At 34.1% G+C, this 72,089-nt stretch overlaps 3 protein-coding genes across 5 annotated transcripts in view; all 3 read left to right on the plus strand.

Moving 5' to 3' along the window:
- Positions 1-7,591: 7,591 nt before the first annotated feature.
- Positions 7,592-29,115, plus strand: LOC138706446 (trypsin delta-like). 2 transcript variants are annotated; one of them, XM_069835754.1, is made up of 7 exons: positions 7,592-7,729; positions 9,020-9,117; positions 10,780-10,868; positions 15,967-16,108; positions 20,060-20,173; positions 23,326-23,469; positions 28,742-29,115. In XM_069835754.1, the coding sequence occupies exons 1-7, from the start codon at positions 7,681-7,683 to the stop codon at positions 28,883-28,885; spliced, it is 780 nt and encodes a 259-aa protein (XP_069691855.1). In that variant the 5' UTR covers positions 7,592-7,680; the 3' UTR covers positions 28,886-29,115. The 2 variants fall into 2 exon arrangements, with proteins under 2 accessions (XP_069691855.1, XP_069691856.1); XM_069835755.1 differs by having other exon boundaries at positions 7,662-7,729; positions 9,023-9,117.
- Positions 29,116-35,649: 6,534 nt separating this feature from the next.
- Positions 35,650-58,478, plus strand: LOC138706440 (chymotrypsin-1-like). Its single transcript, XM_069835749.1, has 7 exons — positions 35,650-35,791; positions 40,286-40,383; positions 44,306-44,394; positions 46,451-46,592; positions 48,372-48,485; positions 52,139-52,282; positions 58,097-58,478. The coding sequence occupies exons 1-7, from the start codon at positions 35,743-35,745 to the stop codon at positions 58,238-58,240; spliced, it is 780 nt and encodes a 259-aa protein (XP_069691850.1). The 5' UTR covers positions 35,650-35,742; the 3' UTR covers positions 58,241-58,478.
- A 10,170-nt stretch (positions 58,479-68,648) lies between these two features.
- The window catches only part of LOC138706447 (chymotrypsin-1-like), a 22,694-nt gene continuing 19,253 nt past the window's right edge, over positions 68,649-72,089 (plus strand). Inside the window, exon 1 of one of the 2 annotated variants that reach the window (XM_069835757.1) lies at positions 68,649-68,807. In XM_069835757.1, coding sequence (XP_069691858.1) covers positions 68,759-68,807 — 49 coding nt within the window. In that variant the 5' untranslated portion in view covers positions 68,649-68,758. The remainder of the gene's footprint in view (positions 68,808-72,089) is intronic. The other variant, XM_069835756.1, reaches the window with a different exon arrangement.

The raw sequence follows: 72,089 nt of genomic DNA on the forward strand, positions 1-72,089 counted from the left end.
GATAGTATCTAGATTCCTTTTATTTCTTTATTTTAAATGTATTGTTGATGTTTTATTTGTTGCTTGTTTCTGAATATTTAATTTTATTAGACTGCGTGTTTCTCTAATTTAGAAATAATATTTGATCTTTGATTGCACTTTAACTTATACTATTACTAAACTCAAAATGCTAATTCACTTTTATTCCAATAACTATTTTCAGGATTTTTGGCAAATATGAACTAAACATTTTGAAAACTTTGATGCAGGGAGCTTTTTTAGTAACGTCAATATAGAATACATTTAAAAATATAATTTCAAAACTATTAGACCTAATTGCATCAAATTTTGTACAGATGATATTATTATAGATCTGTTTATATAGTTTAAATTTCACAAATTTTGGCCGAAATTGTGGAAGTTTTAAGTCATACATATCCCTTAAATGATTGACCCCAAAAATTACGATGGCTCTCAATATCTTAATTTAATCAATTTGTTTTTTTCGTGTTACATGCATCTCACAAATCACTCTAAGAAAACTCATTACATAATCACGACTGGAGAGTAAGGACTATATTTTCACAATCACACAATCAATATACTCTATTTCAATCAATATTGTCATTATTATTTTTTCAACAAATACTCAAAAGTACTTAGAGATCACATACGTCGAGCAGATAGACCCTATTAGTTTCTCTTAATCAATGAAGTGAAGTATGTACATAATAAATAATTGCTTTTAACAATAAAATGGTTTACATACAATTAACTTTTCTTATTTCTCTTTTTGTTCCTAAAAACCCTTCCCTTTGCGATTTGTTTATATATGTACATTCATATTAAATAACTGAGTAATTAGCCCTATTACATAGCCAGAAATTTAGTAACGCAAGTTATTTTAATAATTGCTGCCTTTATTCGCTGCATATGCATGTACATCCCTGTTGTCTACGTTACAGTGAATGCGCTATGCGCTCGTGATCAAGGTCGAGCTATTCTACCATGATTGGGAGCTAATATCGTCTCATCCCTGATCTAGAGCTTTCACACGTTTCGACATTTCTATGAAACAACACCATTATTCTGTACTCAAAAATGAGAACTACTAGCACACTTCACTTTAACACGACAATGAATAACACAACACTAAACCTCCTAGTTTCAAACAAGAACTTTTAAAAGGAGGTAGATTATCTCTGAAAGGTTTAAATGTGTATCTTCAGGCTGGATTGCACCCCCCCTAAATTTATATATGTGACCCTCGCTATTGAAACAAACCATGAGGGAGCTATAATGATAAAGTTCTTAGAATAAATATTTCCTTCATTAAATTTTTATGACCTGAAAACACTTTCGATTTCAACTTTCTGTTTATAGACGATTTTGGGTGGACACAGATAAGAAAGCTCAAGAATAAATAACGGATATCTTACCCGCAGTTTATTTTAAGTTACTAAAAGGACGGAAATTGTTTAGAATAGGCTTTACTCAATATAGAAGGAAGCATATTCTGTCACATTTTAAGTAATAAAGTTGAAATTATAAATTGTCGTGCCTTTCAAATAATTGTTTTTAACAAATGTTAAGCGTAGAAAAATAATAATAACTTACTAATTATTGAAAATATTAGAAACATACAACTATTGAATTGTGAAAAGTTCTGACGTAGTGCACGAAAAAAAGGCTTTAATTTTTGCAATCAGCAAGAAATTCCTATCCAGAAACATTATTTTTTTCAAAACAACAAACAACCCATGCAGACCAATGTAATGCTTTCTGTTAGTATTCTACATTAAGTCAGTATACAATAGATTTGGGTGATTAAGCTTAATTTAAAATAATACTCGAATTCCCATGACGCTCGCTTAGATTCCAAGGAATTTTTCAAGACGGCAGATGTCGATTGCTACTATTTATAACGCACTTAAGGGGTTAGGTACAGCTTACAGCAGTAACATTTTTGGAAATATTCAACATTTGTTCCTCCATTACTGTAACTTGTACAATAATGAAAATTTGTATGTTTAAAAAACTGTCCTTCTGCTATATGAAAAAAATATTTTTATGATTTAAAAAATTATATATATATATTTTTTTTTTTCAAAATTTAAAATTGTGGCAGTTTACTGTGCAGTGATGAAGCGTTACTCTCATAACTCATAAACTCGTTAACTTTTTCATCTTCTCTCTCTTTTATTTTATTGCTGAAACTCATATTTACAATATCATGCTCTTTCAACTACATTCCTTAATAAATAATATTTTTTTTTATTTGACCATTTTTTTAAATGAATTTATTTTTTATCAGACAATCTGTGAAAGGTAGAGAAGTGATCTTGCATGATATTGTAGATATGACATGCATAAATATATACAAAACATTTCATCACAGAATTTTGGACAGTTTTTTAGTTATGTGGGAAACGCTTCATCGCTGCACAGTGAATTGAATTAAAAAAAATATGTAATTTATTTTAATCGTAAAAATATTTTTTTTCATATAACAGAAGGACAGTGTTTTACACATACTAATTTGCTATTTTTGTAAAAGTTACAGTAATGGAGGAAAAAAATGTTGAATATTTCCAAAATTTTACTAGTGTAGGCTGTACCTAAACCCTTAATATTCATGATATTTTGCATTATTTCACGTATTTCATTATTCAAATTAAAGTGATACGTTATGCTAATCTAGATAGGGAAGAAGTAGTTTTCCTCAAACGATAAAAATGCAGAAAATTATTGGAGGAGATAAAAAGCAGCACTTAGGCCTAATCATTTGAAAATATACTCAAGTATTCATGCGTCAACCTAAAGATAACTGTTTTTTCTCAATTTAATTTGCATCTAACTTATTGTTTTTATACAAGAGATTTGAACGTCAGCAACGGTATCAACAATTTTTCAGAAGGCGATATGTAAATCGAAAATTCTGAAAAGAACCACTCAGTCAAACCAGCTGAATGTCGTCAGATCCTACCCCTACGTCAACATCGTGAATTCTGGGCAAAGCAGTGAAAACTGTAACCTAGGTAGAGGTTAGGGAGAATGTCTATATTTATGTCTGATCTCCATTGGCTAAGGTACCACATTTTTATAAAAATCGAATGTGCGTAGCTTCACTCTGCTGCATATTTTTACGTAGAATTACGTGTAACTGCAATCATCTGTAGATAGGTTCATAACTTTACTATGCTAGTATATATTTACTTAGAGTTACGTGTGAGTGCAATCATCTGTAGATAGGTTCATAACTTTACTATGCTAGTACATATTTACGTAGAATTACGTGTAAGTGCAATCATCTGTAGATAGGTTCATAACTTTACTATGCTAGTACATATTTACGTAGAATTACGTGTAAGTGCAATCATCTGTCGATAGGTTCATAATTTTACTATGCTAGTACATATTTACTTAGAGTTACGTGTGAGTGCAATCATCTGTAGATAGGTTCATAACTTTACTATGCTAGTACATATTTACGTAGAATTACGTGTAAGTGCAATCATCTGTAGATAGGTTCATAACTTTACTATGCTAGTACATATTTACGTAGAATTACGTGTAAGTGCAATCATCTGTCGATAGGTTCATAACTTTACTATGCTAGTACATATTTACGTAGAGTTATGTGTGAGTGCAATCATCTGTCGATAGGTTCATAACTTTACTATGCTAGTACATATTTACGTAGAGTTATGTCTTTCGAGTCTCGGCTCGACATTCCTGCTGCGCTTCGAGTCTCGCTCGTCATTCTCGAAATAGCATTTGATCGGCGTGGAAAGATTTTTTAACTTTGAATAACATACATCATTGAAATAAATAACATTACAAATGTTTAAATGAGACAAAAAGACAAAACAGAACAGTATCTCAGGTTTCAAAATGTTCCTACCTACCTACTACCTATATTACCTTCTATCTACCACCTATATTACCTTCCACCTACCACCTATATTACCTCCCACCTACTACCTATATTACCTCTAACCTACTACCTATATTACCTCCCAGCTATCTATATTACCTCCCACCTACCACCTATATTACCTCCCACCTACCACCTATATTACCTCCCACCTACCACATATCTTACCTCCCACCTACCACCTATATTACCTCCCACCTACCACCTATATTACCTCCCACCTACCACCTATATTACCTCCCACCTACCACATATATTACCTCCCACCTACCACCTATATTACCTCCCACCTACCACCTATATTACCTCCCACCTACTACTTATATTACCTCCCACCTACCACATATATTACCTCCCACCTACCACCTATATTACCTCCCACCTACCACCTATATTACCTCCCACCTACTACCTATATTACCTCCCACATACTAACTATATTACCTCTAACCTACTACCTATATTACCTTCCACCTACTGCCTATATTATCTCCCACCTACTACCTATATTACCTTCCATCTACCACCTATATTACCTCCCACCTACTACCTGTATTACCTCTCGCCTACTTCCTATATTACCTCCCACCTACTACCTATATTACCTCAAACTTACTACCTATATTACCTCCAACCTACTATCTATATTACCTCCCACCTACTACCTATACTATCTCCCACTTACTAACTATATTACCTTCCACCTACCACCTATATTACCTCCCATCTATACCTATATAACCTTCCACCTACTACCTATATTACCTCTTACCTACTACCGATATAACCTCCCACCTACTACCTATATTACCTCTTACCTACTACCTATATTACCTCTTACCTACTACCTATGTTACCCCCACCTACTATCTACATTACCTCCCACCTACCACCTATATTACCTCCCACCTACTACCTATATTACCTCCCACCTACCACCTATATTACCTCCCACCTACCACCTATATTACCTCCCACCTACCACATATATTACCTCCCACCTACCACCTATATTACCTCCCACCTACCACCTATATTACCTCCCACCTACTACTTATATTACCTCCCACCTACCACATATATTACCTCCCACCTACCACCTATATTACCTCCCACCTACCACCTATATTACCTCCCACCTACTACCTATATTACCTCCCACATATTAACTATATTACCTCTAACCTACTACCTATATTACCTTCCACCTACTACCTATATTATCTCCCACCTACTACCTATATTACCTTCCATCTACCACCTATATTACCTCCCACCTACTACCTGTATTACCTCTCGCCTACTTCCTATATTACCTCCCACCTACTACCTATATTACCTCAAACTTACTACCTATATTACCTCTAACCTACTATCTATATTACCTCCCACCTACTACCTATACTATCTCCCACTTACTACCTATATTACCTTCCACCTACCACCTATATTACCTCCCATCTATACCTATATTACCTTCCACCTACTACCTATATTACCTCTTACCTACTACCGATATAACCTCCCACCTACTACCTATATTACCTCTTACCTACTACCTATATTACCTCTTACCTACTACCTATGTTACCCCCACCTACTATCTACATTACCTCCCACCTACTACCTATATTAGCTCCCATATAATATCTATATTACCTCTCACCTAGTAACTATATTACCTCCCACCTACTACCTATATTACCTCCCATATAATATCTATATTACCTCCCACCTACTACCTATATTACCTTCTACCTACTACCTATATTACCTTCCACCTAATATCTACATTACCTCCTACCTTCTACTTTCCACAACCACTACCACTACTACAGTAAAGGTTCGTTAATCCGGACCCCGATAAGCCGGACTTCGCTTAATCCGGACAGGCAAAAAAAAAGATGAGTTTGGGAAAATTACAGAAGATTGTTTTAAGATGTATTTTTATACATTGGAACTGTGGAATTACAATAATTACAATATTACACCTATAGTGTTAAAAATAAAGAAAACTAGCATTATTTTTATTGTATGTATTTATTTATTTAAACTTCACCACCAACAGAAGCAAGCTTTCAGTTATAGGTGGCTTTACATTGATACAATTTATATACAAAATACATAATAGTGAAAAACAAAAACAAGCAAAACAAACGAAAGAAAGAAGGATACATAATAGATGCTAGAATATAATATCACAGTTAATATTAGTACCAAATGTCAATATAATGATACAGAATTATTTCAAAATTAGAGTAAAAACATTATAATACACTTATTCATAATTTAAATACCTAAGTAAATATAATTAGTTCTTTTTAAAATTGTATGAAATTTTTTAATTGATAAACCGAAATCTAATTGAGAATCACAGTTTAAAGGTAGAGAGTTTGAAGTATTACACGTAACAAACAATGGAGAGTTCTTGAAGAAAACAGTTATAGGAATCGGAATAACAAAAGTTTGCCCATGACGTAATTTTGTTCTTTTTGCGTTGAACTGAAGGAATTTAAGAAAATAACAGTTATTCGATATACCGTTAACAGTTTTATAGAGTAAAATTTTGCTATTTATTAATTGTCTACATTTTAAAGTTTTATAATTAAATTTAAAAAGTATCTGATTACTGTAAATGAAATTTGCTTTTCATAAGAGGACACGTGATATTTTTTAAACTATAAGTAACGTAAAAGTATTTTCTGTAGGGTAAAGTTGCCTATTTTCGTGATACTCCTAATCCCCTGATGCTTTTTTAAAATTGAATGTTGGTCAAAGTGCCGTTCGACCATAGCGCCAGACATCTTTCTCGAAAGAGTGCATCTTTCGCCTATTTTTTAGACATCGGTGAACTTCATAGCAAGATACCCAATTCCGTGACATTCAGTGAAAAAAACGTATTACGGAATTAGGAGTATCACTGAATTCGGCAACTTTACCTATCCTTTCTATTTGCATCTGATGGGATTGGAACTGAGGTGCCCATATTAGATGTAGATATTGCTTTACATTTTACTGTATACTGCATACTGTATTTAGACCTATGCCCTTTAAATACACCATAACAAACGTGTTTTGTTGCTATAAACTGAGTTTTAATGGACTTTCTACTGTTATTTTAGCTTATTTCAGTTAATCCGGACTTTCGTTAAACCGGTCAACTTATACCCCCAATTAATCCGGATTAACGAGGCTTTACTGTACTACCGTCTTTCCCATAACTATGGTCCTGGAACACAATTATGGTCCATTGAAATTTTGTACTCCATAACGTAGTTGTCTATATTTTTGCTGTACTGTAGTTTGAAGTCATGTCATTGCAGCAATCTACAATGTTCCTTGAATAGTTGAATCGTGGACTATAGTTGTGTTGCAGGACCAAAGTAGTGGGAAATTACGGTTCTATAATGCTACTACTATGAGATTGAACTTTGTGTGTTCAAATCTCACATGCGCATTATGAAAAGGAAATGTCACTAACCTAGAATGCAAGATAACTTAAACGTTTAAGGGCAAAAACTCCACTTGACACTATACTGAATATTGTCGCTGTAATGGTACATAGTTCAACGACATAAGAAGTGTGAACATTTGTACAATATTTCCTTTTAAACACGTCATTTTGTTTTGAATACGTATTTGTAAAAAAAAGGTATATATTATAATTTATCTGACATTCACTCGAATTCACCAATAAGATCTTTATCTCTCTGAAATTGAGTATAAATATGTCCAGTGATGTCTGAATTTGTCAGACCATCAACATGAAGCTCTTTCTAGCAGTTTTGTCTACTCTCCTACTCGGCTGTCTTGGTAAGTTACCAAACAACACTAAATAAGTTATTAATAAGAACTTTACAGTTATAAATATAAAATGGGGAATGTTAATTTACAATCATTCCGAAATTGAACTCATAATATAATAAATTCTTAACTATCAAGTTAACAAATATAGAGGATTCAAATTTTCTGCTTAAGTATGGATATGCGCCTCACCAAACCTCTGCCATTTTCTGACCTGTTATTATCCTTTAGTCCGTCGTAATGGAACCAGCTATCGCAGTGAAATATATAAGCAGAAACTACTTTTCAATCTTATGATTAAACTACAGGATTAAGGTGTAATTAAATGCTATAACAGTGATTAATGTTATCTTAAATTACAATAAATCTTCGAAATTATGTCCTTTCTGCTAATAGACAAGCTTCGCATATCTTCAATGAATTATTATTAAACCCTCCCAGACATTTTTTCCTAATTTTTTTTTCCTAAATTATAAATTCCTAAAACTTTTATTTTTGTGAAGCAAAATTCTTAACAGCATTACTTCCCAAAACCAGAAATCATAACAAACATATTGTTAATCTTATTAAGATTAATCCTAAATTCCTAAAACATTTTTCCTAAAGGTTTTACTTCCTAATAGGTATTTACGATGTGAGTATCGTAACGTTTCATATTACAATACGAGTTTGATAACCAGTCGAGTACTGTAATATGTAGTTACGGTAAGTTTATCTCACATAGTTTTATCAACTTTGATGTAAAAATTAATTTACTAATAAAAGTAATTGTATTACATTTATTAGTTTCGAACATGTCATTTGTGGAGAGGTGGTATTATTATTATTAGTTTTTTCCTGCGAGAGACGATTCGTTTATGTTTGTTTTACTAGTTTTGAACACGATAGGTTTTTGTTTATAACAGAAGAACAGCAGTACTAGGACAAATACGCAGTGTTAAAATGAGTTCAAACAAGGATTCAGATATCGAAAATGTTCCAAATTCTGCAATTTAATGTTCAGTACCACAGAAATCCCGCGTAAGTTATCAAGTGGAATATAAAAAATTTGAAGATTCGTGTTCCAAGAAAAATGTAGAAATGTTTAGAATTAATGTTTGTAATAAATAAAATCAATAATCCTATACTTGTACCTTTCATTAATTTTACTTTTCCACTTTAAACATTTTGTTACAGGCTTTTCAATTTTCAACAGAACGTATTCTTATTTTAAAATGTATGTAAATTGTGCATGTTAAGTGAGAATAAGACATAAAATTATTGTATTACGTACAGAACTGTTTCATTTCGTTGTTGTAGCAGCAAAACCTAAAATCGAAGGAATACTCATTGATCTTGCACGAAATGTAAGGATAGTAAACGGCCAGCCTGCGGAAGATGGGGAATACCCGTTCCAGGTGAGTTAATGAAACAATAGAACAAACTCTTACATCACATGGAAAATGTGTGTTGTATTAGATACACCACTGTTTTATAGTCACCATTATCATAGCTATCATCAACAACACTGTCTCATTAATTTCACAACTACCACCACTTTATTATTATCATTATTATACTTACTTACTTACTTACTTACTTACTTACTTACTTACTGGCTTTTAAGGAACCCGGAGGTTCATTGCCGCCCTCACATAAGCCCGCCAGTGGTCCCTATCCTGAGCAAGATTAATCCAGTCTCTATCATCATATCCCACCTCCCTCAAATCCATTTTAATATTATCTTCCCATCTACGTCTCGGCCTCCCTAAAGGTCTTTTTCTCTCCGGCCTCGATTATTAAACTTCAAAATTAATTCAAAATTAGCACTTTCCAATAATAAATTATTTAAAAAGCGAGCACTTCAACTGACTTTAAATACCGATTAGTATTCTAATAATGTTTTTATTTTCATTTTTGATATTTTTCATTTTTTGGTATTTCTCTCTTATATTAAATTTTGAAAAAATATTTTTTTATGTTATGGATCTTCCAAAATTCAATAAATGAAACGGAACTAAAATATCATTTATGTATATAATATATTACTTCCATTATATTATTGCATAATATTTTGTATTTATATTACAATTGTATTATTTAATACTTTTTCATTTTACTTTAATATTGTTAAAAGGGCCATGGCCCCTTGTACTTTCTAGTTAACCTACTCTACTGTATATATTATTTTAATGTACCGAAGTACATATGATATTTCCATGCAGATATTCTGCGTCATCATACGATGAAAGAGTAATGGAACGGAGAAAAATTCTCTCCGGCACCGGGATTTGAACCCGGGTTTTCAGCTCTACGTGCCGATGTTTTATACACTAAGCCACACCGAATACCCATCCCAGCGCCGGAGAGTATCGTCTCAGTTTAAGTTCCAACTCTTGTGTTCCCTCTAGTAGCCGCCCTCTGCACTACGTCATAGATGTCTATGAACGTAGGACTGAAGTCCACACATCTGCTGAGGTGCACTCGTTAGGAGTGATTGTCCGGCGCCGAGATGGGTATCCGGTGTGGCTTAGTGGATAAAGCATCAGCACGTAGAGCTGAAAACCCGGGTTCAAATCCCGGTGCCGGAGAGAATTTTTCTTCGTTCCATTACTCTTTCATCCTACTCTACCGTGTTTTATCTGATATAATTGAATTTTGTTTTATTATTATTGCTTGTATTATTATTTTGGTATTTTTCACTTTACTTTTGCTTACTTATATTTAATTAATTAAATTAAACAATTAAATAGTTATTTTAATGTAGGCTTAAGCGTGTAATATTACTTTTTAATTATTTAATATAAACTCAACTCCCGACCCGGCCACAAGCTTTTGCTTCATCGGGAGTGTCAACGGAAAGTGTACTATTATTCTCTTTCAAATAAAAAAAAATATTATAAAAATAATTATTAAAATTATTATATTATTAAACTTAACTGTGCCAATATGAATGTGTTCAAATGTTGCTTTAGTTGATTATCTGATTGGGATTTTTCTGGAGTTTTCTACTCAACAATATTGTGTCACGTTGTTACCTCTTTCGCATGTCTTACAAAAGATTTGTCACTTCATTTTAGGTGTCACTGCAAAACTACGGCAGTCACTATTGTGGCGCTACAGTTCTGAATAACGAGTTCCTCCTGACAGCAGCCCACTGCATTTACGGGTATGTTACACCAGAGCTAGGAAGCTGGTACCAAAACTGTTAAGTTGTGTGAGCTTGGACTATATCTCTACCGAATGAAAAGTAATGGCGCATCTCCCAATGTCAGTGAGGCAGAACGACAAACATATACAGCCTGATGGTATCCAAACATGTGCTCCAATCGTCCACAGCCTTAGAACAAAGAAATAATAAAACGAATAATGTAAAAAACAATAATTTGTAATTATAAACTTCGTAACTCCCAAACTAAAATAATTTACCCATAAGTTTAAAAATAACATAAAAAGTATACAATTATGATTCTAGCCTCATGATAACAAATAACAATGAACATTTTCGTTTTATCAAAATAAATACCCCTTTTATTTTGATAAAATGAAAATGTTCATTGTTATATGTTATAATGAGGCTAAAATCATAATTACCCCTTTTAATCAGCTGCTTGTCTATGCGAATGACGTGAATATGTTAGGAGAAAATCCACAAACAATTAGGGAAAACACGGGAATTTTACTGGAAGCAAGTAAAGAGATAGGTTTGGAAGTAAATCCCAAAAAGACAAAGTATATGATTATGTCTCGTGACCAGAATATTGTACGAAATGGAAATATAAAAATTGGAAATATATCTTTTGAAGACGTGGAGAAGTTCAAATATCTTGGAACAACAGTAACAAATATAAATGATAGTCGGGAGGAAATTAAACACAGAATAAATATGGGAAATGCCTGTTATTATTCGGTTGAGAAGCTTTTATCATCCAGTCTGCTGTCAAAACATCTGAAAGTTAGAATTTATAAAACAGTTATATTACCGGTTGTTTTGTATGGTTGTGAAACTTGGACTCTCACTTTGAGAGAGGAACATAGGTTAAGGGTGTTTGAGAATAAGATGCTTAGGAAAATATTTGGGGCTAAGAGGGATGAAGTTACAGGAGAATGGAGAAAGTTACACAACGCAGAACTGCACGCATTGTATTCTTCACCTGACATAATTAGGAACATAAAATCCAGACGTTTGAGATGGGCAGGGCATGTAGCATGTATGGGCGAATCCAGAAATGCATATAGAGTGTTAGTTGGGAGGCCGGAGGGAAAAATACCTTTGGGAAGGCCGAGACGTAGATGGGAGGATAATATTAAAATGGATTTGAGGGAGGTGGGATATGATGATAGAGAATAGATTAATCTTGCTCAGGATAGGGACCAATGGCGGGCTTATGTGAGGGCGGCAATGAACTTCTGGGTTCCTTAAAAGCCAGTAAGTAAGTAAATACCCCTTTTAAGTTCAGAAAAAGAAAACAATATTTGTACTCTGAAAATATTTGTTCTACGTCACAAGACGTTACTGTAGCAAATCTGAAATATGATGCAGTATATCTTACTATCATCAGGTGAACAACTATTTTGTGAATCTAATAATGTATCTCGTATGTGGAACATAATATGAAACCCATAATTGTTTTCAAGAAAATTTAAAATTCTATTGTAATGGCAGCTAGGAAATTCGTATCGTAATTCAGATATCGAACTTGAACTGTAACGAAACCGAATGCATAGCAGCACGAGACGTCAACTTTTAACGAAGAATAATCCGGGAAAAAAATAACGTGTTACACACTACTGTTGCATAATTATTTAATAACAGACGAGTTTACTTTTTTGGAATCATGCATAATATTAACATTACGTAAATAATACAATAATAACAGAATAACTCACTTTGTTCAGAACCTAAAATATTAATATAAATTAACAATATTCTTCAACTATTCACGACTGTACACAGCTGCACAGAATGCCACTATGCGTTGTTTATGTGAACATACTGTGTATTGTCTGTACGAGCGGGAGCAGAGCGAGACGCAGGCGACATCTATACTCCTCGCTGTACTCAACTGAAATCTACTGTTTTGGTACGAACTTCTTACCTATGGTTACAGTATGTTCTTATTTATATAGAAATCAGAACACAAAATGTATTTAAATTATTTTATTTAATCGCATATTACTTATGTAAGAAACAAGGACGTTTATCATTGCACAACACGCGCGCACGCACACACACACACACATTTCTTTTTCGGATATTCTACAATCTTTGTTTTCCCATGCTCTTTCTTTCATTTCTCAATTTGTGCAGAAAAATTGTTCATAAATTATTTCTTCTTGTAACATAACATTAGGTAGATTTTTAACTGATACTCCTATCATATAATTATAATGAAATTAAATTGTTACTATCTTTTACATGAAGTGTGGAGTAAGTATTGTTATATATGCCTTCTCTTCATATCCACTGCGGAGAGATTTATGATTTCACGAAGACATATTGATGCACAATCTAGTGATTAGAAGTTGTGCATCACTAGGCTATCTCTCCTAGTCCCGAGGTAGAAATTTCACATGAAAATTTCTGACCCCGCCGGGGATCGAACCCGGGCCGGCTACCCTGGAGGCAAACACGCTACCACAAAGCTAACTAGACGAACGTGTTTTGAAAATATGTCCCATTTAAAACATTGCATAACTCAAAAACTACTTAAGTATACCAGAAATGAAATTTTGTAGCATTAGTACATATTCCAAGAGAGAGCTTGTATTAAAAAAATAAACTCATCAGCTAAAAAATGGTAGAAGTTTAAATTTTCACACATTTTTCATCTATCTCCTCCTTCAAACATTGTAACGTTATATTCAATTAGAGTTGTATTTATTATTTCTGTATTTCTGTCGCGAAACATTATTCCTAAGTCTTGTAAAGATTTCATCTTACATTTTCTTATTTAACGTATTGCGTCAACCTGAGGAATATAATCTTTACAATGTCTAATGAAGTCTTGTTCTTGCAGAAATTTTATATTTGCAATTTGACGATTTATAACAGGAAAGCGTCTATATTAAATGATTATGACTGAATTTGTAATAGTTTATGTATTTTTAAATTCTCTGTAATTCATTCAGCATGTTTGCAAGAAACCAAATCACAAGGGACGATTTTGGGATCTATTTTGTTTTTAATACAATTTAAAGCTTTATTAAATGCAGATTTTAAAATATTAAAGCTTCGTGTATTCATATGCAGGTGATGCAGTGGTGATTTCTGGGATTAAGTTTATGAAAATGAATATGATGTAAATATAGATTGTCTTTATTTTAAATTTCTCTCGTTAAATATTAAAAAAACAACAGTAATTCCTTTCTCTTTCAAATCTATTGGTTAGCAATCTTTGAATAATTGTAGTAATTTAAGTTTATTAATACATGCGGTTCTTCTCTTTTTTGCTCATGAATGTCTCCCTTCCAAAGAAGTTGTAGTTATGGAATATGTGAGCATCATCATTGATCAGCATCTATCTATGAAATAATTGTATAAAGTCACTTTCTTACCTATGTAGAAGATTATGTAAAACAATAAAATTGATAAATTCGTCATTCTTCATCGTATTTTACCCGTCAGTATTTTACTACCGTTTATTTAGCTTTTTTTGCAGTCCACCATCCAATTACTGTATTATTGCGTAAGGTGGGAACTTTTAAAATTTCTTTAGATCCTCTCAATTTTTTTACAATAAAAATAATCAAAATCTGCTTTGAAACCTATTGTTTACCCTTCTAAACTCATCTTTTCTGAATTTAAAATCTATGGGAAATGAACAATTATAGGAATGTATACCTTACTGGAGCGCTATTACAAAAATCGTAAAGAATATATACCATTTTATTATATTTGCAATACTAGACGGAAGGTTAACTTACAATATTAAGAGACCAAGAAGGTTTAAAACGCATTATTAGTCTAGGACCACGATTATATAACTCTATAACGAAAATGCACCCTGAATTTTCAACATTTCCTTTATTAAGTTCAATAAAAACATTAAACATATGCTTAAAAATTATATTTAAATAACCCTATATATAAAGTTTTCTGTGTTCTCATTATTTCTTTTATTTTTGTTTTCTTGGTTTTTATGTAATATTTCTGTGTATTAGGCCTACCTTTTGTATTTATTTTATGTAGTTGAACTACATCCGAACATGAGCTTTGCTCATACGGGTGATCCTAATTTTGTACATGCTTATGTATACTTAATTTAGTATAAATAAATATCAAGTGCGTTACATTTTCGTTTACTTCGAGTAGATGTCATAAGAGCAGATTATTTTCGAAATACGTAAGTTTCCCAGATTCAGTTTATTTAACCTTTTCTCCATTATGTTTTACTTATTTTGAACGGTTTATATAGTTTAATAAGTAAGTTAAATTAATTGCCCACATTTAGGTAATATTTCTTGTTACGGATAATTAAGTAAAAACAGAAATAATATTTGTGCGAGATCGTGCGTATTTGCTTGGTTTCCGCACAAAACCAATCCGCGGAAAGTGTAAAATTCCACATTCAGTATTCCCAACCTAACACACATAACAATTTCCCTCTTCTTACCGCTTAAGTGACCTATTGATTTTACTGCTTTAGGCTTTCAACATATTATTTTTAGAGACGTTCAATATAGTAATAATTATAAATTGGAAACTTACCACTGCAATTTCACCTAAATTGCACTGTTAATTATTGTTTTTAAATATTTGCAAAAATTAAGTAAACTATACAACTCCACTAAAGTTACTGCATTCATGGTGCAAGTAACATTAAGGAAGCCGTGAAAAAATCAACAAGATTCCAGACTCATCATAGACTGGGGGAAAAAAAAAGACAGACGTATATCACGGCCTGCTGGAGTATAGTAAACACAGAAAAAAATTTAAAGCAACAATGTTAAAGACAGATATTTTTGTTTTGCAAATTTGCCGTCATTGAACAGAAACCAAGATGGAGATTTCATTGCAATTAATTAGAAATTCCTCTTTCAGGTATGTAATAAACGATCTTCGCACGAAATAATGTACGATACACGAGCGGTATGTTTTCTTTCAATACTCGGAAATTAAAAAAGCTCAACTACGTTTCGCTTTTTCAAACTTTTCCTCGAACATGAAAACTTCAACATACCGCTCTTGTAACGCATATTACTATTAATTTTATAATTAAGTACAGTTAATGTAAGGTATTATTTTATTTTTATTTTTATTCCAGTGGCAACATCGATTCATATACAGTTCGTGCAGGTACCAACAATTACAACTCAGGAGGTTCTGTGCACCAAGTCGTTGAGTGGGTATACCACCAAGAATATCAAAATCAGGCTTATTGGTATAACGACGTTGCTGTTGTGAGGGTAAGAATCTTATACTTATTTTTTTCATGAACAACATATTTACAAAAATATTTGAACCGAGGCTTGATTACAAAGGCAGAGAAAATTTCCTCTTTATAGAAATGCAGAGATGTCTTCTTTTGGAAAACTTGAAGCTGGACAGTAATTTGATTAGAAACAGGAAATGTTCTCTCTAGTGATGTATTGGTGTGAATATCTATTTCTCTAAATATTATGTACTCAACTTTTATAATGGGTCCTTGTGCCCCGGGCAGTGGGATGTTACTGAAGTAGGGGAGAGTTGGGTAGTATCGGACATCGGGTAATATCGGACAGTGCGTTTCTTTCATCTATCACCAGATGATAGTACCTGAATGACATGGTTACGTTTCTGTATGCGACATCACAGAAACATAATCATGTCATTCAGGTACTATTATCTGGCGGAAGATGAAAGAAACTCACTGTCCGATATTACCCGATGTCCGATACTATCCAACTCTCCCCTATGCTAAAGATTATAACTTATGGGTAAAGTGAGAATTAAAGCTTAGTACTGGGACTGATTTGGTGCATTTATACAGAGAAAGGAGGAGATCCGGGATATTCTCAAAAGGCAGTAAAGTGGCTCAGTGTCAGAGGACCCGGATTCAAATCCTGCTCCACCATGAACTTATAACTTGTGTTGAACAAGCCCTTGATCTAGGCAACACAGAGATTTTCTCCAAGTACTCCGGTTTCCCTGTGACATTCTAAGAATAATGATAAGCAATGTTCCACACTACAATTACTAGTTTGTAACACAAATTAAGAAACCTATTTTTGTAAACGTTTTTAGTAATAGAATCCATGGCCTGTAATCTCTAAACAATAATAATTTATAACTTAATATTTATATTAATTTACATTCTCTGTTTAAAGCCTTTCTTGTCCAAAACAAGAGCAGTTACTTAAGAGGGGACGGATGAGAAATAACACTATGTTACTGAATTGTCTATAACTTTCACTTTTGGACCTAGGGCCTTGAAATTTCAAATATTAGTTTAAAACAGGGTTTTCTCTACCTTCAATTTTTTTCTGAATTTTATTAATAATAATTTTTATTTTTCTAATTCTTCATTTAAAGAAATTAAAAAATGATGTACCTTTTTACAAAAATTTGCTACACCAATAAACCTAAAATTTTTGCACATGTGTTACCAATACCTAAACTAATATTTCCCTGCAACAAAATATTTTATTTACTTACTTGCAAATGGCTTTTAAGGAACCCGAAGGTTCATTGCCGCCCTCACATAAGCCCGCCATCGGTCCCTAACCTGTGCAAGATTAATCCAGTCTCTATCATCATATCCCACCTCCCTCAAATCCATTTTAATATTATCCTCCCATCTACGTCTCAGCCTCCCTAAAGGTCTTTTTCCCTCCGGTCTCCCAACTAACACTCTATATGCATTTCTGGATTCGCCCATAAGTGCTACATGCCCTGCCCATCTCAAACGTCTGGATTTAATGTTCCTAATTATGTCAGGTGAAGAATACAATGCGTGCAGTTCTGCGTTGTGTAACTTTCTCCATTCTCCTGTAACTTCATCCCGCTTAGCCCCAAATATTTTCCTAAGCACCTTATTCTCAAACACCCTTAACCTATGTTCCTCTCTCAGAGTGAGAGTCCAAGTTTCACAACCATACAGAACAACCGGTAATATAACTGTTTTATAAATTTTAACTTTCAGATTTTTGGACAGCAGACTGGATGATAAGAGCTTCTCAACCGAATAATAACACGCATTTCCCATATTTATTCTGCGTTTAATTTCCTCCCGAGTGTCATTTATATTTGTTACTGTTGCTCCAAGATATTTGAATTTTTCCACCTCTTCGAAGGATAAATCTCCAATTTTTATATTTCCATTTCGTACAATATTCCGGTCACGAGACACAATCATATACTTTGTCTTTTCGGGATTTACTTCCAAACCGATCGCTTTACTTGCTTCAAGTAAAATTTCCGTGTTTTCCCTAATTGTTTGCGGATTTTTTCCTAACATATTCACGTCATCCGCATAGACAAGAAGCTGATGTAACCCGTTCAATTCCAAACCCTGCCTGTTATCCTGAACTTTCCTAATGGCATATTCTAAAGCGAAGTTAAAAAGTAAAGGTTATAGTGCATCTCCCTGCTTTAGCCCGCAGTGAATTGGAAAAGCATCAGATAGAAATTGACCTATATGGACTCTGCTGTATGTTTCACTGAGACACATTTTAATTAATCGAACTAGTTTCTTGGGAATACCAAATTCAATAAGAATATCATATAATACTTCCCTCTTAAACCGAGTCATATGCCTTTTTAAAATCTATGAATAACTGATGTACTGTACCCTTATACTCCCATTTTTTCTCCATTATCTGTCGAATACAAACAATCTGATCATTTAGGCTTCATATTATTTTAAAAAAATATTAGTTATGAAACACTTTTATTTATTTTTTTTTCTAAATTTTGTAATGTACTGTATAAAATTCACAGATATTAACAAATTTTGTTAAAGGGAACTATAGATAATACAGTTTTGTGTGCAAAATTGCATATTTTTACTCTTATGGTTGCAGAGAAAAAGGTACATAAGCATTGAAAAATGGAAGTTACGGAAAACGACGTTTAAAGTTATAGTAGTATTCATCTACTATCTCACCTCATACAGTGCACTCAATGTTCTCCATATCCATAAGAGAGTAGTAAGCCACAGCTTCCTAGCACTGGTCAGATACTTTGCCTGTCTAAATCCCAAGAAAATTTATATTAACACAAAAACTCCAAAATGGCTACTGAAAAGGAGAGTAGCATATTGCGCCGCGCTGTGGTATTTAAACTTTAAAGACCACTTAGGTCCTTCAGACAAGCAGAATATTTCAGTATTTAATAAAGAAAAGTATGTAGGCCTACTATTTATTAAAGAAATAAAAAAAAATCCATTTTTGTCACAATTTCGCGACTGTTTAACCTTCAGTTTAACTATACTAAAATTGTTTGCAAAATAATAAAATTAATTAGCCTATACAAAGAATTACGAGCAGATTTCAAATATGTAAGTATGAATGACGTTTCTTATGTACAGGGGAATAAAATACAATTTTATACATGAATGTAAAAATAAAAACGCATATTCGAAATAAATTAACATGGAAAGTGTAGGAATTTTGCCGATACATCAGAAAAAAACGAATAAGTGTGAAAAACGCATAAGTGGGAAATTCATACAATAAATTTCAATGTAGGCCTATATACATATACAACATTCATTCATTCACTCACTCCCTTATTCATTCATTCATTCATTCATTCATTCATTGATTCATTCATTTATTTATTCATTTATTCATTCATTCATTCATTCATTCATTCATTCATTTATTTATTTATTTATTTATTTATTTATTTATTTATTTATTTATTTATTTATTTATTTATTTATTTATTTATTCATTTATTCATTCATTCATTCATTCATTCATTCATTCATTCATTCATTCATTTATTCATTTATTCATTTATTCATTTATTCATTTATTTATTTATTTATTCATTCATTCATTCATTCATTTATTCATTTACTTATTTACTTAGTTACTTAGTTACTTACTTACTTACTTACTTACTTACTTACTTACTTACTTACTTACTTACTTACTTTATTTATTTATTTATTTATTTATTTATTTATTTATTTATTCTTCCACGTTTTCTTGTGACTAAATAACTTATTCATTCATTCATGCATTCATCAGAAGATAGGATATCATTTTCCCAATGAGGATCAATGTTCTAAAATTATGTAATATGACAGTTTTACAGCACCACACACACTCTCGCTCTCTCTTGCTTTGTGTTATGTCAGAAGCCTCACATTGAAATTCTGAAAATTCAGAGAAAATTGTAACAGCATGTGTTAAAATTATGTTTTCTAGGTAGATCCACCGCTCACATACAGCAGTAAAGTCCAACCTACCAAACTTCCTGCAGCGGGCGAAGAACCAGCCGGAGGAGCAGCAAGTGTAGCAATAGGGTGGGGATCAGGATGTGTAAGTAATTCAGTTTTCATCAGGAATATAACAGCGTTTATAATGCAGCAAGGAAGCAGGAGATACACTTAAAGTAGCAGATTAAAATATAAATGCCAGAGTTCTCTGACATTTCTTGTCGATAAAGTGGCCATTGGTAGGCCAATAATATGTATGATACTTAGAGTCCATTGTAGTTCCAGTAATATTTATTTTGTGCGAGATCGTGCGTATTTGCTTGGTTTCCGCACAAAACCAATCCGCGGTAAGTCTAAAATTCCACATTCAGTATTCCCAACCTAACCCACATAACAATTTCCCTCTTCTTACCGCTTAAGTGACATATTGACTTTACTGCTTTAGGCTTTTAACATATTAGTTTTAGAGACGTTCAATATAGTAATATTTATAAATTGGAAACTTACCACTGCAATTTCACCTAAATTGCACTGTTAATTATTGTTTTTAAATATTTGCAAAAATTAAGTAAACTCTAAATCATTACATAACCTTACCGTTTGTTTTAAGTTCGCATTTATAGACTGGGGAAAAAAAAGACAGACGTATATCATGGCCTGCTGGAGTATAGTAAATATAGAAAACATTTTAAAGCAACAATGTTGAAGATAGATATTTTTGTTTTGCAAGTTTGCCGTCATTGAACAGAAACCAAGATGGAGATTTCATTGCAACTAATTAGAAATTCTTCTTTCAGGTATGTAATAAACGATCTTCGCACAAAATAATGTTCGATACACGAGCGGTATGTTTTCTTTCAATTCTCGGAAATTAAAAAAGCTCAACTACGTTTCGCTTTTTCAAACTTTTCCTCGAACATGAAAACTTCAACATACCGCTCTTGTAACGCATATTACTATTACGTACTCGTATCTTTCGAAAATTTTCTTCTAGTGATGTTATTTTACTTACAATTTTCTTATCCATATTATCTAAATTTTTGCCATCCAAATCGTATCACTGAAATATTTTAATTCTTCAGCTCCTTGTATTATTTGCCAGAGATTACAATTTAAATCTTTTGAGATCTTCGAGCTTCATAATCCAACCTATTGGTATTTACATAAATGTGTTGTATATTATATTGGATGTCATTAATTTAGATTAATCTTAATGTATGCGATGAAACTAAATAAGAAATTATCATATCTCTAGTAATACCAACCGATATCATTCATTTCAATTGTATGTCAACGTTTTACCATAACATTTCGTTTATGCCTCCAACAGATTTCTAATTTATGAATAGCAATATTAATATACTACTTAAATTAATGGAAATTGTGATTATACAATTCCAGTTCTACTTCAGTCTTTCTTAAGAAGCATACTCATTTCATAAATATTTAAGTGTATATGCTAGACAAGTTAAACTTGATAGTCCCAAATGCGCATGCTCCACACTGGCAGATAGCGCTTTTTTTTCGCTGTGGAGTTCCACATTCCCGCCATTTCCAAAAGTCTCCGTTGTCATATAGGTAATTGCAATGTTATCTTCTGCGAAGATCGTTAAAAAAACAAGTGCAGTGCGCGTGGTTCCCGATACTGCTCGTACAACGTAGGCAAAAATGTGGCAACACTGCGCTTATTCACTACAGCGAGCGCGCGGGACCAACAAGCTCCTCCCTCGATCTTCTACTGTTCCACTCAACTCAACTCCACCCTGCACTATCATGTTTAACTTATCGGGCTATTTTACCAAGAAATAATGTTCAATAATTCAAAATGTAAGAATTATAATATTCCTCTCATCTCAGCCAAATCCGTCATTCAGAAACACAATACTATCACAGTCTACTATATACAGTCACGAAGCTTGAGTTTTGAGGGTGCTAGAAACAATAGACTGTACCGGTACTATTTCACATTGTCTGTAATGAGGCGATATTAGCGATCCTAGTGGTGAGCAACTATCTAATGTTTGCATATTTACTACGTATTGAGCTTCGTGACTGTATATACTAGACTGTGATACTATTCTGCTAAAGGACACTCGTAAGATAATATTTTCAATATAAGACACACTGTAAAAACATAACACACAGATAAGAGACACAAACAAATACAGCCTTACAGGTGTATACAAGCTAACATCCAATACTTGTAAAAACTTCTACATCGGACAAACAGGAAGATCTTTTAAAACACGACACAAATAACATATCACACAATACTTCAAGCTATGCAAAATATATCATCAACTCCAACCATAACTACAGCTAATACAGAAAGTGAAATGCAAATTCTATACATTCAACCAAAAAGCCAGAAACTCGACACGCTAGAACAATATGACATTTATAGACATATAAAAACACACGCGCAACACATCCTCAACAATAAACTGAATTTCAGAACACACATTCTTTTCGATACAACATTACGAATCATGAACACATCCCACCAAAACAATAATAGGACGATAGCGCGGCACCTTATTAGAATTCAGAAGATGGTGCACATCACATCGAAACTAGTCAATCAAGGTAAAATACCAATATAGTGTAATATTAACAAGTTACGTAAATAACCTAACACTTCTTCAGGGAATATTTTCAAGTATCAATCCATCGTCCCAGAAGAACTCGATAAAAAAGTGACAACAGATCCTCACCCAGTAGACTACGATTGTCTTGTCAAGAGCTTAAAATAAAATTGTATTATTCATATGTAAAAAAAAAGGTATCAGAATGGGCAAAAATAATATACTGAACTGTGAAGCACTTCCTAACAATATTAATGTAGTACAATAATCTTGGTTTCAAATTGGCGGTTGATGTCATTATCAAATGGCTGAGCATTGAGAATCTGTCAGTTAATCACATTGCCGTCCGTTTATAAGCAAAATACATTAAGTGAAAAAATATTACTTCTGAGAAAAATGTACATAAATTACTGAAAACAATATTTAGAGGATTCAGATTTGTTAAGAGCTTTCAAAACGCCTTTATCTCAGAGGTAATATTTTTTACTTGATGTGTTTTGCTTGTAAATCGACATTATCCTCAAAACTTAAACTGTAAGTATCCAGTATTTTAAATAATATGAAATCTGTTACTACTAAAGACCTGTTCAAATTTGAGCGACTTTCTGTCGTTGCACATAATATGCAATAATTAATTTCACACTGTTGAAATTTCTTTCTCTCAACACAGTACGGATGTTCAGGCATTGCTGACCTGCAAGAAGTAAATCTCAGGATATATTCTTATTCAGAATGTTTGGATATTTACGGTGACGGACCAACTGCTGACATGGTCTGTTCAGGAATTCCAGAAGAAGGAAAAGGAGTTTGCAGTGTAAGTATTCGTCCAAGTAAAAAATAAATTATGCAACTTATAACTAGACTTCGAAACTGAGTTCCCAGTCGGAGAGATAAAGGTTAGCGAAGTTTTGAGCGGAGGTGGGGGAAACAGGCTAGGGCTTGTTTAGTTTTTCAATCTATCGGATCTATTCTTTGCCCTGTCTGTCTAGGTCTGGTTGGAGGTTTCGTACGTACTAGCACAAAAGCTGGGTGAATTGGGAGAACATGAAGTCATTGCGATATCGGAAACAAAATTCAATTAAAACAAATTTTTAAATGTACGTTATTAACTTTATTCCACGCAAAAGAACCTTACAAGAAAATATTTATTTTGGAGGCAAAATGCATCACAATTCTGTGGTGTTTGGGTAAAGGAAGATAAGTCATAAAAATGAGTTCGGAGATAAATGAAAATTACATTTGGAACCCTTATTACAAATAATTTTCTACACAAATAAAACACATCAACTGCTTATATTCTTTGATTTTTGCACACCCACTTTCATCTGGGGAACAAAATTCCACCTGGACAAAAAAATGACTTATACCCCTCTACCCGAACACCACAGAATTACTGACAAAAAATACAACCTTAATTATGGACAAAAAAATCATGACATGATTTCGAAGTACCTATAATAAAAAACTGTAGCATTTAAATTCAAATTAAAAATATAAATAAATATGTAAAATGCGCTATTCAAATTGAGGGGTTTGCCGGAAAAAGGGCGTATACGTCAATATGGCGAATTGAGATACATGCAATCTAAGATTTTAAAACGCACCTGAATAAAATGTTATACACGCACGCAGCCCTGTCCTGCAGGTATGTACAGTACAATCAAAACAAAATTTCGCTACTATAATTAGCGAATTATTCACTACATTTTAAACCGTTTTCCCGAAGAAGGGCGTATAGGTCTATCCGCCTTTCTTCCGGCGAAGCCCTCAATTACTATCATATTTTTTACTGATATACGTATTTTATTTATCTTATGATTTGGTGATATTCAATTATAATTAATTTTATTCTCAGTTCACTTCTTATACTGGCTTCTTACTAATATTAAATTCTTACTAAATACAATACTCGAATTATTTTCATTTTAAATAACAAAATTGCCTTCCTTTCTTGGAAATGATATATCAAGCTACTTTATGTTCAATTTCCCTCCTCTCCGAACACGAGTTTTCTCGTACGGGGTTAGGTTTATATTGTTACCTAAAAGTTATTTTTTTAATATTAATCTTATTTTTTAAGACAAGTTTTCGCCTCAACCTATTAACAACAAATACTCGGTAACTTTCGGCGCTGAACCCTGAACTCATTTCGCTGGCATTATCACTATCTCGTTCAGACGCTAGATAACCATCGCAGTTGATAAAGCATAGTAAAATAACCGCATTAAAAACGAGAAAAGTTCATTATTATTATTTATACTTCACAATTACTGTATTTATGTCGCTTTCTTTTCCTTGTACTGTTATTCATGTACGTACATTTACAAATGCAGGTTCTGGTATTGTGATAAATTATTATTATTATTATTATTATTATTATTATTATTATTATTATTATTATTATTATTATTAAAACGAGATTATATTCGAGGTAATAAAAATTATTTATCTCTCACTATCTTCTCATAAACACAAATTTTTCTTCGTACTGGTTCTTTTCCACAAAATGTCATGATTTTTTTTTGTCTGTTGATATCTCCATATTATATTTACTTGATATTTATTGTAAATTATAAATCGATCTTTGAAGGTCATCTTCTTACAGACCAGAAGAGCTAAATCGTCAGAAAAGGGTATTGAATCCAGTTTCAGGTTTCTGTGGTTGGTATATATATCCATGTTATGATTGCCTCCATTCTTTTATTATCCTATTCATATAAATTATGCAAAGAAATGGTGACAATTCAAACCATTGTTTAATTTCAGTAGTGATTTCTTTCCATTCAGAAATTTATCATCTAAATTGATTTATATGTATTATAGGCCTAGACATTATATATATATATATATATATATATATATATATATATACACACACACACACATTGTTGTGGAACACCATCAGTAGCTAAAATATTTAATATTTGATAACTACTATTCACTCTGCTAACAGCTTCATACAAAATTTTAAATTTTACAACCAAATTATTTATCTTCCAAAAACGGGTGGAAGTGCTATAACTGTGCAGATTGTAGGGGGCAATAGAATACATTAACTGCAATAACTGTGCAGATTGAAGGAGGCAATAGAATACATTAACTGCTATAACTGTGCAGATTGAAGGGGGCAATAAAATACATTAACTGCTATAACTGTGCAGATTGAAGGGAGAAATAGGATACATTAACTGCTATAACTGTGCAGATTGAAGGGAGAAATAGGATACATTAACTGCTATAACTGTGCAGATTGAAGGGAGAAATAGGATACATTAACTGCTATAACTGTGCAGATTGAAGGAGGCAATAGAATACAGTAATTGCTATAACTGTGCAGATTGAAGGGGGAAATAGAATACATTAACTGCTATAACTGTGCAGATTGAAGGGGGCAATAAAATACATTAACTGCTATAACTGTGCAGATTGAAGGGAGAAATAGGATACATTAACTGCTATAACTGTGCAGATTGAAGGGAGAAATAGGATACATTAACTGCTATAACTGTGCAGATTGAAGGGAGAAATAGGATACATTAACTGCTATAACTGTGCAGATTGAAGGAGGCAATAGAATACAGTAATTGCTATAACTGTGCAGATTGAAAGGGGAAATAGAATACATTAACTGCTATAACTGTGCAGATTGAATGAGGCAATAGAATACAGTAACTGCTGTAACTGTGCAGATTGAAGGGGGCAATAGAATACATTAACTGCTATAACTGTGCAGATTGAAGGGAGCAATAGAATACATTAACTGCTATAACTGTGCAGATTGAAGGGGGCAATAGAATACATTAACTGCTGTAACTGTGCAGAGTGAAGGGGGCAATAGAATACATTAACTGCTGTAACTGTGCAGAGTGAAGGGGGCAATAGAATACATTAACTGCTGTAACTGTGCAGATTGAAGGGAGCAATAGAATACATTAACTGCTATAACTGTGCAGATTGAAGGAGGCAATAGAATACATTAACTGCTATAACTGTGAAGATTGAAGGAGGTAATAGAATACACTGACTGATACACTGACTGCTATAACTGCGCAGATTGAAGGAGGCAATAGAATACATTAACTGCTATAAGTGTGCAGATTGAAGGAGACACTAGATTAAATTAACTGCTATAACTGTACAGATTGAAGGAGGCAATAGAATACATTAACTGCTATAACTGTGAAGATTGAAGGAGGTAATAGAATACACTGACTGATACACTGACTGCTATAACTGCGCAGATTGAAGGAGGCAATAGAATACATTAACTGCTATAAGTGTGCAGATTGAAGGAGACACTAGATTAAATTAACTGCTATAACTGTACAGATTGAAGGAGGCAATATAATACACTGACTGATACACTGACTGCTATAACTGCGCAGATTGAAGGAGGCAATAGAATACATTAACTGCTATAAGTGTGCAGATTGAAGGAGACACTAGAATAAATTAACTGCTATAACTGTACAGATTGAAGGAGGCAATAGAATACATTAACTGCTATAACTGTGCAGATTGAATGGTAAAATAGAATACATTAACTGCTGTAACTGTGCAGATTGAAGGGGGCAATAGAATACATTAAACTGGATAAGAAACCATATTATGCATTTATAATTAAGTTAATGGTTAATTACTGGAAAATTTGATTGGAAGTGTGCGTAGTTTGGCAACAGTGTATCGTCGGTTCTAGTCTAAACAGCAGCATTCCGGTCCTTACCCTTGCAAAAGGAGTAGCTGACTTCCTAATGACAGAAAATAACTATACATGCTATTTTTTTAATTTGTAAAATATCCGTTCATTTTATTTTAAAACTGCAATGGGAAAAATCATTCCTTATTATTTTCTGTAAAGGTAGCAGTACAAATTAGAATCGTACGGGTAGTACACTTATGGAGTAAAACAGTATTAATATTTGGGGAAAAACAATTTTTTCTGAGAAAAGTATTCATTCGGGGTAATATGGTATTACAATTTTATGTTGTACTCTATTCAAGGAATACGATGTTAAAATCTGCATAGTTATATTACTTCCACCTTGTATATCACTAAATAAACAAATATATTATCTGTCATTTCACTGAAATCTTCTATTTAAACTGTTTTCGTCTTATTATATTCCTAAGAATGGCATGATTTACCTATTTAGATTTAGATTTTATTTAATAATAACATATACATAAAACGTTACATTAAAATACCCCGAAAGAGCACAGCTCGTGTTCGGGGACAGTTCCGTTACATAGATATACATACTTTGTAGACAAAATACTTAAGAAAAAACTCATATAAAGATGATGATAAAATTAGTAAATAATAATACTAATAATAACTGAGTGAAAAAGGAGACGATGTTGAGATTGATGGATTAATATTAAATTATTATTAGTAGTATAATTAGTACAGGTCATGTTGATATAGTAACCAAGATAAAATAGAAAAATAAACTTAGGATAGAAATAAACTTGTTTTACAATACATGGTACATAATATATATACAGGGAAGTCTGTCATATAAATTTTTTAATTCTGGATCTGAAAATTTCATTGCTTAAAGTAGTCAATTCTGGATGAAATTTTATTATCGAATTATATAGACATGGACCATAATTTGTACTGTGTAGTAAAGCAGCAGATGTGAAATATTTAGGTTCAACTAATTTAAGAATTTCATTTCGTCTTGTATTATGAGCAAGTGGCTGAGCTACAAATTTCATTCTATTTTTATGATAGAATTTCATTAAAGAGTATTTATAAATTTGGTCAGTTCTAAAAACATTCAATTCGGAATGGATCAAATTTGTTGGATAATCCAGTCGCCTATTCAAACAAATTTTGATTATACGTTTTTTCAACATAATTAGAGGAAAAAGAGCAGTTTTTGTAATGCCTCCCCATCCAGTTATACCATTTTGGATAACAGATTCAACTATAGCCAAATAAACCAAACGTAATACATGAGTAGGTTTACAAATTTGTAAATTGTTTTACGTATTCTGTTACATAAAAAGGCGTTTCAAATAATCTTTTGCTAATACTTGTAACGTACTTTTGCATTTTTCACAATTACAATTACTTTCAGGGTGACTCTGGCGGTGCTCTCCTTGTTGACGGTGTCCAAGTCGGTATAACTTCCTGGACCAGAATGCCCTGCGCATCTTACCCAGCAGTATGGACAAAAGTCTCACATTATCGTGACTGGATTAAGGAGCAGTCTGGAGTGTAACGTACTGAATCAAGTCGATTGCATTTCTCACGTCATCACAGCGACTTTAAGTGGCATCGTGACGCAGATGTCTTTATTTGAAAGTTAATATACTTTTTAACAATTGTACAGTAATAATTTACTTTATTTGTTCAATATGTCATAAACTAAAATACTGTACTATGTGAATGTAAAAACATGTAACATTGATAAAATCTTAATTAATATAAAAATAAACATTGAGAAGTGAATGTTCCAATTTATTAATAAGTATGTACAAATGTCTTAAGAAAAAATGTTGCATCATGTAAGTAACATGGAAAAATTAATAAAATGAAATAAAACTGATAATAGAAATGGCATTTAATTTTTAGCAGTATCCACACCCATCTTATTGCTCAATAAACTGACAACGAATATATATATATATATATATATATATATATATACAGGGAAGAAGTGAAATAACCCTGCTGCAGACTTGTTTTAGAGCGAATAGCTCATGTTGTATGTAAGAAAAACTGTAATACCATATTGGTGGAAATTTCATAGTTTTCTAAGAAAAAAAAAATCCCAAGCGTTTAACATCCTCTTATTCGGTAACTACTGCGAATTAGATCGTGATTTTTGTCCATATCGATAGAAAATCTAACAAGGAATCATTTATCCCTCTGTCGCGTTTCAATAACGTGGGCGATGTTCCTGTATATTTAATTTAAAAACTACTAATTTCAAACCACTGAAAATGCAATTCATGTCGCAACGTTGTAGCTAGACAAAGAAGCGCGAGGCAGTTCACGTACGCAGAGTTCGTTGACCTCTTACATCTATACTGCGATACGAAAGGAGACTTTGAGCGGCGAGGTTGCCAGACTGCTGGAACTTCCAACTTAATTTTCTAATTAATTGGAATATATCAGTCTCCTAACTGTCCATTGTGCAACTCAAATCAAGAAATGGATTCAGAACATCTCAAAATCTGCGCGTCAGTGGCTAACCATGACAATATCTTTAAAAAATATTGGAGTGCAAGAGGTCAAATGACTTTATTGTCAAATCCCTGGCATTAGAAAACAATAACAACAATTTTCTAATTAACCGAGCATTTAATCACAAAACGTAACATAGGTTTTCTATTCATTTAAGCGTACCTTATCGTCTCTTTCACTCTGAAAGTTTAATTCACTTCCCCCCGGTATATATATACAGTATATATCTCAAGAAGACGTGGTATGGAGGATGCAGTGGTGATGGCGCAACGACTCAAATAGAAATGGGGCGGACACGTGAGTAGGATGGACTGCAACAGGTGGACCTATGCCTCGACCATGTGGAACCCCATATTGGGAAAAGAAGCAGAAGACGTCCAAGGAGAAGATGGTCGGACGCTTTCCGGAGAGAGACTAGAGCGCAGTGGAAGAGAACAGCGAGTGACAGGCAGGAATGGAAAAGACTGGAAGAAATTACGAACACTATGTTTGCTTTAGATACAAGCAATGAGAGAGAGGGAGAGAGAGGGGGGAGCGAGAGAAAAAGAAATTCATGCAAGGAATGATGCTCAGACTGACAATTTGACAAATGTTTTTAACAGAGACATATACTGCGTGTTCAGTTCAAAATGTGTCATGGCTCGCTGTATGACGTCATGTGGCTAGCCGATGAGCCTAGACAATTCAATCTTCCTACACTTCCGCAGAGGCGTATTACCTATGTGCCAGAGAAGTTGCATAGCAAGTACGGCGTTCATTCTGAAGAGTACTTACCGACATGTACGGTAATTCCAATAGTGGCAGGAATGTGAACTGTTTAGAAACACGTACTGGGGTGAGTTTTTTCTTACTGTCGGGATATGAGGAGGGGTTAAGACGATTACTTACGTACAGTATTTGTTGACATTAACTTCGACGGTCAACATGGACACGGAGCATTTTATTTGTGTTGTGGAATGTTGCCGTACGCAAACGATGATAACAAATACCCTCCGTACAACTTGCCCGAGCAAAACACAGTTCGAAAGAGGTTATGGTAGCACACAGATCGTACAGACCGCCATCTGTTTCTACGACGTTCAAGTTATACCGTACACCAGGGCTGGGCATCGGGAGCGGATCCAATCTCTAAACGGGGAAGCTTAATATTCATCCGACACTGAATCAACGCTGCGCGGTGTTCGGCAGGGAAGAAAGGGGATGAAGAGAAATCATATGGCTCCCCGTGAGAGAGTAGAATCCGCTCTTGCTGCCCAGCCCTGCCGTACACGTTCTCAAGTTCAGATTGAACGTCTTGATTAATAGGCAACTTCTCTGACATAAAAGCTGAAACTCGCTTCAAATCGCTGACTCACAACAGTGACGTCATGACACACTTTGAAATGAACACCCAGTAGAAACTTCAGAAATGTGGGAAATTATAATCTTAAAAGTGACAAATAGTCTACATTTCAACATTCTGAGTACTCCTATATGGAATAATTAAAATAGATGGCTTTAATTTTGGCCATAAATATGGTTATTCTATCCCACATCCTTCCATCCTTAGTGTTAGGTCGACCTAATTTCCCATCACAATTTTCTCGTTAACAATTTGCAGCATATAAGGCTACGTATACTGCAATGTTGTGCAATGAACACAGTCAGCAATTCTTGAGTCATTACAATAATAAAATATTTCTTGAACTTGAAAAAAAAGTTACAATATCTGTATCTAGAGAAAGACAATGTGTCAATTGTACAATACTATTGATAAGAACACGAATACCGTATGCATCTATCAGACACCGATATCTAATGAGGCATTGATAGGCCTAAGGTGACACATCTTTCACCTTAGATAAATCAAAGAACAAATCTTCCAATACATGCAACTTTATTATACCGTGGAGTATGAGAAACGGTATGACAATTACATGTTTATTGCACATTTGCTATGAAGAACAGCCTATTTCTCTACTCAGAAGGCCATATTAATTTGTCAGATCTCGGTCAGTTGCTATTATATTATAAATCATTTATTAGACCAAGTACGATACAGACTAAAATCTGTAGAGTTAAGAAATGAAAACTGGCCGCCGAAAAAAGAGGATATAATAATATATATATGTATATTAAAGGCTTTAATAATTTCATGAACACCATACCACTGGTTAAATTCTAAGAACTCATATTTGAATCCTATAGATTCCAAATCCCCTACATCCACCTTCACAAATTAAAGGACTTTGACAGTAACTGGAGGCAAATAGAGGAAATTTTCAACCTAATAGTGGCTTTTAACAAATTTTTTGCTTTAAATTCAGTGGCTTTTTAGACTTGAAACTATATAAATCATTAGAATTCATTCTTAGCAAGCAATATTTTTTAATCTAGAGGATTCATTTATTCTAAAATAATTGTACAATAGTAGGGCTATCACCATCTTGTATAATATTTCGTAGGCTACATCACAACCATATTTTGTATGTAAACTAAATTGTAAAACAGAATCGATATTGTAATGCATATATTACTCTCAAGTAATGGAGCATGCAGGAAAAAAAAATAGGCCTACATAAATGCGTACATGCAAACACACACAAACACATACAACATACAGACACACACACACATACTAATAACGATTGAAATTGATCACTAAAGTGCCAGATATTCCTGCAGCAACATTGGAGCTAGTATATGAAGCTGTCAGATCATCTATGTTGTATGGGGCAGAAATTTGGGGTTCGGAAAATGCGGGAAAATTAAATAAGGTAGAAACGGACTTCCTGAAACGAATACTTGGAATTGGCAGAAGCACAGCGAATTGAGGGGTGCTGAAGGAGTTTGGGCTTCAAAACGAAGTAATTCATATGAAAGTTAGGGTGATAAATACTGGTTAAAATTATATTTGGGGATCAGTCGCTTCTACGGTCAATTTGCTACAAAGTTCAATAAAGAGAGGGTTGGGAAAAAGGGTGGGTTTATAAACTGCAGAGAGGGCTGCAGCATATGGGAATGAGATGGGTGTGGGATAAAAGTGATAATAATAGAAGAAATGTATGGCGTAATGTGAAGATGCGATTAATTGATATCGAGAAGCAAGAGATTGTTCGGAAAAGTCCTCACTACATTTACAATCAGATCTCATGCTTAACTGAGGAAGGTGTGACTACATAAATTCTTGTAACAAAGACAGCAGAGCAGGTTTAGCGTGGCTAAGATTGGGGGGCATGGAAGGGTAATAAAATTGTCAACGAAGAAGGAGAGCGCCTTTGTCCACTGTACAGACAAAAGGACTCCTATAGACATATTTTATTACAGTGTGTTGAATTGGAACATGTACGGACAAAATATCTACCACCCTCGATGCTAAGTCAGAATATGAGTTCGCTTGCATGTCTTGGCCTCATGGGGAATAGAGAATACGAATAAAAAACTGGATTGTTCCTCTTGAAGGCAAAACAGATTATAACTTCAGCTGTTGAAGTTTGTGATACGAACTGACGAAGGGATAATGATATCTACCCAGTTATACACTTTTATGTCTGTTTTAAGTTAGGATATTTATTATATAATGTGTCTTGTTGTGTCATTTTCATTTTAATATGTGTGTTCTTTTAGAGAGTGGTTGGATATGATCATAGGTGAGGGGGTGAAACCTACAAAGTAGAACTTGTTTTAGGTACTAAACACGTACGGTCAGAAGACCTGTGCATTGGATTTTAGAGAAAATTATGATAATATAACATCTGTATGTATAATATTACTCAATAAATCCATCTATCTGTCTAAATAACGATATCCAACACGATTTAATCTTCAAGGAGTTAAGTACTATTTTAACAACCATAAGATTATCTGTTCGTGTGCCAGTTTTTACGCTAGTCACTGACTGCAACTACAGTGTCGTTTGCCGCGAAACGATATCAGGCAAGGCCGGTTATAAGAGAGACTTCTCCGTGCACATCAAAAGTCTCTGTGTAAGAAACCTTAGCTTATTTATGACAGATGTTGAAAATTATCTCATTTAGCACGCACATACTTATTATCTTCAAGTCATAGCAAAATTCTTTGGCAAAAACTTAATCTACTGCATTTATCTCTAGAAATAAGTTAGCGTCCTGAGGTTGGTTGATACTGTTTTAATTTAAGAGATTTTTGTGGCACTTCGTACTGACGATTTAGACACTCCATCCTCTTGGGCATGACGATTAAGTGATTTTGTTCCTGTGAGTTCTAATCATTCACTTATCTCATCATGTATCTGCTCTGTTAAATCCCGGCGTTTCATGTTTCGATTCTTTTCAAGTAATGTTTCTGACTCTCTCAAATTATTTTTACATGTCTCGAACAATTTTATACTCAGAACATTAGAATCAGTAAATTCAGAACGAAAGATTCTTATTGTCCTACAATTGACTCAGTTTTAACAAATGTATCGTACAGAAACACCAGTTATTTTAAATAATATTTCATACGCGGTATTTCGATGTCCTCGTTATAAAGACTGCAGATTAATACACTACTTCAAATTGTAAAGAAATATTACTTATTATCTCACAAAGACACACTACTAAAATCATGCACCTCTAAGCTTTTCTCTCAGTGCAGAGCTGACTGAATAATGCTGAACTGGAAAGATACTCGAATGACCTTGTGGGGAGTATAAATACAGAAATTAAAATAAGTATCAAATTTTATTTCAAATTCCAAACATCCTTACAATCCCAACCATGCTTACAATAACAATCACAATCTTCATCGAATTATAGGAATTATAGGAATTTGACTAACTCCCGCCACTCCATTTGGGTCCTGTTATTTTTATCGTATATCAACGGTTTAGTATTAAGAATTTTTCTATCCTGACATTCAAAGGGAAGGTAAAATCTAAACTGCAATTAAATCCTCTTTACAATGCGAATGGATTTTATGATATTATGTGGTGATGTTTTATATTTTTTAATTATGACGGTGCCATATTATGCTACAATGTCATTTGGCGAATAAACCAATTCAATTCAATCCATATAGCCCAAACGCCTTCATGGGATTTAAAGAGGATACAGTAGTTATGTTTTTAAAAACACAACTACAAGATATGCTGAAATTCATAAGGAATGCATCCGTATTTTCTTAAATTTTTCTCTTTTATCCAAACGTTTGCACTTATTGCCTAATCTGTTTATGGCATAGCGTTTGTGTCTTCCTAGAACTACTATGTTTTCAGGCCCAGGTTCGATTTCCGGCGAACTCAGAGATTTTCATGTAAAATTTTTCTGCCTCGGGACTAGAAGAGATGGCGGTGCATAAGTTCTAATCACTAAATTGTGCACCATATGCCTGGATTAAATCTCAAATCTCTCCGCAGTGCATATGAAGAGAAGGTATATGTCACTGTTGATAGTAATTCGTCCGTTGGATTGGGACGTTAAGCCTGGCGGCTCCATTGGTACTATTCGATAGGAGTAGGCTACGTTCCGGCACCGGAATTCCCCTTCTCCCTTCTCCAGATTCATCATCATCTTCACCCATTCCATACACTACACTTATACGAACACTTACACACACGAGAATACTCGTTCTAGTATAGGGCATAACTGTTCACAGATACACATCATGCATAACGTGGTCCGCCGAAGTGGTGTGCAGCTTTAAAAATGGGTCACATTTCTGTCATCTATCCGCATTATGCGAAACTCGAATCACAGAAGTGACGTGGGTAGGCATTAGACAGACACACTACGTTTTCAGTTTAATCAACGTCTGATAATCATCTTGATAACAAGCCATAATTCTCGTCGATAAAAATTTCATTTATTAGGTATATAACTACTTACGTCTTTGAAGTTCAGTTTAGCTTCACAGGCACGTCATTGTCTTAATTTATTGTACGCTTTCAACATGAAAATCGTTTTTGCAGTTTTCTCTAGTCTCCTACTGATCTGTGTCGGTAAGTTTTTAGCAAAAAAAAATGCATCATAGATTTGTATAAGAATATTATAAATGTTTACAAATTAAAGCAGTTTAAGTTGAATTCATTTAAAGTTCATATAATGGAGTTTGCATGGCGATAGTAAATTTATTCTTGACAACACTTGAATGTGTCATTGCAGAAAGATACCTAAGCCACTTTTTGTGGGAAACCTAGATTTTACGAATTTCGGAATCCATACTCATAAACACACATTCTGAACAGAAACGTACTGATGTCATCGACAAATTCTATATGAAAAACACCTGCACTGCAGAAAGGTTCCTAAGTCACTGACATAGTACTTTTCTGCATCCTCACATAAGAACGCAACATGAGAAGTAAGACATTTTATAGTTCTTTGAAACAGAGGAGGGAAAAATGTATTAACAATGAAGACACTATGACTTTAGTGTTCGACTTTATGCAAAATCTACTATACTTGCCAGCTATATTAGTTCAAGATATTTTCTATTTGAGGCAATTGATGTTTTCCATTCAAAATTTGAAGACTGAAAAAAACTCATTTCTTTGTGTATCATGAGGGTGAGGGAAGAAAAGGCGCAGATGAAGTATCATCATTTCTCATTGATTATATTTATGAATTTGTTCCAAAGAATATATCAGAATTATATTTATTTTTCAATAACTATTGTAGAGAAAATAAGAACAACACTCTTGTAAGGACTTGTTTGGCTTTAACTGATATGAATCGGTTTGATAAAATTCTCCACTTCTATCCACTGAAAAACATTCGTTCTTGCCATGTAATCGGAAGTTTTGGATGATAAAACGTGCTCCTAGGAGAAGAGACAGAATTTACACATCCTATGAATATTGTGAGCTTATTGTTTCATTTTCAAAACACTGGTGTATTTTCATTGAAAATAGTTCAGACAAGTGATGTTAAGGATTTTACAAACTGGTGAACTCAATTTTATAAGATAATGACTGTATACCTAGAAACATCACGTGCTCCTAGAGACATAAAGCAACAGTTCAATATATCCCTGTTTAGTTATTTGGAATACTGTCCAAAAAGAAACGGGTGTCTTGTAACAAGACCTTGAATTGGTGGAATGGTAGAGAACACCTTTCGTCTGTCTCAGCCAGGAAGAGTTCCACACACACATTTCCTATTCAAGCATTGTATCCAGATGGTAAAATTCCGATAAAACTGAGAAAGAGAATATTAAAAAAGTCCTTCGATATATCCCTGAGGATTATATTCATTTTTATAAAAAAGGATTTGTCCCGATCACTTACTGAAACTTAAACATTCATAAATTACAAAGCAGGACAGTATGTCGACAGTAAAACATATTTTGTAAAGAAAATGCGACGCTAACTTGCTTAAAGTGTTGATTTAGAATGTATAACAAATTGCAATAATAGTTCTCATGTGTTTATGTTGAAGCTGTGATGTTACACTACTCATGTATGAATAATAACGTCCTTCATTTTGTACTACAATTAATCTATAAAACTCATTTCACTTCGGAATGGTATATCACTTTCATTTCAGAAAGCTACCTAAGTCAACCAAGTTTGAACATTTTTTACGCTAAATTATTTAAATTACGAGCGTTTGCCTATACAGAATCTATTTAGCATAATCATAAGGTTATGCAGTAGATTTGTTTCGTTATTCTACATTCTCAGTTATTGTTATAGACAGTTTTTTTCATTTTCACAACTTTGTTTCAAGTGACTTAGGTACCTTTCTACAATGACACATTCACTTATTTCATACGTGCAGTGTAGCCGAAGATTTCATGTTGTCCTAGATTTATTACGGAATAAATTTCTTCTAAAATCAATAGATTTCAGTCAATGAAAGGACAGGCATTCCTTTCTCCAATAGAACAAAATTATATTATGTTAGTCAAGTTCTTCGACAATCGTCTTACTATATTTTTGTTTAATCAATTGTCCGAACACAGGTTTGAACCTCGTAAGTGACAAAAAAATAAGGCAGTATTCATGAGGCAAATAAGCCAGATGATAATGGGGTAAGGTGGGCAGTTCCTTTCTCACTCCATTGCATACATCGCTGACCAGTAACATATTATTCTGATTTCCACATGTCCTGATCTCAGAAATATAATTAGATACTGGTAGACTAATAGATTTCACAAAACGTTTGGTCAATAAAATGCGACGAACATCGTTTCATAATCTCAGTATCACAACAAAGAACTTTCTCAGCGTATCTGAAGGTGTTAAAAATCAAATAAAAATAACTTATAAAACTAAACATAAATGTTTTCAAATGTTTAGGTCTTACATAATCTGGATTTTAAAAATTCCATGCAATACCTTTTTGTGCAATATACAAGACGAATACAAAGGGCGAACTCAACAAATGCATGTTTTGAGAAAATGAATTTAAAATTATTTCATTCTGGCGAACTGAACAAAATAGAACTTACACAGTTCATGTACTTTTTCATATGAGGTGATCCATTCTAAAACTATATATGTGCACTTTCAGAAATTGTTCAGGAAAGCAGAAAAAGTATTACTTCAAATAATAAAAGGAAGTGTTTCATTGGCCACAAGGTTAGAGGAATGTCATGTAAGAGCAAAATGCTTGCTACCTGAATCTACACTAAACTCTCATTGCTGAATAAAGCCAGTTTTGGTATGACAGAACTCTAAACAACAGAAAGTTTTGGAATGACACTCAGATTTTAAATATTAAAAATAAGAGGCAAATAGACAGTTTAGACGAATATATTAGAAATTGTATGTATCTAATGATGTTGCAAGTGCGACGAAAACGTTTACACAAATAATAAAATATGTAATATAAAAGGATTTATTCCTTGAACATTGTATGATAAGTCATTGCCTGAAATTAAAAGCATTCATTGATATTATCGTTGAGAAGTTGCATCGTATGGGATCAGTTTTATGTTACCTTGCATGTTATAATGACATCTTGATTTTCAGAGTATGTTTGTAATTTCAGTACTCCGTATGACCGGAAATAATGCTCGACAATAAACACCTTCTCCTCTGTTGTGAGAACCATAATGCAGAAATCAACACAACACTGAATTCACAATATGTCAAACTATTGTATGCAAAATATAAATACTTCGTTGCTAGGGAAACGTGAACAGTAGATGAGCGATAATTTCAGCACGGTTCCGTTTGTTTCGGCGCATACTGAGTTACCTATTCAAGTAAATAAAATCGATCGTTTTCTTGTCCCTTTTCCTGCATTCTGTCGATGATGTCAACAAAAAACCTGCTCCATGGTAAAGGAACATACGGCAATAATTCACTATGCCCTCTAGTTTTGCATAAGTCGAGACGACTGGACTTTTTTCTTTGCAGATTTTCCTTTTCAATAAATAATTTTTCCTGGTTGTAATTTGTGGCCTCTCCTTTTTTAAGTTCAACTGGTGTTTTTACTTCCAAATTATATTCTTTGTTTATATAGAATCCTTGTTTGCAATCCTGTGTGAATTGAAAGGTTATTCATCTTTAAATTTCGCTCCCATCAACTGAGCTTGGTAACTTGTTTTTGAAGAGCAGTAAAGTTCATGACCAAATCCCGTGAGAAGTGAATGAGACGAAAAGGTGTTTTCGTGCGACATTTTTCAATGAAGCTCGAAACAGCACAGACGCTTACTTAAACGGGGAGCAGAACTGTTGAGTTCACCCTTCATACTCGCAGCCACATCGCTCAAAATCTTTGCTCGGTTTTCTTCAGTCCTCATTATCGATAGGAGAGAAGTGTGAATTTAATAAAGTTATCTCACAGCTCATAATTCACGAAAATAAACAAGTAAGAATATCCGTCGGATGTTGAGTTCACCTTCATGTTCCCAATGCCTCATATATTTAAAAGTGATGTTAATGTTGCTACAAAAATCTTTAACTCTTTGCGTTGTTTCAGTCTCAGAGCTTCATTTTAAATGCTAGTGGTGCGAACTAAAAAGTTTTCTTTTTTTAATTTTCTGTTGTTTTTCTAGTAACATCAAAATGTTGTAAAAGGGAAACATGTTTAGAAGGAATGGGTTTTGACTTCATTTATTACTGGTATGAGTACGATTTCATATCGTTTCGAGGGTTGATTCTACATTCAATGTCCGTGTAATGGCTTCAGTGAGCAGAATAACCTCCTCAATACAGTAGTTTTTTATTCACCTAAAAAGTAGGTGATACCAATCTACGAAACGGGTTCGAATTTATTTCACTCATCGTCAATAATGGTAACATTTCTAATTGCTCATCTCCTAAATAATCCAAATTACATTGGTAGATACGAACATATAACAATGTCTTAACATAATGTAGATAACTGCATTGAGAAAGAGGATGAGTTTTCACTTCTTCACTGCTGATGACGAATAAGATTTCATAACGTTTGGAAGGTTGATTCTATTTTCAGGAGATTTAACCGTTTGTGAAATAAAATGTTTATCAAACATGTAAAATATTTCATTTGTGTTTCTTCAGGGACAAAAACTCATATCAAAGGACCACATGTTGACGTTGCACGAAATATAAAAGTAATGCATGGTCACCGTGCTTCAAAGGGGGAGTACCCGTTTCAGGTGAGTGAAGGAATCAATAAATAAAAAATATATAGGCTACTGTATCTCCAATAAATATGCAATATGCCTGGTCTATTTAGTACGTCATTTTTAATCATCAGCTCGCTCTTTCTCATTTTCACCTTAATTACAATCACAGTTGCTATCACCATTCTCCGAAATCATGATCACAACAACAAATTTATATTAATAATCCGTGGCGCTACAGCTCGTGAAGGGCCTAGACAGACCAGCCGGCTGCTGGCCTCACGGCCACATGCCGAAGCAGAGGTGGACGATCATCCAACCAGAATGGAGGTATCGTGTGGTTAGCACGATGATCCCCCCAGCCGTTATAGCTAGCATTCGCAACCGGATTTCGCTACCTATTGTAGCTCCCCACGTGCATCACGATGCTGGGTGGGCACCGGTCTCATACATTGGCCGAAATTTCATGAAAAAATTTCTTCCCCATGAGGACTCGGACCAGCGCGCATTCCGTAACGCGAGTCCTAGACAGATGCCTTAGACCACGACGCGGGACGCACAAATTTATATTAGTTATAGTTTATTTAAGAAGTCAATCCTAAAATAAAGTAGCAATGTGGAAAAATTAGCAGTGAAATGTGCAAATAGTTAGAGAGGCGAAGTGAGAGGAAATGTGCCATATAGGACCCCCTGTCAACAATTAGAAATATAGTATTTTTGGTATAATAATGGGTGAGATGTAAGGGTAGTGGAAGAATTGAAAACGGACAAGAAAAACTAGCGGAAGAATTACAATAATAAATTAAAAATAAAGTAATGACCTAAATGACTTGTACGAGAGGCGCTGTAAAACGGGGAATCGGCACTGTATACTAATAATGTGAAGTGCCACCTCACGAAAAGGTATATTGCTTACTTAAAGACAAATATATTCATTCATTCATTTAAGAAGTCATTAAATAATACAAAATTACTGTAGACTTAATCAAAATTAAATCTATTTAAAGACAAGTTAATAAAATTTATATTAATAATATTTCTGTACTTTGTAAAAGTTATTGTTACAGAGCATATCTTTTAATTGTTTTGAAAACTCTAATATTATTCACATTTATAAAGTTAAGAGGAATTTTAATAAACATTTTCTCACCCACAACAAAATGACCATTACAAGTCTTGGCTAATCTACTTGGGAACAGGTTACGGTATTTCGAATCTCATGGGAATGTACCGTATTTCCAGAAACATACTGATGTCCATGTTTATATATCAACATTATATTACAAATAAGAAACAGAATTCCAAAATCATTAAATAAGGGATTAGAATATTCTCTTGGTCACAACCCTAAGAAATAAGCACAGCATTTTTCTGAAGAAGAAAAACATCTTTCGCAATAACATTATTTCCCCACAGTAAAATTCAATCATTGAAATGAAATTAGAAAACATCACGATTAGGCTTTTAATAGGAACAAGTAATTGTTTTAATTTGCTTAATAAGTAAATTATGTTTGACAATTTAACACATAACGCTTGAATGTGTTCTTTCCAGGCAAGTTTGCTATCGATTTACAAGTCTAATTAGCATATCTTTTACTTCAAACATTATTATGAAGACTAAATACAGAAACCAGTGTTCAAAGGAGCGTATTCAACTACGAACTTTGTAGAACTCTCATGAATTTTATTGGGTACAGTTTTAGAATTCATACTAATCAATAGAGCACTTTCTATTGACCACTTCATATGTGTCTAATGTTTAAGGATTCTATTGGATGAGTAAATTATATTCCGGCCGGAAAGTGACAACTTTGGCTACCGGCGGATGTGCTCCTATACGCCGGTTAAGCAATCAGCGCAGTACGGGCGATACCATAAATCACAAACTATTAATATAAAACATTATTAAATAAAACAATTAATAAAATAAATATAAGCAGCTTGTTAATAAGTATAGAATGTCTTAAAATAATAAATCGTTTTAATGACAATGTACATTTCACATTAGCCAATTCAAGTGAAACATGTTTCCATACAGGACTAATCGTGTGCATTTCAAATGCGAAAAATGCTATCGTCAAAATTTTCTACAATCGCATGCAGTTTTCCATATACTTCGCCGATTTCCAAATGATATAGCCAGGAAGGCACTTCAAGGCAGTCGAGAAATCGGCAGACCCAAGATAACATGGGAACATACAATCCTTGCAGAAGCCAAAAGCAGAGGCAAGACGTGGGGAGAGTTCAAGGAGCTCACCAAGAACTGAGTCAGATAGAGGAATTTCTGAGATCGTTCCACATTCAAAAGATGGGAATTTATTCATTTATTCATTCATTCAATCATTCATGTATTTATTTATGTATTTATTTATTTAATTGTTTGTTTATTTTTTTACTTTTTATTTATTTATTATTTATTTATTTATTTATTTACTGATTTATTTACTTATTTACTTATTTATTTCACTTATTTACTTATTAACTTATTTACTTATTTATTTATTCACTTATTTCCTTATTTACTCACTTATTTACTTATTCACTTATTTATTTATTTATTTATTTATTTATTTATTTATTTATTTATTTATTTATTTATTTATTTATTTAATTTATTTCTGCAGTTCTAACTGGCTCGCTTCTAGACGACCGTACCTGGGATGGATTCTTGCACTCAGGCTTACAATGGCCCATTGTTTGTCACTTACTTACTTACTTATGGCTTTTTAAGGAACCCGGAGGTTCATTGCCGCTCTCACATAAGCCCGCCATCGATCCCTATCTTGAGCAGGATTAATCCATTCTCTATTTTCATATCCCACCTCCCTCAAGTCCATTTTAATATTATCTTCCCATCTACATCTCGGCCTCCCCAAGGGTTTTATTTCTTCTGGCCTCCCAACTAACACCCTATACGCATTTCTGGATTCGTCCATACGTGCTACATGCCCTGTCCATCTCAAACGCCTGGATTTAATGTTCCTAATAATGTCAGGTGAAGAATAAAATGCATGCAGTTTTGCGTTATGCAACTTTCTCCATTCTCCTGTAACTTCATCCCTCTTAACCCCAAATATTTTCCTAAGAACCTTATTCTCAAATACCCTTAACCTCTTTTTCTCTCTGAAAGTAAAAGTCCAAGTTTCACAACCATACAGAACAACCGGTAATATAATTTGTTTTATAAATTCTAACTTTCAGGTTTTTTGAGAGCAGACTGGATGACAAAAGCTTCTCAACCGAATAATAACACGCATTTCTCATATTTATTCAGCGTTTAATTTCCTCCCGAGTATCATTTATATTTGTTACTGTTGCTCCAAGATATTTGAATGACGAAGTTCGATATTCGCCGATGTTCTCCTTGCAGGAGAAGGCTTATCGTATTTGTTCCACCTTTTTATAAAAATATTCGCTGTCTTCCACTCGTGTTTTAGCCGCTTAAGAATTTTAGCACAGATCTTGCGATTAGTTTCTGAAATGAAACAAGACGAAATTTGTAATGTCTTGACTGCCTCTCTCATGTTCGAACATTGCAGGACACTAGTATATACTAGCCATGTAAGTAATTTTTCAGAAGCCAGAGCGAAAATACCCGTCGCCTAGTTGTAATTCAGACATTTACTTTGACTTCGTAGAACCAAAAATTAATGTATTTAGACGCATATGACATTGAAATCACTCATAGTATTGAATTGTTAATAAATTTACCATTTCGTATTTTCTGTTCGATGTTTTATCTTTTATCTTCTTTTTTAACCTAATCAGAAACCAATATATGAAATTGTTTTAGTATTCTGTGTGTAAGCGAAATACCTTTTGGATTAGATGTAGCCTATTAAATAAAAAGATATCCTAGTGGTTGAAGCTGCGAGAGTATGGCGGCAGCAGCAGCAGCAGCAGCAGCAGCAGCAGCAGTAGTAGTAGTAGGTCTTAAATGCTTTTGTTTCTAGGTATCACTCCAGATTGAAGGCGAACATCACTGTGGAGCTACAATTCTCAATGAAAAATTCATTTTGACAGCAGCACACTGTATTTATTCGTAAGTGAAATAAACTATTTTCATTCTATTGAAATTAAGAAACTGTACTTCAGCATAATATCTTTCGTAGTAACAAAGATACATTTAAGCTAGGTTTCTCCAACGTGAGATATCGATCCTATGAGATACTCCTATCGGTTCGACAAGTCGTCTGATAACTTATTATCGGTCCGTGGACAAGGACGGGCCGGTTACGAAAGCCAGCTATAACGGCTAGGGGGAATATCGTACTAACCACACGATACCTCCATTCTGGTTGGATGATCGTTCATCTCTGCGTCGGCATGTGGACGTGAGACCAGCAGCCGGCTGGTCGGTCATGGCCCTTCATGGGCTGTCGTGCCTTGGATAAAAAATGCAGCTCTAAATCCAATTAAATGTGCAGTGATATACAGTATAGTATTTTAGTGAATAATATTAGATATTACATTTCGTGTGATTGATAAACTTTAATACTGTTGAATAAGTGAATTACAAAAACATTTATACAAAAATTAGATTTTTTTTTCAAAATGATTCACCGCCGAATCAAGTAACAGCTGATTTAATATGAGTATCTATTTTTTAAACATAATCGTTTGTACTTCTTTCACTTTGCAACATGCCGTATTGTTTTTCAATTATACAAATGGTAATATATTCTATTTGAACTTCATACCTGAACAATCCGGAAACCTGTACACAACGGAACAAAATAGGACCAAGTCACTTCCGTCTTGAACAGGTTTTACTGTGTGTATATATAGTGACGTGATAATATACTGTATATATAATATACTGTGTATAAGTTATACACAGTATATTATCACGTCACTATCATCAACAACAGGCGACGAGCTTTGTGTTTAAAAGGCAAAGAAGATCGATAGGCCTTTCTTTAACCTCTCCCGGCCGAATCACATTGCTTTCCAAGGATGCTGTGTGTTAGCGCAAAGAAGGCCGACAGTCATTTAAGCTTTCCCGCTCCAATCATATTGTATTCCAATGGTGAAAGTATAATTGGACGTAGTTACGCAAAAAGAGACCAAGCGCCAAAAACCTGTTTCGAGATATTGGCCATTGAAATACATCTCTGTATTTTTTATAAAACACTTTATGCAAGAAGTATTATTACATTCATACTATTACAAAAAATAGCACAAATAATAACAAAAAAGGCTAATCGTTTTTTGATAAGAGACCAGGAGTTGAATTAATATTTCAAAGCAAAATAAATAAATGAAATTTGTGCAATAAACTAATTTTTGCTTATAAATAGGAGAAATATTCAAATATCGCATTCTTGTTTTTTTCGGAGTTAAATTAGTCTGCCATCAACAGATTTGTACAAATATCTCATTTTTTTCAAATTGTCGGTTGGTCTATTACTGCGTAATTCCGTCCAATTTACTGTGTGTTATCGGCAATTTCTTTTCATTTCAGTTGTCGTCTATAAAAACAATCCAGTAATAAAGGTTGCTTGATTAAGAATATCTCGCTTTCATTTCACATCTCTTGATACTGGTAATTATGTATAGTAAAATCGTTAAATTAATACCCTAGCGGAAGCTTTGTTTTGGATATATCATTTTTACTCCCATCAGTACTTATTATGACAAGCGGTGTTGTCACTCTTTTACTGTAAAGATTATATTTAGCGATAATTATTTTTATACATAGGCTATATAAATACATTGATTTCTACCACCACCATCCACAGTGAACAAATTTTAAGTTATAAGATGGCTTTCAATTTAAATGGAAATTAAAATTACTAACTTTTCTTATCGTTATCAATCCACTCGAGATATGACAACGTTATTTTTGTTCCACGTGGAGTAGATATGAGAACGTTTATTAGTCTACAAAGGCTATGGTATGACTATGTTATTATACCACTCTTGTGATTGGAGAGGTATCGAAGAAGGCCTAATCAATAAACAAATTAGCTTAACTCTTCAAAGGAAAACGTCATCTTTGACAACGGCTGGGTATTAATTGAACGATCGGACTGTACCTGACTTCCAATTACATACCAAAATAGTAAAATACACTTAAATTAATTATTTTATTCCAGTGGTATCATCGATAACTACACAATCCGTGCAGGAACGAACAATTACAAGAGAGGAGGTTCTGTTCACAAGGTTGTACATTGGGTATATCACGAACTATACGAGGAAAACATCCCCTGTAAAAATGACATTGCTGTTTTGGAGGTAAGAAATGCATTTCTCCTAATTTATTGCTTATTCAGGGACTTTCATTATCAGTGATTGCCATTCATACTCCACGGAGCAGCAGCAGCAGGAGTAGTAGTAGTAGTAGTAGTAGTAGTAGTAGTAGTAGTAGTAGTAGTAGTAGTAGTAGTAGTAGTAGTAGTAGTAGTAGTAGTAGTAGTAGTAGTAGTAGTAGTTTAATTTCCATTTCACTGATACAGTGTTTGGACGTAGTATAGAAATAAAATACAATAACATTGATAAATCGTAATTACAAACAAAATAGAATAGGCACAAATTAATGTTTAATAAATAGTAAATTTCAAACTAAGCAAACCCAACACCGTAAGCTGGTATATATGAATATTTAAAATAGTAAGTCACAGGCTAACTAAAATTAACAATAACAGTACAAATAAATTTATAAAGTAAACAGCAAATCTCAAGGAATCAAAAATTAACAGCAATACAAATTAATTTGTAAAATAAATATCAAATCATAAACCACAAGCTAACTAAATCGACAGCACGGTAAATGAACTTTTGAAATAGATAGCAAATTACAAGCTAATTAAATTTAATATCTACACTACAAATTAACGTTTAAATACTCGTAAACGGCAAATTAAAACTAACTAAAAATTAACAACAATTCACAGAACTAGTAGCAGAGCAGAATCATGCAGTGATTAAATGCTAGAGCAAACATAAATTGAAGCATGTAGAAGAGTATGATAGAGATCTATGTGGAAGCAATGTATCCTGACAAGCAAACATGCTCTTGGGGGCAGGTAAAAAAAAAATATTTTTCTTTCTTCCACCATGTTAATGATGTCAAAACAAGTGCTTACACAAATTTTGGCCACTCGAGCGCAATTACGAGAGCCGTAAAAATTAGTTTCCCTGAGGCCGTTTACAGAAAGAAAACACAATTTCATTGGAAAGATTTATTGGAACAGATACAGAAATTGTTGAGCTATTTTTTTCAACATATTCCCCACCGGAACTGAGATATTTGTCATACCGTGGGATCGACAGAGGTGCAGACACAGGTTCCGATCACAAGCAGCAGATGTATACTGGGTGTTCAGTTCAAAGTGTGTCATGGCTAGCTGTATGCCGTCATGTGGCTAGTCGATGAGCCTAGAGAATTCAATCTTCCTACACTTCCGCAGAGGTGTATTACTTATGTGCCAGAGAAGTTGCCTAGCAAGTATGGCGTTCATTCAGAAGAGTACTTACCGATACGTACGGTAACGCCTGTAGTGACAGGAATGTGAACTGTTTCGAAACATATACTGAGGTGAGTTTTTCTTACTGTAGGGATATGTGGAGAGGGTTAAGACGATTACTTACGTATTTGTTGACATTAACTTCGACGGTCAACATAGACACGGAGCATTTGATTTGTATTGTGGAATGTTGCCGTACGCAACCGATGATAACAAATACCCTGCGTACGACTTGCCCGCGCAAAACACAGTTCGAAAGCACACAGACCGTACAGACCTCTATCTGTTGCTACGACGTTCAAGTTATACCATACACGTTCTGAAGTTCAGATTCAACGCCTTGATTAATAGGCAACTTCTCTGACACAAAAGTTGAAACTCGCTTCAAATCGCTGACTCATCAACAGTGAAGTCATGACACATTTTGAAATGAACACTCAGTATTACACAGATATACAAAATTTGATCCCCCGGTATGACAAATGTCTCAATTTCGGTGGGGAATATGTTGAAAATATAGTCATTATGTCAAGCATTTGTTTCTAAGGTGGACCCACCGCTAACCTTCAGACCCAGAGTACAACCTACCAGACTTCCGTCAGAAGGTGAAGAGCCAGATGTAGGAGCGAAAAGTGTAGCCATAGGTTGGGGATCGAAAAATGTAAGTACATCAAATAGGTTTATGATAAATAACACAAGAATTTTCAGCAAACAGTATTTAGTTCAGTTATTTGAAAATCTACACTCAGCACAAGATGAGCATTTCGATTCTGTAAGGTCTGTTGTGGGTAAAGGAAGTATTCCGTATTAATGCCAAATAGTTTTCTGACCAACTCTGAACAGAATTTATCATTTGAAACGTTTGTTCTACGAAAAGTAATCAACCAGCATTATTATCCGCATAGTACACAGGGAGCATTTATTATTTTGAGTAGAACTTCAATTTAGAAATCCTAATCGTACTTTATTTACATAATAATTACGGTGTATACGTAGCTGTAACGGATTTTACCAAACGATTTATAGGCACAATTTGAGGTAGTTATTAATATTATACGGTTAATAGCTTTCATAAATTTGATTTCTTCATATGGAAGCTTTTCACAAACACATTAGGGCAAACTCGGCTAATTTCATGATACTAAGGTTTTGGTGCAAAAATGAGGTTCAAATTTAGAAAATAAGTGTTTTCAATATACGTACATTATTAGGTTTCAGGAAGTCACATGTCAGCATTTTTATCTCAAGTAAATTTATACAATAATTGCAAACAAGCAATGCAAATAAACAAAAAAAATTATCACTCTAGAAGGGTTGGTACAATTTCAAGGATAATTTCGTGATATTCCTTAAATTCAAAATATTTAGGCATTTTCTGTCAAATTTTAAACTCATCAGTCAGATTCATACCTACAATCCAAACAATGAAAGTTCTTTCTGTATTTTGAAAGCTATTTATATGTATCGTGAAACAATTAATCATAACTATGACACTGAATTCATCTTTCACCATGCTTGTGGTTCTCGAAATTTCCAGAGCAAGATCCGTACAAATCATTAGGCTTATCATTCGGTTTTTCTTTAAGCACAGATATTCTTTGTTTGGCTCCTGAAGGTGATGCTGTTTCGTTTCCACCTCTTTTAATTCACTTGAGAGACTGGAAATGTCAATCTCCTTGACTGCTGCTTTGGTCCCTTCCTGGTTTTCGTCGTACTTACCAAGAAAAAGACTAGATTTATCTGCGGTAGTTTTCCTTTGTTTTAGACACGATCAATTGTCTCTTTCATATCACTTATATTGTATTTCTTTTCACATTTTACCTTGCGATTATCTGCTACCTGCAACCCAGACCCTCTTATCTTAACCAATGTAATTTTTTAAGAAAATGTTTGGAGTACAATAACAGAATTTCTACAGCTTATTCCTGGTATATTTAATATTAATTTAGCAGGAGTTCTCTGATAAATATAATTTAATCTCCAAAATATGATTTTACCATAACTAATGCAAATTTGAATAGAATTATGTTTTTCTACATTTTTAAGAAAACTTCCTTTGTAAATTTAAATTTCATAAAATGTCTGTGTTGAGTCGTGCACTAAGCTATAATTAATGTATCCTGATAGTTTGAAGTAATTTTGACTTGTAGAAACCGAGAGAAGGTGCATTTCGTATAGAAAGTATAAACTTTCATAAAATTGACTTTAAAATCTTTAATACATTCCACCTGCATAATGGATTGTTACAAAAAATTGTTAGTTCTTTAGAAGGGTAGTTTTATACCGTTGCAAAATGGGTAATGTAATGCAGTAAAAAGCCAAAAATGAACATGTTCACTATTTTTCAAAGTAATACATCCCAACTGCACATGGTGGATTGTTAAAAGTTTTTCTTAGCTCTTAGGAAGTGAGTAGTATGTGTGTTTCATATACCGTTGGAAAGAGGGAATTAATGTATCCTGATAGTTTGAAGTCATTTTGACTTGTAGAAACCGAGAGAAGGTGCATTTCGTATAGAAAGTATAAACTTTCATAAAATTAACTTTAAAATCTTCAATACATTCCACCTGCATAGTAGATTGTTACAAAAAATTGTTAGTTCGTTAGAAAGGTAGTTTTATACCGTTGCAAAATGGGTAATGTAATGCAGTAAAAAGCCAAAAATGAACATGTTCACTATTTTTCAAAGTAATACATCCCAACTGCACATGGTGGATTGTTAAAAATTTTTCTTAGCTCTTTGGAAGTGAGTAGTATATATGTTTCATATACCGTTGGAAAGAGGGAATTAATGTATCCTGATAGTTTGAAGTCATTTTGACTTGTAGAAACCGAGAGAAGGTGCATTTCGTATAGAAAGTATAAACTTTCGTAAAATTAACTTTAAAATCTTCAATACATTCCACCTGCATAGTAGATTATTACAAAAAATTGTTAGTTCTTTAGAAGGGTAGTTTTATACCGTTGGAAAATGGGTAATGTAATGCAGTAAAAAAGCCAAAAATGAACATGTTCGCTATTTTTCAAAGTAATACATCCCAACTGCACATGGTGGATTGTTAAAAGTTTTTCTTAGCTCTTTGGAAGTGAGTAGTACAGTATGTATGTTTCATATACCGTTGGAAAGAGGGAATTTCAAATAATATATTGTAGAGGGAGTGTGTTACAAATACGAATAGGGGTACAAATATGAAATAGTGTGATACACGACCTGAGACGTGTTGTATTCCAGCGGAAGCCTTCCAAATTACTACACACTGATATTCTCTTTCGCGGGAATGTGCTAGTTTGCAGTTAGAAGCTGAACTGTTGAAACGTTTATCATTATTGTGTTTTCGAGGAAAGTGAAAATTTTGGCGGTATGTTCTTTTCTTGAATATACATTGTTACTCCTCAATGTTAGAAATATTAATGATATTATATTCTTAAAGAGAAATAAACTATGTGTATATCAATGTATACTTAATTGAATTCGTTTTTAAATTATGATTGTTTTGAGGCTATGACAATACCAGTGCGTCACAAATATGAAATACTAGTATTTATATTCCATCTTTTTACCCTGGTTTTCTGTTTCGTTATTAGTGTTGGTATCTGTAGGACGAAGGAAAACCTCACCTTCCAACAAACTTAAAAAACAATGGAATGAAAAGGCAATGCAAGAAGACATAAAACAAGTTCGAGAAAAGACGTGGGAGACGATTCATCTGGATTTAGTATTACAGTTGGGAACTTCTAATAAAGATGCTGAATATTTTTGTTCTGTGCTTTTCTTAGTAGAGGCCATTTTGACTTTGCAGTTTCGTTAATCTTGTAACTTTTTAATAGTATTCCACATTTGTACCTCCATTTTTAAGTAGGCAATATGTTTGATTTTGAAGATATTATGTTTTCAAACATTTTATAACATGTTACAAACTTCTAAGACCTGTATACTATTCACAGGGACATTCAGCAATAAACAGGACGATACTTTACGTTCAGTATTGAAAACATGTAAGTTCCAAAACGGCAAAACAAAATGGTATTCCATATTTGTAACACTTCCTCTACTAAAGAAGCAAAAATGAAAATGTTCACTATTTTTCAAGGTCTCGGTTTCTTTAAAAAGCCGTAAGAAATTCCCATGGTCACATAATTTTTTTTTTGGGGGGGGGAATACTGGATCTTCTAATTTTAGTTACCATCTGGATTCTGACCGAAACCATTCTGGGCGGACAATGGCAAAACTAGACCTTTGTACCAAGTGCTTATTTTATATTATTCTGAATATGTTACATGCAGTCATATTACATTTTTATTTCTTTTACACAGTTTTATGGTCCATGCCGTCCTCAGTTACATGAAGTATCTCTAAATATATACTCTCATCAAGAATGTCTAGATGTTTATTGGAACCTGCCAACAACCGACATGGTATGTTCAGGCGCTCCGTATGAGCAAGGACAAGTTTGTAGTGTAAGTAATGATTCATAATAATGCATTGTTGAATGGTCTATTAAGAAGCTGTGAAACCACCGGCGTAGCTTAATCAGCTGAGGCGCTTGCCTGCCGACCCGGAGTTCCACTTGGGCTGATTACCTGGTTGGGTTTTTCCGAGGTTTATCGCAATTGTATGGTGAATGTCACGTAATCTATGGCGAATCCTCGACCTCATCTCGTCAAATACCATCTCGCTATCATCAATCTCATCGACGCTAAATAACCGAGTAGCTGATACAGCGTCGTTAAATAACCAATTAAAAAAATCAGAAGAATTCGAGACACAGATATCACTATTATTTCTAGTATTCAGGTAAGAAGTTCAGATCGTTAATAAACATCATAGGCGGAGTTATGGGGGGGGGGTTCATAGTGGGGCACTGCCCCCCAAACTTGTCTGAACTCCTTTTCTTTTCTATTAATATTATAAATTATTGAATTCAAAAGATTTTTCTTGCTTTTGTTTATGATTAAGTTTCTGTGCTTACATTAATGAATTAATGTCTTCAGATCATGTGTCTAGACTACAATATTAATTTATTTTAAATTTATGAATGTATAAGAATTCCTATACTTCATTTGAGTAATGGAAGCACTGTAATATTTCTTTTGTAACAGCCTATACTCATGTGTTAGAAGTCTGCAGGTGTTCAGGTCGCCACTTGGAGAAATATGAATAACATACTGCATAACAATGCAGAAAAAAGAAAAGTGATCCTGATGTAATGTGTAAACTTAAAGACGAGAGATTAAGTAAATTAAAATTTACATTTCATGTGATATCTATAGGAAGGTAAGCTTCAGATAAAAAAAAAAGTTTCTGTTAGCACTGTTACGTAATGTTATTTATGTATACATGTGTTTGTGTGTGAGTGAAAAAAATATGGAAGTTATGCCCTATTATAATTTTTAGTAGACCTAGAGTTCAAGCTCTATACATCTCTGCCCGAAACAACGCGAATATGGATGTAACATTGTAAGAAATATGTCCCCCGAAAATACATTTATTAAATGATCACATTCCGATATACTGCACCACGGTCAAGCTATAACGGGACGAGAAGGTAAATAATGTCCCCCATAACCTTGTTATATCGGATTTCTATGGTTCTGCTTTGCCTCCCCCCCCCCCAAGAAAACGGTTCCCTCTCCGCCTTTGATAAAGATATTCATTTTCAAAAATCTAACAATCTAAAACTCCTTTGTAAAAAAGTAAACGTCGGTGAAGTAGGCGCTGTCTCAGCGAGATGGAAACTCTTCCCCATATTCTTGGCTTCTGCCCCTATAGTGAGGCCCTTCGCAACATCCGTCACCATGCTGTCCGTTCTATGCTGGCCGAGGCACTGAAGGAAGTAGGGTTTACAGTCCATCAAGAGGTGCAGGGACTAGCCACACAAGGAAGTGTTCGGCGAATTGATATCATTGCCATTAAGAACAACTCGGCATACATTCTCGATCCCACCATCAGATTTGAGACACATGTAGATCAACCGCGTGAGGTGGACAGTGAAAAGAAACGGATCTATAAAGACAAATATAGCCTGTCCCATATTGATGTAATAGGTCTGATGGTGGGAGCACGAGGTACCATACCCTCCTTCTTTGCCAACAAATGTAAAAACCTGGGGCTAACACACAGCATTGTGAAGGAAATAGCCATTAGTGCCCTCAAAGGATCGGTTCAGATATTGAGAAATCATTTGTATGGGAGTGATAATGGAAATGTCAAGTTATCTTAACCGATGGCTGTTGATTGGTTTAGATATCAATGCCAATAAATCCGTATTATTATTTTTCTCGAGGTATATGGCATTCATATCATTCTAACCTATCTGATGATATTTTTTTCCCCTTTTTTAACTGTAAATGAGCACAAACGCTAATTAGGTGTAAATTTTTCTGACATTTTGTATATTCGATTCCCTCATCGTTTCAAATGCATATCATTTTACCTTTTAGGTGTGTTTCCAAATTATATGTAATACGCTTTGTCAAATCTGGCAACCTTTTCATAAGGGAAGCTAACTTTCTTCTTCTTCTCTTCACATTTCATGAACATATTATTATAGTTAAACATAGACTTTGCAACTTAATCTAAGTTAAATTTCTATGGGATAGCTTTTTTTCAGGGACATTGTTATTTATACAGTACCTATTGCTTCAGTTTATAGGCCTAAGCAAAGTTGCTGTGTAACTTAAGCGTTGGACCTCGGACTCATTTCGCCATCATAACTACATTCTCCTTTTTCATCATCCTCTCCGTTTTTCCTCCACACTTCGGGTTTGCTCCGATGTAGAGTTAGCTGCAAGCCTCACCGAGCGAACTTCGACTCCATGGTATGTGATCATTAGCTGTTGGTGGTAGTGCTATGTACCGTGCACTCATTGTAGCTCGTGTGATCGGGGTTTAGGGAGGTCTATGCGGAAAGATAAATTGATTCTGCAGACTATTGGAGTTCGAAGCAGCCAGCGGGGCGATCTGTAGCGCAGGGAGCCTTAAGGCATGCACATAATTCTACTATTCCATACAGCTCGACTGTGAAGAACCTTGGCATTTATATGGATTGTTACCTGGAATGGAATGAACAAGTGAATCACACTTCCAAAAAAATATTTTCTATTATTCACTCATTACAGCGACTGAAGCACTTTCTTCCCGATAAATTAAAATAATCCTTGTACAAACACTCGTGATGCCACACTTCGACTACTGCGACATTATATTAAGTAACCTAAGTGCAAATTTGAGCAGCAGGCTACAACGTGTGCATAATGCGTGCGTCCGTTATATTTGTAATATTCGTAAGTATGATCATGTTTCTCCGTCTTTCCAAACTCTGTCTTGGTTAAGGCTAAGCGATCGATGAGCCCTGCATTCTCTTTTTCTCTTATTTCAAGTTCTGCGCACCGCTACCCCAATCTATTTGGCTTCTCGTTTTCAAAATTTATCCGCATATCATCAGCTAAGTACAAGATCTCATCAGAACAATTTACTCATTATACCCTACCACAAGACATCTTTATATTCTTCATCTTATACAGTTTCAGTTGCTAGAAATTGGAATTCGCTACCGAGTGATGTAAGGGGTTGTTGGACAATGACTTCATTTAGGTCAAAATTACATAAATTTTTACTTAACAAATTAATTGCTGATTAATATTTATTACATATAATGAAACTACCATCTGTCCATTCTTATTATTATCATTAATTTCTCTAAATAGATTTACAAAACCTCTAATGGCAATGACATTAATATTCTCATTATAGAAATATATTTTAGATTTATATATATTTTTTTCTTCCTGTAACATAGTTCTAGTAAGCTTATATTAAATTATATTTCATCATTTTACTAGCTATCTCAAATCTCAAATTAATTATAATTGATTGAATTAAATTAGCTCATAAATTAAGTTACTACTTTACCTTATAGGTTTATCTAAATTTAAATAAATATGTAGTCTACTAGTCGTTAAAACTTAACTGAAGAATATTGCTGAAGAACCTTTTAAGTATAGTGTAAAGTTTCGTAATTTAAATATATATTGTATTGATTAAGGTTGGTTGAGTGGAAGAGAAGGCCTTATGGCCTTAACACTGCCAGCGAAAATAAAGCATTATTATTATTATTATTATTATTATTACTATTACTATTACTATTATTATTATTATTATTATTATTATTATTATTATTCTATCCGTGGTAGTACAATAGGTCCACCCAAGCGACCTACGTGCGGGGACAGTCCCCAGCCCGTTCCCCTCCCCTCGATGGGGAACTAATAAAATCACGGTCAGGTACTGTTAAGTTTATTTTTTATTACCTCATTAATAGCTTAATATGATATCTTATGAACTGCATGACTTAATGCGTCATCAGAGATGCTATGATCCAGCGCAATGGAGAACTGATTTATATCTCCCTCTCATTCCGTCTATCTCTATCTTTCTGTCGCACGGGACATGTGAATACAAACACCTCAGTTATTTAACCATTGGTTTTCGCCATGTGCAGGAGATTTTCTGCAGCTTACAGTTATGCCTATTTAATAAACAGGGAAAGTTGGAGCTCATAAAGACCAAAACGACAAAGTGACTCCGAGGTTGCAATAATTTCCTGAAGAATCATAGCTGTGATTGGTATATCTCTGAGGCATTATTTACCGTTATTGGTAGAAAGTTGAAGTATGATGCAACATAATTGAAAGTCAAATTAATCTCATAAGTCCCGAGGTTTTTGGCTTTCATAGTGATAGCGTTGGTAAAAAAAATATTTATCGGCACTCCAATCTGTGCTAATATATCCAACGTTTCTGAGCTGCATATAATTTCCATCTTCAGAAAAATATAGTAAAACCTGAAAGAGACTCTATTCTATTGGGCCCTTTACATTTGATACTACGAGCAATTCCATCTTCAGGTATTCCTATGTGTTCTTAAAGATAGCATCTTCATACAGTACCGACACTTCGGAGAAGAAAAGTTCCAGCACACGGTGAAAAATTGAAACATGTTTTTTTTTTAAGTTTTATTTTAGTAGGTTTGGTGGTCCTCCACCTTGGGGGTTGGGCGAAGGGCTAACAACCCATCACCGTAAAAAAACAGCTTGTTATGAAACCATACAATAAGCCTCGGAATTGGACTGATTCTCCGGCACAACCACAGCAAAGGAATAAAGTTATGAGATTTGGTACATGGAACGTAACTAGTCTTTATAGAACAGGAGGGGTAACATTAGTAGAAAAAGAACTAGCTAGATATAGAATAGACTTCGTGGGAGTACAAGAGGTTAGGTTAGATGGGAATGGCATATCACAAATAGGCGATTACTTGTTGTATTATGGGGAAGGAAACATTAATCACCAAATATCTTGGAGCAACAGTAACAAATATAAATGACACTTGGGAGTAAATTAAACGCAGAATAAATATGGGAAATGCGTGTTATTATTCGTTTGAGAAGCTTTTGTCATCTAGTCTGCTATCAAAAAATCTGAAAGTTAGAATTTATAAAACAGTTATATTACCGGTTTTTCTGTATGGTTGAGAAACTTGTACTCTCACTTTGAGAGAGGAACAGAGAGTGAGGGTTTTTGAGAATAAGGTTCTTAGGAAAATATTTGGGTCTAAAAGGGATGAAGTTACAGGAGAATGGAGAAAGTTACACAACGCAGAGCTGCACGAATTGTATCCTTCACCTGACATAATTAGGAACATTAAATCCAGACGTTTGAGATGGGCAGGGCATGTAGCACGTATGGGCAAATCCAGAAATGCATATAGAGTGTTAGTTGGGAGGCCAGAGGGGAAAAGACCTTTGGGGAGGCCGAGACGTAGATGGGGAGATAATATTAAAATGGATTTGAGGGAGGTGGGATATGATGATAGAGACTGGATTAATCTTGCTCAGGATAGGGACCAATGGCGGGCTTATGTGAGGGCGGCAATGAACCTCAGGGTACCTTAAAAGCCAGTAAGTAAGTAGGTTATTTTGCGACGCTTTATCAACATCTTAGGTTATTAGCGTCTGAATGAGATGAAGGTGATGATGCAGGTGAAATGAGTCCGGGGTCCTGCACCGATAGTTACCCAGCATTTGCTCATAATGGGTTGAGGGAAAACCCAGGAAAAAACCTGCCCCGACCGGGAATCGAATCTGGTTTCGCGGCCAGACGCGCTAATCGTTACTCCACAGGTATGGACTGTTTTTTTTAGGTAACTCCAAATAATATAGTTTATCGAATTTAATTTAACTATGTTATCTCTAATATTAAATTTATTTTCAGGGTGACTCTGGCGGGCCTCTTCTTGTTAATGGCATCCAAGTTGGTATAACATCTTGGGGTGCTTTTCCCTGTGTAAGCTACCCTACAGTGTGGACCAGAGTATCCCATTATCGTTCCTGGATTAGAGAAAAGTCTGGAGTGTAATGTGAAACAAACAGACGGTTTCTTTTTGGCACGTTAAAGCTCTTAAATAACTTGAGCATTTATGCTTTCAATTAAAGTCAGCAAATATAGCCAATGACTAGTCTGCTAAAATGAAAGAACTAATCTCTGTGGTCCTTTAATGGCTTCCTTTAGCTAATAAGAAAAATGTCAGGATGATCGATAAACGAATTTCGCCACGGACATAATTTACATTCTAATTACACATTTTGGCTACGTTTTTCTATATTATTTTAATGTACCGAAGTACATATGATATTTCCATGCAGATATTCTGCGTTATCATACGATGAAAGAGTAATGGAACGGAGAAAAATTCTCTCCGGCGCCGGGATTTGAACCCGGGTTTTCAGCTCTAAGTGCTGATGCTTTATCCACTAAGCCACACCGGATACCCATCCCGGGTGTTTTTTCCTTCTCTAAGTATGTTTATAATGTCCAAATTTCAATTTAATTGAACACTAGAAGCGCAGAATAGATTCTTGTATATCCCTTCCGCTAAGAACTGGTAAGAGCAACACGTGAATGACGCAATCTGCACAGACCGGCGTTCCGCGCACATGCACTGCACTTTCAGTGTCTGATTTTTGACATGCCTGTGTTAGGCGAACAATCATTTCCCATCGTCAGTTAATCACCGAATAATTTCAAACTTATCTTATCTATTCAAGTTAAAACACTGTCAGTAGCTATCATCATTTGAAATGTCTTCACCCCATAACAATTAATTTAGACATTAAATTACTTTCTTACTGTGTTACATTCTATGCTTGATTTCCTCTATATAAAAACCATATGAAACTGTGTTGGAAAGAGGGAATGAAGAAAGAATTATGCTGAAACTGGTCAGGAAGAGAAAAAGGAATTGGTTGGGTCACTGGCTGAGAAGAAACTACCTACTGAAGGAAGCGCTGGAAGGAATGGTGAACAGGACAAGAGTTCGGATAGAAGAAGATATCAGATTACAGAAGACATTAAGATATATGCATCATATGCGCGGACTAAGAGAAAGGCAGAAAATAGGAGATTGGAGAATGCTGAGTTTGCAGTGAAAGATCTGCCCTTGGACAGAAAATTATAAACGATTCATAGCATGAGTCAAGGTCCTAGATTATTAAACAAATGTTATTGTAATAATATTTTAACCACTAAACCTCTCCAAATTAAAAATAAAATAAAATAAATTGTATTGAATTTATAGTTTGGGTTTAAATATATTTAACACTTTTTAATCTGTAATTTATTCACTCTCAATTTTATTTTGTTTGTATTGGAATCCCCTCCTGATCACAAGTCTTACTCATTCAGGAGTGGGCTAGTTTATATCATACTATATTAACTTGTATTAATTTGCAATTTACTAGCATTAAATAAATAAAACAAAAAATAAAATAAAATTTGTAATGGTTCCTAAATACTTTATTTCTTCTACTTGTGTCAGTTGTGTGTCATTTGTCAGAGATGTAACTAAATATTCTGTTTTAGAGAAATTAATATTTTGACGCCACTTTTCTTATTCTAGGAACAATCTTCGTTCCATAAGTTATAAATTTCATTGTGGCATAATGATCTTGAGCTATAATTGTTTGATCGTTTGAGAAATTAAATGAGAACTGACGTCCTGTCGTTGGAACGCCCATTCTTTCGAATCGTCTCTTCCATTCTCTGAGAGATTTCTCTATACAGGGCTTCTCAAAAGTAACATATAATAATATATATTTAGCTAAACCAAAATGTTACACAACCACTGGACTAAATCAAAGCCAAAGTTACGACCCAAGGTTTTACAACACTACATTGATAATAAGTGGAGACCTAGATAATTTTAATTTTGGTAAATTTAAAAATTAAATCAAGCAAATTTATAGTATTCATGTTCCTTTTTCATTTTTTGTCTTTCTTAACATCTACATATGAGGGTTGTAAATAAAGTAGTGGCAACATAGACAGTACGAACATATTATTGAACTTATATGGAAAATACATTTATATTCCTTCAATATAACCACCAGCGTGTTCCTGTATCTTTTGCCAAACCCGTGATAACCGTTGAATGCCGTTAGCGAGATTGATCCTGTTGATTTCTCTGATGGATTGCTATACTGCATAAAGCACTGATGCAATATATGAAACCGTTTGCTTCTAAGTTGTTCTTTCAACCGCGGAAATAAGTCGTAGTCACAAGGACTCATGTCAGAGGAATACGGAGGATGTTCCAATACTTTCCAATCCTATCTCTGTAGCAATACGACCACTGCTCCGTGACATGACAACGAGCATTATCATGCGAGATGAAAGGCTAATTGTCTCTCAGGAAATGTAGACTCGTACGAAATGCAGAGACCCATCTTGCAACCCTCCGATACGGTAGTCGCCACAAGCTTCAAATAACCCTTGATGACACTGACGTGCATTTCTACCACGGGCTACCTCGTTTTTTATCCACAACCGCTGCTCAAGTTTAGTAAACATGCTTTAGAGCAGTTAAAATAGTGCTCTACATTTAACCACGTACAATAATATCTGTTGTCATAGCAACCGGTTTTATCATTCCATATATCTCCAACTACGATCACCAGTTGTCTCGTATCGCATGCGGACGCGCATGACACATTTCTTTATTTACAACCCATATATTTATTCATTCATTCAAACATATTCTGTTCTTGATTTATATTTTTTGTCTTAGTAATTCCTGTTTTGTAATAATAATTGTATTAATTTTTTTTATTTTATCAAAATCAAAACAAAAGGAGGATAGCAATGGCAAAGGTAGTTTTAATAGAAAAAGAGCATCTTCTGCGGGCCTGTAGAAAAACAACAGAGGAAAAGACTAGTGAAGTGCTTTGTGTGGAGTGTCGCAATATATGGGGCAGAAATATGATCATTACGACGAATTGAAGAGAGGCGACTAGGAACATTTGAAATGTGGATATGGAGAAGAATGGAGAATTGAGCGTATAAAATGGACAGACCGAATAAGAAATGAAGCTGTACTAGAAATAGTGAGTGAGAAAGAATAATGCTGAAACCGATCAGGAAGAGAAAAAGAAATTGGCTGGATCACTGGTTGTGAAGAAACTGTCTACTGAAGGATGCACTGGAAGAAATGGTGAACGGGACAAAAGTTCGGGACACAAGAAGATATCAGATGAGAGACGACATTAAGATATATTGATCGTAAGTTATAAAGATACTATAATATGAGGAAGGCAGAAAATAGGAAAGATTGAAGAATGCTGGGTTTGCAGTGAAAGACTTGCCCTTGGGCAGAAAATCGTGAAGGAATAAATGAATGAATAGTATGGCTGTAGTCCACGAATTACAACCGCATAACAAGATAAATTGTGTGAGTTTCTGTAATTTGCTCTTGAATAATATTGCTTATGATCTTGTTGATCCGAATTTAATATTTTTCTCAGATGAGGTTTGGTTTAATATGCATGACTACTTGTTCGCAAAACTATAAGTACTGGAGCACAGAAGATTTCCGTTTAATTCACGAAGTTTACCTTCACTATGAAATAATTCACGTATGTTGATGTGCTATAACAGCAACACGAATAATAGGACTCATATTTTATGATCATACAGCCATTCGGACTTCTACAAGCATTCCTAAGTATAAAAATGATAAGGCGCAGTAAAACCATTGAAGGCTAAGGTGCTAGTCTTTAGGCCCTTCCTCCGTACAAAGAAAGCAATAATAAAATTAATGGATAATGTATTTATGGCATACACTAAAATGGTACACAACACGTCTCGCAAAATGCGTTTCTTTCATTCTCATTTGGACGTTTACCTGAAGAAATTAATATGACGAAATATTGCACCAACAATTATTACGACATTAGAATGACGTGATCATGGCGAAGTTAAAATACGCAGATAATAAAATGACTAGCCTACTGCTGATTTGGTGATAAGAGATATCTTTCAAATATGTAGGAGATAGGCAAAAGAAGCATCAACAAAATGTCTCATTTTTATGTGTCATCGCATGAAACTATTATGATGATGATGATGATTATTATTATTATTATTATTATTATTATTATTCAGATCCTTATAATTTTTTCCTCCTTACATGAGTCCTAGTCATGAGATAACAATTCAAATGGTAGTCGAAATTATTCACATGTCAATATGACGCCAATGATTTGTTTGAAATTGTAATGAATAATAAGTAATGTCATTAAAAATGATTGGAATCATTTGAGAATTAATATAACAGTATTATTTTAGAATTAGAGTACTCGTATGTTAAATTAAGTACTTCTTTCTTTATATTCCCCGCATCTATTAAACACGTCTATTTGTGTACGAATAAATTTTCATTGCTTTAAAATTAAGTTATATATTTTGTTAACATATGAATCATTGAAATAAAGAGACATTAAAATACATTATTAATTTATTAATTAATACTTCATGATCATTTTTGTAATTTCCTATATCAAGAGACGACATCCCTGATGGCTAGGTATTTTCTTTCAAAATTTGCTGTGCTGCACATAACTTCTTAAAAAATAAAAACATATGAGCAGGGACTTATTAACTTAGACCTACATACACACATACAAATAAGTTATATTGCATGCATAGACGTTTAATATTCATCTTCTTTTTAAGTGCAAAGGAATTTAATCTTTTGAACTTAGCATCTTCTTTCCTGTAAATGGCATTAGCAGCTATTGTCTTCTAATCTTTAGGTTTTCGAGTGCTATCTTCAGTCATGTGATTTTATCACTTCAAGTTGAATTTACATCTCAGTTTATTGCTCCCTATTGCCTCATTTCCTCAGAAAGAACATAAAATTATCTTGGTAAGAGATTAGCAATTAGAAAAGCAACGTTACAATTCTTTGACCAACATGATAAAATGTTCATGAATTTAAGTGTTTTAACTAGATCTCATTTTATTTTAATTTCGAAGATGACGAATATATTTTACGGTTTTGTTCAGACCTGTATTGAAACGGGAGATTCAGTATACTGTAATAGGTGTATAATAAGGAAATTATTTTTTGCGTTAAAAAGCAATTCACAAGAAAACGTTCCATTCTCTATTACAATAAAAATCTACTCTTCCAGTCGCCATATTTGCCTATAATTCCAATATGGCGGTAAATGTTGACTTTTATGTATATCCCTACCTCAGAAAGATAATTCAACACTGATATATTTGCAGAATGTGCAGAACTCAGTCAACGAAATACGAAAAACAAAGATTTGCATATTCTATTACAAGAATGATTTAGTTGAGGACATCTGGATTAACTAAAAATAAAAAAAAAATAAAAAATATTACGAAATCTTATTCACTTTTTTTTAATATTCAGGTTTGATCTAATGTTTATGTGAAACGTAAACAAAAAAAATTAAAATGGAAGAATGAATGTGCACTCAATTTTTTTAATTTTTTTATAAAAAAGGAGATTTTATAAGAATTGATTCACACAAACTTTGTTTTTGTATGTAAAATCAGAATGTGATGGAAATAGATTCGGTTCCTATTTAAAGAAACCAAGTTGACCTTAAAATTACCTTCATAACCTCCGCTAAATCAGAAATAACTAATGGAAGATTGTTTTACACCTTCAAATGAAGAAACGTTTATTCAAACCTGTATTCTCGCAATCGTGTTGTTTTCGAGATACGCAAGAGGGAAGTTAAAAAATGGATATTTTTATTATTAATACAATTATTTCTAAATCCATCCAGATTATGCTCATTAAGCTTTTAACATTAGTATTTTTTTCTTTGGGTGGTGAGTTGGTCCCAGAAAAACTGAAATTACAAAGAGAAAATGCAAAGGGAAGATATGCATTGTCAAGTAAAAATTGCATGCTATAGGATGTTGTTGTTTAGTCAACTGTCCAAAGATAGGTTGGAACCTCATAAGTAACGCCAATCAGGCATCACTCATTAGGCAACTAAGCCAGGAGGTAATGGGGTGCGTTGGCTAGTTCCCTCCTCCCTCCATTGCATACACCAAGACTAGAACACATACACTAATCAGACTTCAGAAGTATACAAACAAATTCTTCTTCCTCTGACACATATTGTCAAGTGAGATGTACTGTCTGATAATAGATGTAGGCCTACGTATCACTCGATCTCATTACAAAATATCATGAAGATGGCATTAGTGTTGTCTTCTTTTGTTTCATCGCCATATTAGCTGTTATTGTCGGTGTTACTGGTTAAATATTTCGTTTTACAAATGAATGATTGTTCATCCAAATGAACCAGATCCAAAAAAGCAAGCCATTAGAATGAGGGGAATGTTGAGGTGGCATCAGTGGCGATTTCTCTTAAGGAGCACAGGAGCAGTGCACCACCTCTTCAAATAACACATGTTTTTAAAGTTATATCAATGAGCTGCAATAGACTATGTGAGCGACATAATTCTTTTTTACCTCCATGCCCCCCAAGTGCCTTCATGGCATGTTACAGGGATACCTTTACCTTTTACCTTTAATACTATGTAAAAATAACACTGCATGTACTGGTCTTGTTGACGCCTGGGACTTTCGTTTACCGCTCGACACTTGCGGCACACTGTTCCATTGGAGCATGCGCAGTAGTAGTATTTCACTGACAAGACTTTGGAGCATGGGAGGGAGCCAGTACAGTGTGCGTAGGAGGGATTAGGAGCACTTTCAGATGTGTTCTCAAGCTGTCTGCAGTAATTGTTAGCTCGTTCCATCATAAATATTGCGATGAATAGTGTCCAAAATCTTTTAAATGTGTAATTTTCTGTAAGACCTTTACACGAAAAGATAAAAATAGAGAAAATGGGTAGACGTACACAGGAATTAAAATTATAAGTGACGAAGAACAGTAATAGAGAAGTGACAAGAAAATTCAACAGTCGGACTTGCGAAAAATGGAGTATACGGCTGCAATATAAAAGACGCTGTATTTTGTTTAGTTTGCCTATTGTTCGGTGGTGAACACGCATTGACCAAAACAAGTACGTTTTATGAATTTTATTCATTTTTCTGTTTGAATTTAGGACTGTGCGTAGTAACTAAATAATTTTGATTATCGTTCTGCAGGTATGATTGATGAAAGAATTAAAAAACACGATTCTTCAGCTGCACACATCAACAATAATGTTAAATTAGCAGTGTTGGGTCAAACAAACATACAGACATAATTAGATTCAATTAGACTGTCCAACTTCACAATGATTTACCAAGAACAGATATGTGCGTGCGGTTTTGTGGAGCTTTTGAGTTGGCTTTAAGAGGTCATGATGACGGAGACTCATCTCTAAATGCTAGTATTTTTCTTGGCCTCATCAATTTCAGTTCTGAATTAGACGCACTATTAAGGAACAACAGTGTTTAAGGACACATCAAACACTATACAGAACGAAATCCTTCACGCCATTTTGGATGTATGCCATGATGAGATTTCAAAGAAATAAAGAAAGCTGCTGACTTTTTAGCAGTTAAGGCTGATGAGACAACATACGTATCGAATGCTTGTGAATGTGTGAACTGTGATAAAACGCAATATAGTGAAAACAATATTATTTACGGTGTGCTGCAATAGAAATTGAACACTTTACTTTGCTATTACTGGACCTACATAGGGGACTGATTAACTGCAATTTCTTGACTAACAAAATTATGTAAATCTATACCTATATGACATAAATGTGCAGGAGGCTTTAGTTCGATGGGGTGAGGTTTCCAATAACTCTGATCCTCCGTCTTTTCCAGCGGTTCAAAAGAATTGGGATGAAATACTAATCTCTCTTGTTAAGGAGTCCCTTCAGTCATCTTTTTCTTCAGATACAGATCGTGCTCGTTTTTTGGCTCTCCAACAAAATGTTTCAGGGTCTTGGCTTCATGCAATTCCTTCCCCTAACATCGGTACCCTTATGGATCCCAGATCCTTTAAAGTTTCCGTGGCTTTACGACTCGGTTGCAAAATCTGTCACATTCATAAAAGTATCTGTGGCAATATTGTAGATTCTTACGGCCACCATGCCTTAAGTTGTGTCATGAGTAAGGGGCGTCTCTCTCGTCATTCATCGCTCAATGACATCATTAAAAGAGCATTAACATCCTCAGGGGTTCCATCCATCTTAGAACCTTCCGGGATCGGCCGTTCAAACGGCAAGAGACCCGATGGTCTGACTCTAGTCCCGTGGCGTGTAGGCAAATCCTTAATTTGGGATTCCACATGTGTGGATACACTGGCCCCTTCAACCTCTAAGACACCAGGATCTGCAGCAGAAAGTGCCGCTGTCAGTAAACACCATAAATATAAACATCTTGCAGATAACTATATTTTTGTCCCTTTCGCGGTTGAAACGTTTGGATCATGGTGTAGTGAAGCCAAAGCTCTCATCTCCACCATAGGCAGAAGTTTAGTGCAGCTTTCTGGGGATCCTCGAAGCAGTCAATATCTACGTCAGCGCATTGGTATCGCCATTCAGCGCGGTAATGCTACAAGTATTCTTGCATCCTTCCCCGAGTCCTCTTATTTAGATGAGATTTTCTTCCTTTAATTATTCAATTTATTTGTTTTTTATTATAGTATACATATCAATGTGAATACCATTTCACTAGAATAATAAATTTGGTAGTTATTTTGAAGGGTTAAAAAAAAAAAGAACATAAATGTTAATAGTTATGTCGTAGTTAGTACCTATAATAATAATAATAATAATAATAATAATAATAACAATAATAATAGGGTGTAATAATAATATGATAATCATAATCATAATAAATATTTGTGCATCACCAGGATTATTTATCACCACACGCCACTGGATGTAGGCCTACGTATAACTCGATCTCATTACAAAATATCATGAAGATGGCATTAGTGTTGTCTTCTTTTGTTTCATCGCCATATTAGCTGTTATTGTCGGTGTTACTGGTTAAATATTTCGTTTTACAAATGAATGATTGTTCATCCAAATGAACCAGATCCAAAAAAGCAAGCCATTAGAATGAGGAGAATTTTGAGGTGGCAGTAGATGGCAAAGATGACAGTAGCAGTAGTTGTGATGAGTGGAAACAGCTGTAATAATAATAATAATTATTATTATTATTATTATTATTATTATATATGTTTTGATTGAGTATAGTTTGTGCTGTTATTAAAATAAATATTTTTCGTTATTTACTTCACATACCTGACGTGCCAAGAATCCAAGACTAAAGAACACAAATTTAGAAAGAGAAAAATATAGGCCTAAGCTTAACAATATTGTTTTTCTTCTTCAGTAAATCATTCCAACATTAAGTTTTTAATTTAATACAACACTTATGAAGTCTTTATTTGTATGTTCATACAGTTAACAATATGAATTAAACATGATTTAATTTACATTTTCTCATATATACTTAATGTGTACATATAAAATTTTCTGCAACAAGTAGATATGTCCAAAAGTTTTTTTTTTCAAGAAACCATATACAAGAGTATAGTGAAACTTTTTACAAAAGTTCGTACCTATATGAGAAACCTATATAAAATGTCAGATTATTTTATTATACGAGAAACGTGAGTTATTTCCTTTTCTGAAAAATTAATATTTTGGACTTGCCATGTTTTTGCTATCAACCCTTCAATTAAAGTTATATCGCCACGTACAAGGAATGAAGATCACACTTACTTAATTATTTACTTACTTACTTCCTTAGTTACTTATTTACTTACTTACTTCCTTAGTTACTTACTTACTTACTTATTACTTACTGGCTTTTAAGGAACCCGGAGGTTCATTGCCGCCCTCACATAAGCCCGCCATTGGTCCCTATCCTGAGCAAGATTAATCCATACTCTATCATCATATCCCACCTCCCTCAAATCCATTTTAATATTATCTTCCCATCTACGTCTCGGTCTCCCTAAAGGTCTTTTTCCCTCCGGCCTCCCAACTAACACTCTATATGCATTTCTGGATTCGCCCATACTGCTACATGCCCTGCCCATCTCACACGTCTGGATTTAATGTTCCTAATTATGTGAGGTGAAGAGTACAATGCGTGCAGTTCTGTGTTGTGTAACTTTCTCCATTCACACATTAATAAAAAGTGATTTAAAATAGTTACCAAATGAAAGAAGAAAGAAGGGCAAACCAGGAAAGTCGAAGAAATGAACAGCAAAGCAAATCAAGAAAGAGGACTTCAGAGAGAATCAATGGATGGACCGGAAGGCTTGGTTCCTGGGATCCGAAAACGTCAACGATGTTAATAAGAGAAACACATGCACGCACACATACGGCACACACTTGTATCTCAGATACAAAATTCGTACGACACTGCAAAGGAATTTAATCGTTTGAATTTCTTCATTTTTTTCCTCTAAATATAACACCAATTATAATCTAATTCTTGTAATCGTTTGAGTTTTATCTCAGTATCTATCAGCGTTATCTGATCTGTCACAAGACTTTATATCTCCAAGCTGAGTGTACTCAAATAATTGCCAAGTTAATCATTGTCGCAGTCTGCTTACTAAAAGCATGAAGTTCCTTCTTGCTGTGTTCTCTACTCTTCTACTAAGTTGCCTTGGTAAGTTGTTAGCAGTTAGAAGACAACTTTACAACCTATTTAACAACAAAATAAATACACATAAATTTAAGTGTTTTTAAGTAGAGATCAGTTTATGAAATTCAAAGATGTTGTATGTTTAATGACGATAAAATATTTGACATGGTTTTGTAATGTAATCGGGGGTTTAATGTTGAAATTTTAAGATCAAATAAAATTTTTCCTTAATGAAAACAATTGCCTAAACAATAAGACGCTTCCTTTTCTCTTACAATAAAATTCTACTCATCCAGTCGTCATCCTCGTCTATAATTCTGTTATGGTGGTAACAATTCTGACTTTTATGTGTGTCCCGATCTCAGAAAGAGAATTCGCCAGTAATAATATACTAGCAGAATGCGCAAAACTGAGTCAACGAAAAGCGAAAACAATCATTTATATATCTCAATATGAGATTTAACTAAGGATTACTGTTGAGCATGTCAGGGTGCATTGAAAAAATATTCGTAGATTTGGCCATATAACGCCATCTTTTGAAGCTCTTTTATGGGCCCGCCTAAAGAACGAAGAACAGGACATTCTTTATCCGTTCTATTTAGAATATTACTTACTTCTACTCCAAAATATCCGAGGACTCGCTTTGAATACCTCACATTTACAACATTGCGAAATCAACATCAGGCTTTATTATCCATTCCTCGTCACCGTACCTCTTTCTATTCATCCTCTTTCACCGTGTCAGTTTGTCGCCTATGGAACTCCTTACCTCGTCTTGTCAGGGATTGTGGAACAGTTAATCAATTTAAATCAGGAATTAAGGATTGTACACTTTTACATGGAATTGATTTGTGAGTGTTTGCTTATTTTTATAGGTTATTCTGTGTGATTGTGTAAATTATCATTTAGGCCTATTATAAAGTAGAATTAGTACATAAATTGTAATTACTTAATTATGTATCATGTTTAGTCAATATTTCATTATACAGTATGTAAGCTCCTTAATGCGCATGATAACGATTTTATATTTAAGTATTACAATTAATATTACTACGTTTTATTGTTTCAATTTACGTATATTTCACTTCTGGTAGTGTATGACCTTAACTCTACCAGAATAGATGAATGAATAAAATAAATAAATAAGTAAATAAATAAATAAAATTATATTTGTAAACGTCACTCAAAAAATTTTAATATTCAGGTATAATTTAATGGATATTAACAATTCCAAACAACTTTAAGTAGGCTGTACCTATTTACCCCGTGTCCAATTTTGAATGAGAGCTTCCGGTGGCTGTTTTTACGTTCACGACGTCTCATAGGCTTCTTTTCCGAGCCTAAAAAAATACAGAAAACTTTATTGATTTCATAATTTGTGGTATTTCGATAGTCTGAGTCTCACAATTCGTATTTATTTTTTTAAATTATATCCGTTTTTTTAAAGATGTATTATCTTCCCAAGTAAACAAGAAAATATTGAATTTAGTTGTTAAAAATTCTGAGAAGGTTTCGAAGAGGAAGTTGCTGGAATCGTGACGAATTAATCAGAAGGTAATCACGAGATGATCAACAACATAACGATACTGTTCCCCAACTAAAACTCCTGTGGAGAATTAAGTCTGAAGAATAGGGGAGAGTCGGGTAGTATCGGACAGTGCGTTTCTTTCACCTACCACCATATGTTAGTACCTGAATGACATGGTTACGTTTCTCTATGCGACATCACAGAAACGTAACCATGTTAATCAGGTACTATCATCGTGTGGTAGATGAAAGAAACTCACTGTCCGATACTACCCGACTCTCCCCTAAATATGTAATGATCTGTTGAAACATCATTTTGTCTTTAAGAATTATTACAGAAAAATTAAATTTAGGCGTAATAATAACGTTGTGGGCGAAACAAAAGAACAATACCTGACGTCAACAATAGATATCGCCTACATCTTTTATCTATGTTTTGAGGAGTAAAGTTTCTCCGTGATGATGAACTCATATATACACCGGTACCGGAAGTCCCATTAAAATTTGATGTCGAATATAAGAAGATATCTTTATCTTTCAGTGATTTGAGCTAAATATTTCTACCTTAGCGCTCTTTTAATGTCAGAATGTAATTTTAAATGCCAGTAACTTAAGGGGAGTCTGTATACCAAGGAAGAGTCACGAGCAGTTTTGGAAGATGCCTTCCAGCACATAACCCAGAATTATCTCCGCAAAACATTATCCAGAACATGGCGCAAAATTCAGTTGTGATACGACAAAACGGTTTCTATACCGATGTTCTGTACCCTTATACCAACAGGTAAAAGTCCGTATCAAACATTCAATCATAACCATCATAGTTTGAAAATAAAAGGGGGTACGTCCCTTCCGTGCACTGGTTGAAATTTCATGAGAAAATTTATTTTTCTCAAAGAGAGCTTATGAGAAACGTTTTACTACAATATTAAAAATGTTACTACCAATTTAACTATGTTAACTGTTGTCACGAAATCAAATTTGAACAAAGAGGTAATATTACTTTTTGCGTAAAATTCAGTAAAAGTGCATCAGAGACAGTGAAATTGGTTCAGGATGAACATGGGAAGTTAATTTATTACATGTGTATATACACTTCTAATTTATTTAGTTTCAAAGAAGGTCAAATAGATCTGCGAAATGTTTCAAAAATTAACGTTCAAAATTTCAGTCTGAAAAAAGGAATTAGAATGGTGGAACGTAACTTCAGTATGGACAAGAAAATAATGTGCATGGCTTTATTCTAAGATGATTTAGATGAAATGTAGGTCTGTACACGATTCGTTCAACACAGCACAGTCCACACCTGTGGAGTAACGGTCAGCGCGTCTGGCCGCGAAACCAGGTGGCCCGGGTTCGAATCCCGGTCGGGGCAAGTTACCTGGTTGAGGTTTTTCCGGGGTTTTCCCTCAACCCAATACGAGCAAATGCTGGGTAACTTTCGGTGCTGGACCCCGGACTCATTTCACCGGCATTATCACCTTCATATCATTCAGACGCTAAATAACCTAGATGTTGATACAGCGTCGTAAAATAACCCAATAAAATAAAAAAAAAAAAATAAAAAAAACACAGCACAGCAGAAGATCAACGATATGATTTTAATACCGGTACGCCAAATAAATAATTAAAATTGTTAAAGGAACACACAATTCTTGTAATAAATCTTGATACGTGATGAAATGCTACCAGTCTCAACATGAAACTAAGCATCAACTTGTAGAATGGAATTTAAAAATTGACGAAAGCTTTTTCAGGTACCGCTGATCAAGACAATGCTGA

This window comes from Periplaneta americana, chromosome 9, assembly GCF_040183065.1.
Source record: "Periplaneta americana isolate PAMFEO1 chromosome 9, P.americana_PAMFEO1_priV1, whole genome shotgun sequence".
Taxonomy (NCBI): domain Eukaryota; kingdom Metazoa; phylum Arthropoda; class Insecta; order Blattodea; family Blattidae; genus Periplaneta; species Periplaneta americana.

Excerpts from the sequence above, each read along its gene's own strand:
- LOC138706446 (XM_069835754.1), top strand. The coding sequence starts at position 7,681 with ATGAAGCTCTTTCTAGCAGTTTTGTCTACTCTCCTACTCGGCTGTCTT. Across the intron at positions 20,174-23,325 it reads TAGGGTGGGGATCAGGATGT|TACGGATGTTCAGGCATTGC; the intron begins GTAAGTAATTCA and ends CTCTCAACACAG. Across the intron at positions 23,470-28,741 it reads AAGGAAAAGGAGTTTGCAGT|GGTGACTCTGGCGGTGCTCT; the intron begins GTAAGTATTCGT and ends AATTACTTTCAG.
- LOC138706440 (XM_069835749.1), top strand. The coding sequence starts at position 35,743 with ATGAAAATCGTTTTTGCAGTTTTCTCTAGTCTCCTACTGATCTGTGTC. Across the intron at positions 44,395-46,450 it reads GCAGCACACTGTATTTATTC|TGGTATCATCGATAACTACA; the intron begins GTAAGTGAAATA and ends ATTTTATTCCAG. Across the intron at positions 52,283-58,096 it reads AGCAAGGACAAGTTTGTAGT|GGTGACTCTGGCGGGCCTCT; the intron begins GTAAGTAATGAT and ends ATTTATTTTCAG.